Raw genomic sequence first — 72,089 nt, 5'->3', positions numbered from 1 at the left:
ACCTGCTTTATTTCTCTAATTTTTAAATGTGACGCATTGTTTGCATCTACGTCTCTGAGATGTGCACATTTGTGGATGTTTATCTGTCCATTCTGGTGGTGACAGTCTGATGTTGGATTTTATATTTGTGGCCAGACCCATCAAAGACCCAGCTGTCTAAAAGTGAACAAATAACAAGCATTGTTTGTGCTACTTCATTCAAAATGCCTCCAGTCACTGCCCAAAAATACGATGGCTAGTGCATATCTGAGTTTATGATTCGCTGTGTGTGCCAAAATCTTTCTGAATCTCTCTTTGTTCTATATATGACTGACAAAAGGCGTAAGTATAGCTCATATGTATGTTGCTGAAAGTAAAGGTGTTCTGAAATCTTTCTTAATCTTTTTTGTTCCATACATAAGTGGAACACAAACTTAGCTATAGGCCCAGATGGAATCTACAGACTTTTCACATTTTATGCTCTGACTTTGGGGGAAAATACTGGATTCGGTGGAACGAATTATAGGGTACTAAAACATGTTAAATGGAGCTGAGAGGACAACACACTTGTTCTTTACTGAAGCCACATAATATGGTGTCCTAACCAGACGGACAATCTGAAAGCAAATTAGCCAAAATACTTAATAAACGCACATGGATGAGGCAGAGTATATGTAGAATTTACCAGAATCATAGCGTTTCCATAATCAAAGTCTGATTCATATTCAGAATACTTTTAAATTTTTTTTGACTTCATACAAAGTGAAAACAAAGTAAGGCAGGTCTAAAATAATACAATATATTATAGCAGTCAAGTGAGAAATGCCATTTTTCACTTGCTGACTCCAGTGTTATGTCAAAAGGTAACTATACTGTGCATGCATATAGTTATTCAGTGTTGCCTGCACTGCTTGAATCTGCAATTGCATGGATGGTGAAAAGGAACTGCAATTCACCCAAGTTGTGACTTTGCTGTCTGAATTAAATGCAATAGAATAAAAGACAGTGTACCACAAAACCACAGTAAGAAAAAAGTCTTTGCATTGAGTTGTTTTCGCAGGCTGCACGCAAACACAAACAAATCCAGCACAACCAATGTTGTCCGATTCACAAACAAATGACTCTTTTGAGCTGAATCTCTTTGGATGCTTTCACACCTGCCTCATTTAGTTTGGTTGAATCACACTAGGATTCTTTGTCCCTCTTGGTGTGGTTTGTTTGGGCAGGTGTGAATGCAGCAATCAAACTTGGGTGTGCACCAAAAGCGACCCGATTGCAAACGGATTCTGGAGCGGGTGAGAAAGCAATCCGACCCAATGGACTAACGAACCAAGCGGTATCATAATTCATGACAGGAAATATGTTATAAAAAGCAGCGGTCAGTGTCTGATTCTGTGAGTGAGAATATGTTGCAGATACCTTGCGCACAATCACAGTGAGTCTGTGACCCATAGACATCACCAGACTCTTGGTCTCATCCTTTGAAATGCTTTTCCCAGCCTTTAATGCAGCCAATTCCAATTGTTGCTTGTTTTGGGGAGTTTCTGACTTTACTCTCCTCTTCAGCTGCTGAAATTCATGTTCAATCGGATTTAAATCTGGAGATTGACTTGGGCAATCTAAGGCTTTCCATTTCTTTGCCCTTACAAATTCCTTGACTGAACTGGCAGGGTGTTTTGGGTCATTGTCCTGATGCAATATGAAGCACTTCCCAATGAATCTGGTGGCATTTTCTTGAATATTGGTAAGCAAGATGGTTTTGTACCCTTCCAAATTCATTCTGCTACTGTCATCATACATTAAGTCATCAGTAAAGTTGAGAGGGCCTGTTCCAGAGGCAGCCATGCATGCCCATGCCATGACACCACCTCCACCATTCTTTACAGATGAAGCTGTATGCTTGGGATCATTGCAGTTCCCTTTTTTTTCTCCACATTTTTGCTTTCCCATCACTTAGATAAAGGTTCATCTTTGTCTCATCGGTCCATAAACACAGTTCCAAAACTCTTCTGGTTCACCTTTCTGCTTTTTTACAAACTCTAATCTTGCCTTTCTATTTTTGGTGCTGGTCAGAGGTTTGCATCTTGCTGTGTAGCATCTGTAATTCTGTGTCAAAGTCTCCTGAGGACAGTAAATTGTCAGAGCATCACCCCGGCTTTCTGGAAGTTGTTGGTGATTTTACAGACACATCTTTTAGGATTCGTTTTCACAGCTTTTATGATTTGTCTGTCATCAACTACTGTTGTTTTCTCAGCCGATCAGGTCGTTGTTGGTTGCTGGTGTCGCTGGTGGTTTCCAAACTCTTGATTTCTTCATGCCCTTTGTTTTTGCTGGAGCTCTAACTGACTTCCTCTTTTCTTTTAGCATCCAAATTGCTTGCTTTTCTCTCAAAGTCAGCTTCCTCGTCTTCATCTTGGTTTGTGTGTGTCATCATCGAATGCAAGATTCAGAATGCAGAAGTAATGGATATACTGTAACTGATACGACACATTCTCTGCTTTTAATATCTGAAGAATTAATGCAACTGGACACAGCTGATCACTTAGAAAGACCTGTGAGGCAACTGTTCCAATACTTATGCTCACATCAGATAGAGGGATGAAACTCTAAAAGTGCTGAACTTCTTAGCTGGTAAAACATCTATGTGTTGAATCACCCAATAATAAAATGTGACATTCTGTAGTTTTGTCTCATATTCATCTTTTAATAAATATTTGTAAATGTCTTGACTCCACAGCCAACAGAGCAATTTTGTCTTTACTGTTCCAATACTTTTGGAGGGCACTGTATATATATCTATCTCTCTCTCTCTCTCTTTATATATATATATATATATATATATATATAGATAGATAGATATATTAGAGCAGGAATGAAGGCTACATTTGTAAGTTTTTGCATTTGCCAGGAGAGCTATAAAGCCCCAATAAGCCCACGGAGCGAACTTGTCAATCCATCTTGATGAATGACGCAGAAGAACGTAAACAGGTGAACTCTGACAAGTTAGAGGACAGCTTTACTCACATGTGACTTGCATAAACAGTTTGGTATGCTTTGCAATGTTTGCAACATTGTAACAAATTAAATCCCTGTTTCGGAAAACAAAGCCAACAATCTTCAGGTCTGAAAACAGCCTTATTGAATCATTCAAAAAACTCCAGTTTCAGCATCATTCACTGTCGGAGTACAATACTTTACATTTATGAGTATTTGGTTTTCAGTCATGATTATTTAGATATAGGTATAACCCATGTTTATGTTCCTTATTGCAAATTATAATATACATTATGTTTTCACCATTTGGTCTTTATGCATATAAACTCACTAGGCAACACAGTGACATCTCAATATAGATGAAGTCTGCTAATGCATAAAACCCCAACCACATTTGTCTTTAATGCTGGCTTGCATGTATTTTCCATTTCAGCAATCCCTCCCAACCCCTTGGCAGTCTGCAGCTTATTGGTAAGAGTGAAAAATGTTTCCCACACTCCGACACTTTCTCATCTGCACTCATGTTTATATTTACTGTAAGCATGCATTGCTCTCTCACCGGCATGCGTGTAACACGTCTCGTGTGATAAGGTGCACGTGTGGAAGACGGGCTGCTTTTAGAATGGAAATATATGAATACATGCATCTTTGTATTAGCATGCGCAAGCTCGTTTGTCTCTAGAAGAGGCGGTGTGGGAATTTCACAGGAGAGAAGCCAAGTGGGGAGGGAACAAGCGCTGGCAATAGTCTCCCCCGCAGTCTCTGACAAGTTCATTTGTATATAATTACTTACACTACCAGCGCACGAGAACAGACATTTGTCACCGTCAGCATGATGCTTGGATTTCCGACGGAGACGAATGCGCCTGAAGTCTCTTTATATAGTTGTAGTTATTAATCCCTCACTTGGTCTCATTTTAGCACAGCTTAAACCTTAGTAATAAGTCCAGGGGTCTTAACACGGTCCTTATTGGCGCAATTTATCAGGGACCCACTTCAGTGGTCCCCACTTCAGGTTCTAGATCTTGGCATTTACATAGCTCTATGAATCTAAATCTGAAAGAGACTTGGCTGATCAGACCATGCAAATGCATTGTGTTTGTGCGCAAACCTTTACTTTGACGTTTGCTTGACTTTTGTGATGGGCATAAGTAGATATTAAGTTAGAATTTAATGACTTTTTGGTGGAACTAATATATTCGCCTTGAACAGAGACTGGTTGAGTGGCTGCTGTTTTACATTTTAAGAGTTGTCATTATTCCACCTAGCAATCCATTAAAGTTTCTCTGAGAAGTTTTCCTCTCAATTTGCAGAACGTCTCAACCTTACAGTGCAAAGAAAGGACATTAGCATACAAATATTTGAGGTATAATTATATTTATTCATGTGGAAACGGCAGGTTAAAAATAACTACTACCTTTGATCCGAACTTTGATATATAACACAGAATCGACCGTAATGGAGATTTTACAGCTTTGGGATACTCGATTCCAAATTGACAATTTAAAAGGGGCTTTTGAGTGCAGCCATCTTTGTCAGTACTACTACCTCCCTGCCAAATGCTTTTTCCTTTTTGAAAAGATAATGATGGATACTACTGACTCACTGTCTCAATCCCCATATGAATAACCACTAGCAGCAGCACTTAGATTCAATGGGTGCACGATTCCAGTTGATGACTGATGTGTTTGGATCATTTAGGAGAGTGCTTTTTGAGCGTTCACCAGATTTGATGCCATGTTTCTTTGAGACTTTGCTAAGCTCTCTAAAACTGTACATTTAGTTGGACTATTGACTCGTCATTAAGAAAATCAATTCATAATGGACATTATTCTTCGGCTCTGGAGCTGTGTGATTGCTACAGTGATTCATGCAGTGAAGTACTTTAGAGCTATTTTACTTTAAATTGTGCTTTTAACTTCTATGAACTATTTAGTGACACGGTTTAAACCTGCTGAGAAGATCAGCATGCATGTAGCTGGTCACTTTGTCTTTTGGATGTTGGTTTTCCCAAAGGTTTAACATAACTAGCAGTACTTTACTGAAAACTCAGCACCACCTCATTGGATGAACAGCAGGGTCAGTTGGCTCCCTTAAATTAGTGAGAGTAAATTTGAATTTTTAATGGGTCGTTCGTGCTGTAAAGGCCCATTCACACCAAGAAATATAACTATAAAGATATCAATAATGATAGCTATATTAGTGTTCACACCAACTCATGATAACGTTCTGAAGTGTGTACTGAAGTTTTACTTTAAGTGTACTCTGACATGTCAGTAATTCTGTAAATCAGTAATATGGCTGGCAGTGTTTTTAGAGTTCGTCCACTGGAAAAAAAAAATGTTCTGAAAGGGATTCCAATGATACTGTTACTCTGTTGCATTATTGTTACAGTTGTGGTGTGGATTTCCCTATTTTCATAGAATTGGAATGATTATTAAAACTTTGTAGTTGTTTTTATAGTTAACATTGTTGGTGTGAACAGGCCTCAAGGCCTAGAAATGTTTTGATAAACTAACATTCCAAATAGTTTCAAATTAGTAATTTTTTTTTATTATTTCATTTAATTTTTACCATTTATTACATTCAAATTATAATATCCATTCCCTGTCAATCCAAATTCAGGAATTCCCAGTTCTTTTCTGTGTGCTGCTCCAGACCATCACTACCTCACCAACCAACATATAAAAAATGCTGGTCTAAGATGGTCTTTTTAGCAGTCCATTTTGTTTGCTACCAGTCAGACAAGTTAATTCAGCCTGTCTGGACAAAATTACTTCATATCCTTTGATTTCATATTCTGATTACATAATATATATTTTCCTGTACTGTCACAGCTATCTTGTATTTGGGGATGTGGAGTAAATTCAGGAGGTTTATGCTAGTCAGCAAGACAAGATTATTTACAGGGATATAAGAGGGATCCGCGAGAGACATCCTCCCTAGCCAAAGATGCTTCTTTGAAGAAAGGAACAGTGCTGCCTGCAGCTCAGTAGGTTTTCTGCATGAGTAAACCAACTGAGATTGCCTCCCCAGTCCCAGGTAACTAATTTTACTCTTGGTGGGTGTTATTGAGTGCAAATTGTTTACACTAAGCACTTCTTGCTGTGACACCATCTGAATATCAGTGTTACCTGTTGCAGAAGCTAAAGATAGAACAACAGAACTGCTTGAAAAGAGCATGAAAAAGATTCCATGTGTCAGATGCTCGACTGAATCGGTGTGATTTGCAATTCAGTTTTGCAAGCATAGTTCAGCTTTGAGATAACTTATGTTAAGTAATTCAACAGCAGTGTAAGAGATTAACAAACAGGTAACAGCTGGCTTTTAGCTATCAGCGGCAGTCTTGTAAAGCAAAAATTAACCCCCTCCCCTTGAACACGAGCCAGAGATACAGAGGAAGACATCCAAGTCATAAAGGACTAAATGAGCTTTTCAAGTCTACAGAAAAGAGAGCAGATCTTCTCTATTTCATTAATTTGACGCACCCCTATCAGGCCCTGTTCAGAGGAGGCAGCACATGCTGGTGTGTTAATGTGACGGTAAGTGATGCTGAAGCGGCTGTAGCAATCAGTGTAGTGCAGTGATCTCTGACGAGAGAGCCATTGGCGAAGCTTCAAAGAGTACCCATTAGCCTCCCTTTAATGAAACATGCTCGTTAATGATAGCTATCTTTCTCATTCTCTGCTCAGAGAAAATGCAGGCAAGAGTTTGGAACTTGTGAAAATATTTAACACGCATGGCAGGGTGCAGGAAGGGACTTGCGAAGCCCTCTAGTAACTCACCTGCTTACGTGTTCTTTGAGCAGGTTGCAGTGATTGTCTTTTGAATGTGTACAATAGGGGTAGTGTTATGGGCAATTGTGTGCTGCAAATGCTCTTTGTGTTTTATAATCAAATCGAAAAAAAATAATTCTTTTGTTCAGTGAGGATGCATTAAATTGATCAAAAATTATTGTAAATATTTTACATTATTACAAAAATATCACCTTCACATGCTGTTCTTTTGAACTTTCAATTAAAAAAAAAAAATACCACAATTTCCACAAAAATATTAAGCAGCACAGCTGTTTTCAGCATTGATAACAGCAAGAAATGTTTCTTGAGCACCAAATCAGCATATTGGAATGATTTCTGAAGGATCATGTGACATTAAAGACTAGAGTAATGGCTGCTGAAAATTCAGCTTTGCCATCATGGGAATAAGTAAATGATTCACAATATTACTGTTTTAATCAAATAAATACAGCCTTTATGCGCATAAAAGACTTCTTTCAAATACACTTAAAAATTCTTAGAGCCTGAACATGAACGGTAGTATACCTAATCATACCTTATACCCTTACGAATTATGAAGAATCATATTTAATAGGTCACTGTGTAATAAATTACTAATTCGTGGTCAGCGCTGTTAACTATAAATTTCAATGACCTTGACTAAAAGTGGTACAAAAGTTCAAATCAAAAGTTGCATAATGTAATCAAATGAACCCTTATTGCGTGTCAGTGAGAATATTAGGCTAAGTGTGTTGTTGTCAAAACAACTTTAATTAATTTATTCAACAGCACGTGATCATTCAACAACATCATATCAACCAGGGACCAATTTACCAGAACAAGGCGAGATCAAGCCCCAAACTCATTCCTGTTACAGTTTAGTTTCACTGTTCAAACAACTCTCAACAGCATCTTCTGAAGCTTTGTAAACTGTAATATATTTATGTATGATTTACAGCCATATCTTTATAACAGACTTTGAAATCTGATATATTGAGAGCAGGTGCAAATTACATTTGTGCATTTATAATAGAGCAGTAAGTAATCTCAATGCAAGCTGAGAGACTGTCTTGCATTTGGTGCAAATATGACTGATATTAAGGGGAGCATTAGTAATAAAAACATTTCTTTTGACATTCATGGTGAGGTAAAGGGATATCAGACGCCAACCTAAGTGTGAAATGTGTATTTTTCCCCGGCTTTCAAGGCAGGTAAGGTTCTTAATCCGTTCACTCTCATGGGCTTTCTTTCTCTAAGATTCTTCCTGCAGTAAGAGACAGTGTCTTTTTTTTTTGTTGAGAATTGCTCAAGGCACAGACGTAGATTTGAAGGGGGGACGTTGGCTTTTAATGACACATGAAATCCGCTAACATATTCTAGCTGTGATGTAAAATAGAACAAAACTTTCTCTTCGCTGAACATAAACAACTGAACTTATCTAACACAAATCAAAATGAAAATTAACGTAACACTTTATCTGTTCATTAAGTCAGATCACATAGCAACACATACTGTGGACTGCTCAACACTTGTGCTTTTGCTCATACATGAGCCGACCAAAATTTTTATCCTGTTAGCCCATGCTGATAAAAGCCGTAACTACATACGCAACAATTTACATTTTTGTACAGTATAAGCAAAAATAAATTACATTTCATTATAGAACAGTTGAAGTTGTGCCAGTGACTTTTGTAGGAAACTTAAAATAGTGAAATAGTTTTTTCACTGTTTTTGACATTTACAGCTTAGTAGTTGCTAGTGAGATGTTTAAGTATGTGTGTGTTCTTGTGATGTCATCGGCCGTGTGTCATAATGTGGTAGCTTAATTATTTACTCTTGAGTCATATTTTACACATGGCATTTTTTTTCTCAGATGATTGGCTGAGAACCAGAACTGAATGATTAGAAAATATTGTTTTGCTTTCAGGCAGTTCTATGCCACATGAGCAGCTGCCATTGAGATGGCTTTGACCAGGTACAGTATTATATTTGACCATATATGTGACCCTGGACCACAAAACCAGTCTTAAGTCGCTGGGGTATATTTGTAGTAATAGCTAAATATACATTGTATGGGTCAAAATTATCCATTTTTCTTTTATGCCAAAAATCATTAGGATATTAAGTAAAGATCATGTTCCATGAAGATATTTAGTGAATTTCTTACCGTAAATATATCAAAACTTAATTTTTGATTAGTAATATGCATTGCTAAGAACTTAATTTGGACAACTTTAAAGGTGATTTTCTCAGTATTTTGATTTTTTTGTACCCTCAGATTCCAGATTTTCAAATAGTTGTATCTCTGCCAAATATAGTCCTATCCTAACAAACAATACATCAGTTGAAAGCTTATTTATTCAGCTTTCAGATGATGTAGAAATCTCAATTTCGAGAAATTGACACTTGTGTCTCGTTTTGTGGTCCAGGGTCCATAATTTCCTGATTTGATTGAGAGCACATTTTTAGGGCGCATGTTTGCCGTATGTGAATAATAATATTGACTGCTCTGTTTTTAAATGTATATTTGTGCAACGGTCATCCACTTAAAAACTTGGTGACAACCTGCTGTTCTTAAGGTCTTAGGCTGCAAGAAAATTGTGATGGCAATGATGGTTCTTTATTGCCATTTGTAGTTCTATGAAGAACCTTTATCATTAATGGAACCTTTCCGATGCACAAAAGGTTCTTTAGATTATAAACACGTTCATGACATCTTTTAAGATCTGTACACCGAAAAATTATTTGTGGAACTCAAAATGATTCTTCTATTCAAAAATCCCCCTTGAAACTTTTATTTTTCTGTGTGTGCATGTGGTTCTATAGCAGTCTTAAATATAGTCTTTAGAGAATGCGCTGTGCTTGGCAATAGTGTGTTGTTCAGTACTGTGTGTAATGTGTGTAGTCTTTTATGCTGAAATCTCCACTCCACCTGTACCTGTATCTAAAAAAACATTGAGCCATTTCTAAAAACATATTTTACTTACAGAGTGCATTGAAACAGACCTCGCCCCTGCTTCATTGTTTTAACTCACTATAAGCTTCATCTGTGTCACTTGACTGTGGCCTTTAAAAGGGCATTTGCTGCAAAACAGCACCAAAATGCTCCAGCGGAGTGGATAGGTCTTTCACTAAAGCCCCAGGGAACAGCAGGGCTGAAACCTCTGCATGCGCTGTAGTGGTCAGACAGAAAAGCAGGACCACTTTAACTTGATTTCTGGCTCTCTTGCTCCCCCTGCTGAAAGTTACATGTACTGTCGCTGGGTGAAAACAGCAGATTTTTTCAGATAAGGCTAAGAAACCTTTGGAATTCAGGAGGGAAATTGATGGCGGTCGTAAAATTAGCTATTATCATTAAAACAAGACAGAGTGGCCCATTGCATGAAGCTCTGTTGCAAGTGTGCAAGAAAATGTTTCCAGAGGTTTGTACAATTTTTTTAAAAAGTTTAGATTTCTTATTATGCAAGGTACCATGTTACCTTTTTTCCAAATTCATTCAGATTTTTTGCCAATGGAAGATTGTTAATGTCTGGTTATGTTCTGTAAACCTAAGGAAAAAAGAAGATACCACAGAGGCAGCAAGCTTGAGAAAGAAAGTGAGAGAGAGGTAAGACAGCTTCTGTTGGATCACAAGACATTGTCATACGCAGCAGCCATATCACCCTGCAGCCCAAGACTGGTTTCCCACTGAAGCTAAGCAGGGTTGAGCCTGGTCAGTACCTGGATGGGAGACCTCCTGGGAAAACTTGGTTGCTGTTGGAAGAGGTGTTAGTGAGGCCAGCAGGGGGTGCTCACCCTGCAGTCTGTGTGGGTCCTAATGCCCCAGTGTAGTGATGGGGACACTATACTGTAAAAAGCACCGTCCTTCGGATGAGACGTTAAACTGAGGTCCTGACTCTCTGTGGTCATTAAAAATCCCAGGATGTCCTTTGAAAAAGAGTAGGGGTGTAACCCCGGCATCCTGGCCAAACTTCCCCCTCTGATCATCATGGCCTCCTAATCATCCCCATACACTGATTGGCTTCATCACTCTGTCTCCTCTCCACCAATAAGCTGGTGTGTGGTGGGCGTTCTGGTGCAATATGGCTGCCGTCGCATCATCCAGGTGGATGCTGCACATTGGTGGTGGTTGAGGAGATTCCCCCCTTCTATGTAAAGTGCTTTGAGTACCCAGAAAAGCGCTATATAAATGTAACAAATTATTATTATTATTATTGTCATTTCCCATTTTCCTCTCAAATGATCCATGTTACGACCTACTGCCCTTGCTCCAGCCCTGCTCTGGCTTGGATCTTCTTACTGTAAAAAGGAAACAGCATTTACAAAGCAAGCTTTGCAAGTTTTGTATTGCGTATTGCATTATCAGAGGCCAAAAGCACTAAACCTTTTCCTTCACCTGTTGCCATGATTTGTTTCTTCCCCCACTACAATAAATGCCTGTTACCACTTGTCTCGTCCTACAGAGATGAAACAATATGATCGACATAAGTACCACCTACTTACCGATGGCACTGCTTTGTGTCTGCCCACTACACAATCGATGTTCATGAAATTCTTAGCATTACAGGGCTCGTGCTGGGGGAAGTGAGCCATTGTTCAGTGTGTGGGTGCATGGCTTGGCAGCGCTGACTACTTTGTCTCTTTGTTTGGCGCGCCGTGACTTTCACTTCAATGAGCTTATGCCGAAGCTGAGCTGTTCTGCTCAGAAAGTGATAGTGAAAGAAGAGAAGGAAAAGATGAAAAGAGAGAGAGATGAAATGAATATAGAAGAGAGAGAGAGAGAGGGAATCTTAAAGGAAACGGTCACTGCTGCAAAAAGCTTGCGAGGAGCTCAATTCAAGGTCAGGGAACATTGCTCTGATGCTACTTATAGTAAAGAGACAAGCACACACAAAAATATTAGCATTCGTTTCTTCATTTTGTGAATTAAATGCTGGTATGATGGTTTGTTCCCAACAGGCTGCTTAATTAGTGTAACCAGCGAAACTATCTTTGAAATATCATGGAAATTTATGCAGGTGTAACATGGTGTTTTGAAGCAACGCCAAGGTCATGGGTTTGATTCCCAAGGATTACATAAACTGATGCATACTTTGAATGCATTCCAAATCACTTTAAATAAAAGCGCCCACGAAATGCTTAAATGTACAGTAAATATAAATCTTAGCATGCATATGCATAGTAGTTACTAGGCTATTTTTCAGACAAGATTTTGTATTTTGTTGCATTTTCTTGTTACAGATGATACAGAATCTTAAAAATAGAGGTTTCAAAAGTGTTTTTCACAGCGATGCCATAAAATAAAAATTATTGTGTTCCCCAAATAACTTTTTTTCTTTGTGTGAAGAACATCTACTGAATGTTTTTCGGTAACACTTTATTTCGATAGTCCACTTTAGACATTCTACTAACAGTAAGTAACTTTGCAACTACATGTCAACTAGCAGTCATTAGAGTATTAGTAGACTGTCTGCTTAATATCTTCTAACACTTTATTTTGATGGGTCCACAACATACAACACACTGACTATAAGAAACTTTGCAAGTATATGTCAACTTATTCTACTAACCCTAAACCTAACCTAACAGTCTACTCTGAGAGTTAGTAGACATGTAGTTGCAATTTAATGAGAATTAGTTGACATGTAGTTAAAAAGTTACTTATAGTTAGTAGCATGTCTAAAGTGGACTATCGAAATAAAGTGTAACCTGTTTTTCCACTATAAAACACTAAAAAATCTTTTGTGCAATGGAAAGGGTTTGTAGATGTTAAAGTTTCTTAATGGAACCATTGATGCCAATAAAGAACATCACATTGAGTAAGGCCCTTAAACTCCAGTGTAATTGCTCCCATAACAAATGTACTGTTGATTTGGATAATTTGGGATAGCTAAATGGAAAAAATTGTATCTTTTTCAATAATCTAGATTACATAATCATCTTTATATGATAATAAAGAAAATTTGAATGGCTTCAACCTGTTAAGTATATTTATGTTATTAATTTGTGTTTTATTTTCAGTTAAATGCATAAACAGCAAGATTAGGGAAAATTGTGAAAGATAAGCTTTTTTGTCAAATAATATATCTTAAATTATATTTGCTTTCCTTACCCCATTGGCATTTTTCTTTCATTTTTTTGTCTTAATAAACCTCATTAAATTTTGTAGATTTATGTTTAAGACAAATAAAAACTATTTGCCAATGGGGTATGAAAAATATCTCATGTGATTTTGCTTCACAAGTAAATGTTTCTTGTTTTAAGGATGCTTTGATAATTATACACCAAAACAAGACAAAAATAATTAAGAAAATGTTTTTGCAGTAAATACTATGGAGCAGAAAATAATTTGGTCCATTACACCAGTGATAGCATCTCACTCTGTCTACAGCTTCCCCCAGAATTCAAGACTTCTGTTTGACAGCATATTTTAATGCTTTAATGTGCTGTATGATGACTTCCAAAGTGACAGAGCAAAGTGGTCCACTGGGAGCGTTATACATTTAGTTGTGTAATATATGGCATAACATTGCAGCATACATACTATGTTGCTAAAAAAATCTCAGTTTATTGCAAAATGAAGTGATTTGATTATGCATGCTATACCCATATTGTCCCCAGCACCAGACTGTTATTTTCCAAAGGCTCGTCTCAGTCTTGGCTCTAATAATGGACAGAAACTGCAGCTGGGGTTGGTCAGCACAATTTGGCTTTCATTATTATAAGTTTAGCTTTACCTTCACACAGGAAATGAGAAACTCTCATTGCATGTGATGATCTCAGCTCATAAAATATAGAGGACAGGGATAAAGGGTTTCCTGAGGTATGGCTCTTTCAGGGAGATAAGAACAACAGCTCATTATCCTGTGTCAGTTCTACCTGCAGGTATACAGCAAACTTTCTCTCAGCCTCACACTGAACACCCACTGGCATGATTTCAGGCACTGTGTATATGATAATTAGAAGTGTATACCAACATTCGTGCTCTGGATCGTTTGCATATCCCGTGTGGAGTTGGATGCTTAATTATTCACATGAGCATTACTATGTTAGTGGGGGCCGTTGGAACGGATGTGCTGGTTGTGACGTCAATATACAGGTGCATCTCAGGTGCAAAAATTTGAATATCGTGAAAAAGTTAATGTTTTCTTGTATCTTATTTCAAAAAGTGAAACTTTCATATATTTTAGATTCATTACATGTAAAGTAAAACATTTCAAAAGTTTTTTTGTTTTAATTTTGATGATGATGAAAGTAAAAAATCCAGTATCTCAAAATATTAGAATATTTCCTAAGATCAATCAAAAAAAGGATTTGCAAAACCGTAAAGTTCAAGTTCTTTAAAGTATGTTCATTTATGCACTCAATACTTGGTTAGGGCTCCTTTAGCTCCTAAATTCCAGCATCAGTGAGGTGTGGCATGGAAGCGATCAGCCTGTGGCACTGCTGAGGCACTATTGAGCCTTCAGCTCCTCTGGATTGTTGGATTGACTGTTTCTCATCTTTCTCTTGAAAATATCCCATATTTTCCAAAATATCCCAGATATAGATTCCATATGGGGTTCAGGTCAGGCATGTTGACTGGCCAATCAACCACAGTAATGTCATGGTCAGCAAATCACTTGGAAGTGGTTTTGGCACTGTGGGCAGGTGCTAAAGTCCTGCTGGAAAAGGAAATCAGCATCTCCATAAAACTTGTCAGCAGATGGAAGCATAAAGTACTGCAAAATCTCCTGGTAGATGGCTGCATTGACTTTGGACTTGATAAAACACAATGGACCAACCCCAGCAAACGTCACAGCACCCCAAATCATCACTGACTGTGGAAACTTCACACTGGACTTCAAGCAGCTTGGATTCTGTGTCTCTCCACTCTTCCTCCAGACTCCAGACCTTGATTTCCAAATGAAATGCAAAATTTACTTTCATCTGAAAAGAGGACTTTGGACCACTGAGCAACAGTCCAGTTCTTTTCCTCTTTAGCCCAGGTAAGATGCTTCTGACGGTGTCTCTGGTTCAGAAGTGGCTTGGTAGCCCTTTTCCTGAAGACGTCTGAGCGTGGTGACTCTTGATGCACTGACTCCAGCTTCAGTCCACTCCTTGTGAAGCTCTCCCAAGTGTTTAAATCAGCTTTGCTTGACAGTATTCTCAAGCTTGCGTTCATCCCTGTTGTTTGTGCAACTTTTCCTACCTGAATTCTTCCTTCCTTCCTTTTTCAAAATATCTGAGTGATGACATAACTGAAATAACTGTCCCTTTAAGAATGATTCATTGTTTTCACTTTGATTCTTATCCATTATAAGATCATTTATTTGATTATTACTTTTATGCACCACACAAAAACGCACGTCACACCTCTGTTCATCAATCTGCACTGGCTACCAATAGCTGCTCGCATAAAATTCAAGGCATTAATGTTTGCCTACAAAACCACCACTGGCTCTGCACCCCTTTACCTAAATTCAGTACTTCAGACTTATGTGCCCTCTAAAAGCTTGCGTTCTGCAAGTGAATGACGCATTATTGTGCCATCCCAAAGAGGCACAAAATCACTTTCACAGACTTTTTCATTAACTGTTCCCATCTGGTGGAATGACCTGCCCAACTCAATCCGAGCAGCTGAATCCTTAGCCATCTTCAAGAAACGGCTAAAAACACATCTCTTCCATCTTTATTTGACTCTAGCACTCTTTATTCTAATTCTATTTTATCTATCTGTCTTTTTTTATAAACTAATAAATACAGTTTAATACAGTTACTTATAACTGTATTAAAGTTTTTCAGTCAAGAATAGTGAGTAATTTTTCTTTTTTGCGTTTTGTTGTTTTATTAACGTTAAAGGAATAATTCCCCCCAAAATAAAAATTCTGTCATCTGTCTGTCAATTCTGTCATGATGATTTATTTTTATACCATCATTTACTCAAAAGTTGTTTTAATCCTGAGTGAGTTTCTTTCTTCTGCTGAACATAAATGCTATTTTGAAGAAGGTGGAAAACCAAACAGTTGCTGGTCCACAGTGACTTCCACAGGATTTTTCTTTCCTACTATCAAAGTCAATGTAGACCAGCAACTGTTTGGTTACCCACATTCTTCAAAATATCTTTTTTTGTGTTCAGCACAAGAAAGAAATTAATACAGGTTTGGGACAACATGTTAGTGAGTAAATAATGACAGAAATGACATTTTAGGGTGAACTACCCCTTTAATTACAGTCGACAGCATGTTTAGTTCTTTCCCTTTAAGACCTGCACGCATCTACAGACACAATTTTTCTCTCAACAGTTTACTTTCATTTTAGACATAACTGTGTCTGTATGTAAACCTTGTGTGTTTTGACAGTATTAGTGCAAAAGATAACTTAGTTGAGTAATCAGGCGCTGTTTGAAAGGGTTTTAGTGTGCGTGCTTCTGTTGTATGCTCTCAGAAAAAGCGCACGTCAGACCAGTGCGCGAATGAAACATTTAACCAGCAAGGCTTGTATGCAAATAATGTACTTTTGTGATCGCGAATAAGTGCAGTGTCCTGTCAGAGTAACTCTACTGCTGTATGTTGTACAAAATATAGAGACGGAGGCGTCAGAACTGTAATTGATAGAATATATTCTGTAGCACGATACTACGATATTTCTTCAAAAGCAGATCGTGGAGAGATTTTATCGTCCACGATCAAAAATCGTCATATTGCACACCCCTAATTAATTCATATAATTTCCCTCTATAAAATCTTTCACTGCTTTCTGCCATATTTTCAAACAAAACGAAACCTACGCGGCATGCTGCGACTGTGTGAGATTGTTACTACCTTTGCTTAATGTTGGAAAGTATTTAGGTGAGTTTTTATAATCCTGGTAAACAAATGGTTTTAATCATAATACAGATCAAACGGTAGGCACTAACTGTCAGGAATTTCATCTTGTGGTCAAACTAGAGTGAGCTTGGCGACCCCTTGTAAATCTTTAGCGACCCCGAGGTTGGGAACCACTGCATTAGTGGATGTATGTCACGTTTGTTAGCATTTTGCTTTGTGATTTCACTAGTACAGCAATGAACCACGGTAAATAGCCTAAATAAAATATGCTTTTAATATTAACAAGCTGACATCACAACAGCCACAAGACAATTGTTTCATCTTAGCTTTTGTTCCTGTCCCCTGTTTTCTCTGCATATGGAAGACAAAAGCGTTTTGTTGCCATGTTGACTACACGTATCTCCTTCTCCACAGCAAAACAACAGATATGGCTGCTTGCCCAGCCAGCAACAAATCCAGGAGAATTGAGAGGGTTCTCTTGAGGGCTGTAATGTAATTGCCATTTCGAAGTTTACTTTCGCATCCGTTTATAACCACCTGAGTTAGCAGCTGTCAGCGTTAATTCCACATTCATCTCGGCCCTTTTGTTTTCATGTTGAAACCAAGGTTGAAGGAGTTGGAAAATGGATCTCTCCTGACTAATTGTGCTTGCTTAAGTCGAGGCGCTTATGAATAAACTATTAAAAAGAAATGTGGTCACATTATGTAGCATTTTGTTCTCTGTAATGAGTTTCCATTAATGAGTATGCGTAAAAAAGTTAGGTGAGCTTGTTAGTTGGAAGTTTGAATACAAGACTTGATTAAACAAGGTCTTTACTGCTAGCCTTCTACGATTTGCTATTTGGTTACTAAAGTAATTTCAAAGCCTTTTTATTACGCACATGAAAGCAAAAACAGGGAACGCAGCCACAAATTCATTCCCATATCAAACAAGGCTCATTTTATCCGTGTTTATGATTAGCTTTTATCCTCTAACAAGTGCCAAAATGGCTAACAACATGTAATCTCGAGTGATATGTGTTTACTCTCCTCCTCTGCCCCTTTCTAACATTTGCAATTCCCGTAACACCCCCAGAACACACGAAAGCCCCAGCCAACTGCACAATAAAAGAGATATCATCTCCGTCTCGCGCGCCATCTCTACATTGTACACTGCAGCACTGTGGAGGGAGGCCAAAGCTGGAGGATGCATTACCTGTTTGGCTCATGTTACGTTGGCCCATGGAGAGCCACGGATCAAGATTAAGTCACATTTGCATTTTAATACGCTATCCGGCATGACGACTTTCCTGTTCTTTTCTATTTTGCACTTGTTTAATGGTCTTCCATGAACCGAATGCACAAGTTTATAATAAACAGAGGACTTCATTATGTAAATGCAGGGTCTGCATTACACCCCAGAGTGGTTAAAGTGTCTCTGGGGATGGATTGTGAAATATGTCCCGTGAAATTCCACATCAAACAGAGGTGCGGAAAAGCCAGGTTGTCGTTATTATTGTATTAGATGGAATAGCGGGCTTGCTGACATAAATTAGACACTGTGTGGGATTTCAGGAAGGGGGAATGCTATGAAATCAGAGATATTTGTGTTTGAATTATTGGTCATGATTGGGTGACAGAGGATGAAATATTACCATGCTCCTTCATGTGTACTTTAAAAACATTTTGTATTCCTAGTGTGTCATTGGCTGCCTTTTTAAAGTAACTACATATCAGTCATCCGGTGGCTCGCAGGATTTATTTAAATTTTTTTACTTCTAGGATTTATTGGACTGAATGGAATGAATTAGACCTGTAATTGGCATTTCCATCCAGGCACATTACCCAGTCTGCTTTGGGAAATAACTTACAAGTTCAAAACAGAGAAAAATTCAGTTTTCCCTTTGCTGTGACCTTGTATGTGTCATCAATTATGTTACATTTCTAGCAATAAAATATACAATATTGCCAGGGTCTTGAAGCAACAAAACAATTTCATATGAATGTGTGGCTTGGTTGATTAAAATCATTCACATTTATTTGACCGCAGCATGGAGGAATCTGACGTTTTTCAATGCTGTATGTTCTACTGTCTGCTTTGCTGCATAAATATCTCATATTTTGTAACATCTGCTCTGTTTATGCATTCCATGACTCTTCAGATTCGGGTTTGTGACCTCAAAACCATCTAAGTTTTTACTTGAAACCATCTAAGTGGAGTCATGGTTTTGATGTTTGCTCTGGCTGTGCGTTTACACTGTTTCAGATGATAACTTTTTTTATTTTTGCTTTTAACTTTTTATTATGTGAAAGTTTCTCAAAGTTTTTCAGTTTTCTTTCTTGGTCACAATTTCAGCTAAAGACACAGCATGTTTATCATAGAGTTCCATAATAAAGATCCTTTATTTCCCTGTGTTTTTTCTTTGTATTTTTTTTGTAAATGTACATATTCATACATAGACATCTAATTTCTGTATTGCCAGAGAATTCGATCCGCATTCCACCTTCACATAAGCTATAGATTCGAGGAAAGAAAAGTGTGAATGTTGAATCCAAGTCTGGTACTCATGTGCCTCAGTATCTCTCCAGGCCTCTTCTGTTGCTTAGAGAAGAGCAGAAACAGAATAAGTAGCTACACTATCATAAAATGTGGGTTATGTTCTCGAGTACCAGTTCAGCATGGTGGAATTGCACCAAAACCTGGCCCATGTGTCTCAGCTCTTCTTTTGAAAAAAGTTTACTATCAAATAATTACCTGATTTCTTCAGCGAACAAGAATACTGGGTAAAAACTGAAAGAGAACGATAGTCGAAGTGCGTTGTCCAACACTAAGGGGGATTGTGTTCAAACAACACAGAACTACTGCAGCAAAAGTAATAGCAAGCTTCAATATCCACCTCGAAGACTCTGTTTCCACAAAAAAAACTGACCACAGAGAACTTCACAACACTAACATCCATAAAAGAGATGCAGTGCTGCTAAAACTTTAATCACAAAAACCAGTGCTACAATTCAAAAAGTTGGTGTCATGATCATAAAACTAATCATAAAACTTTTGTGCACCAAAATGAACTTTAACATCTGCACTGGCCTTCTCAAATCAGCTGACGTTAATATTTCTTTTAGTTGGATCAGTTCTTTGTAGAACTTAATCAACATCTGACACACCTGAACAGCAAGTATAGCATGTAGTGCATTCACTGATGTCTGTTTTGAACGGAACCACATTTTGTGTCAGTGTCATTCTAAGTTGTCCTGATAATGTGTGATATGAGATACACATTTACAAGAGTTTTTTGTAATATATGAATTCTGTCATAATTTACTCACCCTCAAGTAGTTCCAAACCTGTATGAATGTCTTTGTTCTGCTGAACACAAAGGAAGATATTCTGAAGAATGTGGGAAACAGAGCAGTTCTGGGGCACCATTGACTTCCATAGTATTTTTTATTTTTTTCCTACTATGGAAGTCAGTGGTGCCCCAAAACTGAAAATTTTGCATGTATTCACATACATACAGTATACTACATGTGGTTATTTTAAAATGACATGTATCGCAGTCAGATAAAACAATAATCTACTGTTTTTATGAAGATATTACAGTTGCAAATTAGGTATTAAAGTTTGAATGAAATCATTGTTTTATTGGAGCTGATTCATTCCATGATCAAAGGGATGCCTAGAGCAATGTTATTGTTTATCATAGTGTTTACTTATATTTTGAATGAGTTTTAATTTTTTTTTTTTTCATTTTAATACTAGTTTTGGTTTTGGTAATTCCACTTGCTTTTTGATAATTATTAGTTTTGCTTTGTCTTTGAATATTTCTTAGCTTTATTTTTATTTTAGTTTTAGTCATCTTAGTACTTAAATAAAAAATAGAAATGTTGACTTAGAGTCTAACCAAAGTATTTTTTTTAGGTTTTTAATCTAATAATTATATATTATTTTATTTCAGCATTATTTTAATAAAAAAAAAAGAAGAAGCTGTACTGAACAACAGCTGAGCTAGAACACTCAACGATCGTCATGATACTGAAGTGGCTTGTGGGATGTGCTGGTGACATCTGGAAAGCTCTTTTGCATGCTGTTTTGCAATTCCATGCTGATTTCAGCATCACACCACCGGGTCCGCTATACTCCACCCAAAATGTCATACCTCACAATTCATATTTCCCAGGTGTTTCTATCGATTTAACGCCCACAATATAACCTACAACTCATATGAAGTGAAAAATATAAAAATGAATGATGAAACTTTCAGCTTTGAGCAATAGCTTGAAGCAGAGGCAGATCATGTGGTGATTTGGGATTTCAGCTTTAGAAAAACATTTACACCATGCAATGGCATATTGTGTCTTTATAGTTAAATTTAACATGCATCATTTCTTTGTATCTTTAATCTCTCTTTTATTTTACATATTTAAGATAGAAATTATGAAATATTTCTATTGCTTAATTTTTTTGTTCATCATATAAACATTTAACTATCCTTCAGACAACTCATTTTAGCAGCAGCAATAAATTAAGTTTTCAGCTTTTCAGTGACATTTACCTCTAAAACAAACCTGTGTCTCAAGCATCGTGGGTTTCTCTGGCTTCTTGTGGTATTGGGTTTGTCTTCTAGCATGCAATTTGGCTATTCCTCTTCACCTGTGATCGATTCCTGTAGTGCCTCAGAGACCTGTAAGGAGGGCTGTTACATTTTTTTAAACTACTGCTGAAGCAGCACAAGGACTGATTTAAGTGTTTAAAAGAAAGATGGTAATCTCTCCAGCTCTCCTTCTCTCACTCCTTCTCATTCTCTGTCCAGACTCAGGCCAATCCCTTCTCTCAACTGCTTAAGATAAGTTGCATGCTAGTGATTTGTCTCTGTCCATGGCACCTGCCTCATTATTCCTGCTGGATGGTAAGGGACAGCTTAACCTGTGCTGCTTGTCGACGAGAGCATTTGTCAACATTTAATAGCATCGTCCGCTGACACACCAGCAATCTGTACAGACAAAAGCAGGGAGCGGCAATAGAAGTCACATACATCTTAATGTCTGCAGGATAGCTTCATCAGTCATAGTCACTGGATTATATAAGAACAAACAACTTAGATAACCTCAATGAAAAACTGGTAACTGGCAGAAGGCTAAAATATTAAGGAAAAACCTTCTTAAGAATGAAAGTTTGTTTTCATCTCAGAGAAAAAAATAAAAGGACTATTTTTTTGTTTTACTTTATTTCTCTCCTTGTAACTTTTTATCTCACAGTTGCGACTATACTAAGGTGACTTCATATCACAACAATGCAACTTTCATAAAAATTCAGACTATCTTCAGTGTGTCATTCATGTGCAAGTTTATATCTCATAATTGCTTCTGTGTATATCCTATATTGCATTTGGAAATATTTCTTATAATTTTGTCTTTAGATCTCACAGTTGTGGGTATCTCAATGCAACTTTCACGATGGCGACTCTATATGTCATAATTTTCACCTCATATCTAATAAATGCAACTGTTTTTCATATATCAGATAGAATAGTTATATCTCAAAATGTGACTATATATCACATTGTAACCTTATCTGACTATTTCAACTTTATATTTTAGAAACGCAACTTTATTTCTCGTAACTGTAACCTTTATATTCTATCAGTTGCAACTTTTTCTCTCTCAATTTCGACTTCACAAATGCGGCTTCATATCTCACCAATGTTACTTTATCATAATTGCGATGTTATGTCTCACAGTTGTGACTTTCCACAATTACCATTTTATTTTTTGCAACTGCATTTTTATATCTCATAATTGCGAGTTTATATCTCCTAATTGCTTCTGCATTTATCATATATTGCATTTGATCTCCCAATTCCGGCTATATATCCCACAATGCAAGTTTATATTTTATATTTTGCAACTGTGACTCTATAAGTCATAAATGCAACCTCATATCTAAAAATGCCACTGTTTCGCACAATTGTGATTGCAGTTATATCTCAAAATGTGACTTCATATCTCACATTGCAACCATATCTGACTATTGCAACTTTATATTTTACAATCGCAATTTAATTTCTCATAACTGTAAAATTAAATTCTATCTTTAATCTCTCATTTGTAACTTAACAAATGTAATTTAATATTTCAACAATGTGGCTTTTTCATAACTGCGATTGCGAGACTGACTTTTACAAAAGATCACAGTTGCCTTTTCCACAATTGCAACTTTATTTTTCGCAGTTTCAATTTTATATCTCATAATTGCAACTGCTCATTATAGGCTGCATATATTTCTCATCATTTTGTCTATATCTCAGTGTGACTTTATCATTTTTAACAACTGCAACTTTATATTCATATCTGCAATTTCAAATATCACAAATGCAACTGCTTCTCACAATTATGACTACGTTTCACAGCTGTAACTTTATACTTTAAACCTTATCTCACAATTACAATTTTTATGTTTCAACTCTGAGGGGAAATCAGTCTTCCATTCTTAGCCACTGTCTGGTATGGTGCACTTTGAATAAATGAGCTTGCTTGTAGTTCTGACCCTGCTGGATTCAAGCAACTTAGCAAATGTTTGCCCCAGTTGTTGCTTAGCCCGCATTGTTTACTGTCCTATATCTTGTGGGCAATTAGGCAGATACAAATCTCATAGCCTTACTTGGACAGTAACTTGATAAGTGAATGAATATCCTTGCAGGCTAGGATTGAAAAGGGGTCGGCCAGGAGAACCATGCCTACAGCATTCTCAACACAGTGAACTAGGTTAATCTTACTTTTCAAGCTTGAGGCAAGTACATGATTGATAATATTTATCACATATTTACTAACAAATTGTGAGGAGAGAAGTTACAGAGAAGTCTGAAGATTGTTCACATCCCCGAAACCCCCTTTAAAGCAGATTCGGTTAAAGGCTATTATCTGACACTGTCATTAAAACTAATTACCTGCCTCAAGGGCAAGTAAACAGAGGATAAGTGAGATTAGACCTTGTTTGCACAACTGATGAGTCCTGAGCTTTATTTCAAGCAGCTATAGACAACCAGCGACAGCCAGACAACTGGACACAAAGTCAAAGATGATGTGATGGAAACGTGCGTACGGTCATAAATGCATGATAGCTTCATCACACCTTTGATCACAAAGGTTTGTCCCGTGCATATGTCCTCAGTGGAGAGGAAAATCTGTAAAATAACAATCAATAAAAGCCATTACGTGGAGACCCATGTGACAAATCCATGCTGTGAAGCGGTATTAAATTGATTTTTCCAGAACCAAGATGAATGACGGAGTTACAGGATTGAAATGTTTTACAATCCATGTCAACAAGTCTTTTTTTAAACAACTGTATGCATGATATCACACACGTGCTACATAAGAAGGCTAAACAAAGACTATATCCATTAGGCACTTTATTCAAAATAAAAAACGAGCCATTGAGTGTTTTTTTGCTTGCTTTACCGTAAATTTATGTGTTATGTTTTCTTGCCTAGATTGCTTTATCCATGCTTGCTTGTTAAATTCGTCATGCTTGTTTTAAAATTGGTTGGTCCAGTTTGGAGAGTTTTCAGAGGAAATGCAAAAATTGAATAAATTGAGAAAATAAGTATGTTTTTGAACACCACTGCATTTTCATTTGCTGGTGTTTTTCTCTCATTCAGAGTAAGCAAGAACGCATTACTATGATGCATACTAGAAGGAATTCATGTTAATGGAAGAGAAGGTTGATGAGGCAGAACCAGGTCTATCAATCTGCACTAGTACCATTTTTGTAATCCATCATAGGAAAAGAGAAATTAAAGGTGCAAACCAGGTCGTCTTGGGTTTATACTAACACCTAGTGGTGTGGATGATGCATTACATGAAATTTCAGAAATGCTTTATTTTTAAATTATTCGTAATTTATTAGTAATTTATTCAGAAGCGAAAGTGGTCGTGAAATCTCAATATGAGTGCCCCCATGAGACAACCAGCTTTATGTAAAATAAAACAGCTGTTATTAAGCTACTATTACGTCTTCATTTTGTGTGAGTGTAAATGTTTTTAAACATTTTTCTAAAAGCACTGTTTTATTTATTAATGTGTAAAACTTACAGAGGGCAAGCGTTTAATATTTGATCTTAAGCAGAAATGTTTGTTTAATCTCTGATTTTGACGCTTTAGATCAAGAGTTTGTAAGGAGGTTCGTCTCTAACACCTGGCTTTGGTTGGATCTGTCTTTTCAAGCTTTTACTCTATCTCTCTCGTGCCTGTTCCACTTCCTCCAGCCATCTGCCAGAGAGGCAGAGAAGGCCCCATTTCTCTGGCATTGTCTGTCAGGAGCCTCAAGGCCCACCAGTCTCTGCTAGTGCATCTTTCTTGGCAAGCCTTCCCCCATTCCATATGTCTGATTTGCAGGGCTGTGAAACAGCCACGGGAGGACAAGGTAAGAAGGTGCACGTCAGAGGGTGAAGAGAGACAAGCTGTTCCTCCGGTTTTCCTCAGAACACAGACAGACAGTGAGAAGTTAGGTCACAGAGCAGAAGTCTTTACTGGTGGGAATACTCTTCTCATGTTCTCAGCAGCATCACAACAAGGACGCTGTTAGAAAGCATCTCTTAATTACTGAGATAAAATAAGGGTGATTAGACAATCATTTATGTTTACATTAGATTGATGTAGTTTTCCTTGTAGTATATTTAACATCCTACTGAAACCAAGAGGTCAAAGATTAGCTGGTTAGCATGATGCAATACATTTTGGAACTATACCATCTGGCTGAAAAGATCATTTTTCTCCATTAATGGCCGTTCACAAGTAGCTGAGTTGGCCTATTCTAACTTGAAGTTCAAATATACAGAGTTCTGGCATGAAACTCTAGATGGCGCAGTCCGATAGGTCTAACTTAATCTGACCTAATGACATCATCACATGGCACAACTAATTGGTGCTCTCCTGTATCAGTAGCCAATGAGCTCTCTGCTCAACATTCAAATATATGATTAGTGCTTGCTGCAGCAGATCACAGCGTGCTTCAGAAACCCTCCACCTTCCCCAGCTCCACCTGTATAGATCTGCTACGAGGTGTTTCATGTATGCTATAGGGGGTTATTTCATGTATGGTATATTTGCAGCAGCAGTATTTCTTACATGCTCACAGCAGCATGTTGTAGTTGTATTGGCAGTAGCAAATCTCGGTACTTGCTCTGCCGCAGCAGCAGCAGTGTAGCAGATCTATTCCGCCAAGACCAAATACATTAACATTGTCATGTACATTACCATGCCAATCCCTCCGAGACTTGTCATAACAGAAATAGTTTTGTAAGCAGCAATATTGTACAGTGTTGTCCAAAATTAGTATTTTCACCAGCTAAAAAATGGTTTTAAGTCAGTTATTTATATATTTTGCTGTAGTGTTTCAGTAGGAAATATCAGTTTACATTTCCAAACATTCATTTTGCCATTAATTGGCAAAAAGAAAAAAATGGCAGAGACAGACTAAATCCAGAAGAACTGTAGCAATGTCTCCAAGATGCTTTAAGAAACCTACCTGCAAAGCTACAGTACTGTTAAAAGTTTTAGGCACTTGTGTAAAAATGCTGTAAAATGAGGATGCTGATAAATAATGTCATAAATATATTTTCTTTTTCAATTAACTTCTATTAAATTAATTAAATCAACATTTAAGAACATCCTTTGCGTTTAAAGCAGCTTTTTCCAGAGGTGCACTTGCGCATAGTTTTTCCAGGTAGCTTTGCAGGTAGGTTTCTTGAAGCATCTTGGAGACGTTGCCAAGTTCTTCTGGATTTAGTCTGTTTCAGTTTGTTCTGTTTCTTCATGTCATTCCAGACAGACTGAATGATGATGAGATCAGATCTCTGTGTGGAGCACTGGCTGTTTTCAGATTCCTTGTGCAAAAAAAAATCTCACTGGATTATTACAATTAATGGCAAAATGAAGGTAAAGGTAACTGATATTTCCTACTGACACACTACAGCAAAATATAGAAATAACTGACTTAAACCCATTTTTTTAGCTGGTGAAAATACTAGTGTTCTAATAATTTTAGCCACCACTGTATTTTATTATATTAGCTTATGTATATGTAATGCAGTGCTGTTATTGCTACCTAAAATTATTAAATCTGTGTTTCTGTCATTGAAATAGGGCTGAAATATAATGAAATATAAATATTAAATGAGAAACTTAAAAAAAGTCAAACTAAAATAATAAAATTAAAAAGCTATTAATTAAAGAAATTCAAAGATAAAAGCTAATTCAAATACTATAATAGTATATAAGTTATACTAAAATAACACTGATGTAATGAGACTCCATCAGGATAACTTAATATGTGTGTATTAGTGATTTTTCTGACAAGTACTGGTACAAATTTGATGGCATGTCACGAACAGATTGTAAAAGACATACCAAATGGTCCCTTTACATTCTGTAACTTTCATGGCTGCAGATACACATGGCATTTCATTAAATACTCTCTCAAATTCCTCAGTGTTATCATCAATAGGCCCAAACTCCTTATCGCCCTCTGCCAGTCTTCTCAGTAAATATTTACAGCCGGGCTCGCTGGACCCGAGGAATACTAACACAAAGCAGAGGCCCTTTAAAGAGCATAGGAGGAGTATGAAGCAAGCCATCAAGTCTACTTCAACACGACACTGATTAATACTACAAATATTCCCTCTAGCATATTCGGCAATCCCTTTTAATGAGTTTATTTAGGCTTGAGTGAACTGAAAGCAAATCACGCCAGCAGGCGGAGCTTTCGAATAGGTTGTCTGCGTTCAACACTTTCATCTAAAAAGAAAGAATAGAAATTGGCTTTTAGTGTGGAAAAGCATAGGCGAAAAGCAGTCTAATTGCAATTTAGAGGGCCCTTGAGAGATAGAAATCGTAGAATGTCAAAGATAGAGTGTCTTTTTCTGGCTTTAAGCCCACATAAAGAGTGGAGATGTCTTATTGGCATTAAGGCACTTTTATGGGATTGCCTGGGAAATTGTCATTGCGTAAAATGCCAGAGGCGTTTTAAGAAAAGATGCATACAATCAACAACATCAAATTTGACTTTTTTTTTTTTTTTAATACATGCTCCTCGTTTTTATAGAATTCATTGAGTGTACATTTATACAAAGAAAAAATGTGGTTAACCAAACCAATCTGAATGCACTAAGGATGTTTTCACACTGGAAGTAGTTCAGTTCTCATGGTTCTAGTCTAAACCAAAAAAGAAACTGATGTGTTCAGTCCTGGTTTGCTTATGTATATGTATACATGGTATTTTTGCCAGTTTACAGCTCACAAATAGTTGTGTTAAAAGGTGTAAAAACAGCAGCAGGAATTCCTCTGATTCACAAACAGAGATCTGTTGCAAGGAGACGATGGTTCAGATGCCTATACCAAACTGTAATGAGCAAAATAGCTCCTATGACAAGAAGAACCAGGTCGCTTAAGCATTTTGTCCTTTTTAGGGTGCATCTTGTGACATCATGTCCTGTTTTTGGTTCGTTTTGATGTCTTTGGTCCGTGTTGCAATCATATATCATAAACCACGACAGAGTTCATTTGGACTCCTGAAAAGGTGGGTCCCGGTAAGTTTGTATGGTGCGCACCAAGGTTCAGGTGGATCCAAACCTGCCAAGTATGAACACATCCCTAGATGTTCTTTCTCTACTACTTCCTGTTTTCACTGACATCACTTGCCATGCATGTGTTTGGATAATATTAACCAATAGCTATCAGCTAGAGATTAAACCTACAGTATTCAATTTCAATCCAGCTCTATACTGGTACTATGGCCCATCCACTTTGAAACTGAATAATCTTGCAGAGATTTTTAAATCAAAAATATGTCACATTGCGGCAATTAATGTAGACTTTCCAAATTAATAGCTGTAAAGCATAGAAATAAAATGTCATGTTGGAAATAGAAACATTGTTCTGCTGTTCTAATGTGCAATTTCTGTAGCTTCATATTTTTATTATATGTCAGATTCAGGGCATGCCATCTTTAAAAGAGCAGGGCTCACTCGCTGGTGACCCCATTACAATAAAAGAAATTTGGTTGCCATTTTAGAAATATTTTGGCATTTGGCATATTGACATTTATAGGTAAGCGAACAGAAACAGGGGAATATGACTTTCAAAATCTGCATTTAATCATGTTATCTGCATTTAACTCAATTGTTATCAATATCTGTGAGTCCTGCTTCTCTTGATTTGTACTCTGTTGTGAAGGTGTCAGCTCTGGCTCGATCTATCTATCCCTCTGTCAATCCACCAAACTGATTTCAAACTTCAGCAGCTAGACCCCTCAATTTCCTTGTTTTCTCACAGACACTTTCATTTAGATTTTGTCAAGATACATTCAGCACATCATGTGCTTTGTTTCCCAGAGATTACAAACAATTCCTTCTTTTTTTCCCTCCCCTTTCCTTTTGTGATAACATCAGGTAATGGGAGAATGTAGTACTCTGAAGAGGGTCGTTGATGAGAGCGCATTGTACTCTGTATGAAACCACTATTGTTACTGTTTTTCAGAGTCATTAACCTGATTTACAAGTACTTTCTGACTATCATAACAGTCCACTTCACAAGCTACAAAATGTAATCTCTTGAAAGGCTGGAAGGCTTTGAATTCACAGGAAACAAGCTCACATCCAGTAAATTAACATAGCTTCATTTAGTTTCAGACCCCACTGAGTGAGGGCTGCAGGAAAACACATTTGTGATTTCCTCATTAATGTTTGTTATCATTTAAAATGTCTCCATATGAAAATGGTCTCATTGCTGCAGAGTAGGTCATTGTGAAGATTAGAGAGTTTAAAGAAACTCTCTCCTGCTGTTGAGGGTGTAATTTTCCTGGGGACTGAGTGCAGATAAGGTGTGTAAAATATAATGTAAATTCCTGTTGTTAATTTATGTCTCCACTGTTGTTTAGGTACTTAAGGAAAGTTTGATGTAGAGTATTGTGTAACCAGAAAACCTCTCACTAGTGTGTGTTTTTATGAAGATTCTGTGAAGATCTTAGACTTAATGGGCGAGCCATTCAATTAGCCAAATGACTTTTTAGTTGGAAAATTACAGAATTCCTTCATAAAGATTGTTGAGAGGTGAATTGAGTACATAAAATGTTATGTTGATTGTAATTCCAAGATATCACCCAAACCGAAAAATTACTCCAGGGACAGTGAGTGAGTTGTGAACTCAGTAATTGATCTGAATGATTCACTCACTAAATGGGTCTGATTGAAATCGTCATCATGAGCAAGTTTTTTTTTAATGATTTGACTGACTCATTTATATAAAATGTTGATAAGTCATTTTTTGTGAATTAAAAATCTGTTTGTTTGTTTGTTGTGTGCATGAAATAGTTGTATGAGGACACTGCATATAGATGTTATTGTCATAAATTTGTACTTTTTGTTGCCATGTCACAAGCTGGAGCCCTGACTATTAAGTTTGAGTAAGCGAAGGAGACGAGTGAGATATAAATGTGATAGAGTTGCTCTCTGGTAACCATCTAACACAGTGGCATCTTCAGACAAAGTCAATATGTAGCTGCTATTGTAATTAACACTACAGTTTATTAGCTATGATACAATTAGTTAGGTTACACTTTGGTTTTTGCTTTATAATTTGTTGACTGTTTTATACATATATATGTACTTCTAGGATGGAGCTGGAGTCGAATAGTTCGTGTTATGTAATGCAATGAGGTTATTCATAATTCCCTCACTTTTAATTTCCCACAGTGTGTTTTTTATTTTTTTTTGTATTGAATTATTTGTTTTGTCAGCTCAGTCAAGATATGAATTGCTGTTTTCTAAATGTTTCAATAAATGTTGTAGGGTCTGATACTCTATAATGCCATAGTCTGCATCTGAACATGGTGTTTATTTTTTCTAAGGTGTGTTTGCTTACAAGCAAGGTCTTTGCATTGATTCTGTCACTGTCAATATCATAGACTATTGTTTGTACCTGCATATGTGTATATGTTTTGGCAGACAGTGAGATACATTATAGGCCATGTCATTTTTCATGTCAGCGCTTTGCAGTATTGCAGAATCTGTGCAGCCAACAGTATTTTCCACAGCCAAGACAGTTAAACCTATAGTCTAACATGTGGCATACATTCAGCGCATTATGTTATACACTTAAAATTATTTGTGGATGCTGTTTATTTCCATATGCTGTCTGCATTGTCTAGATGCCAGTCAGAAGTTAGTATTTAGTGAGTAAGATTCTGGTTTTTGTACTGATATACTGTGTACAAAAGTTATTGAATTCGCAGTTGGTGAAGCATTTCGGATGAGTGAAAAGTCTTTGAATCACAAGAAATCCAAACAACTGAACACAATTACCTGACGTTTCATGTGTTTTTGATGACTAGCTAAACAAAACTCCATTAAAAATATCTCAACTAAATTAGAATAATAAAGACAAGCCTTAGAGGTCAATTATGAAATATTACAGGAGCAAGAGTGCTGTTGTACTAGAATGTAAGCTGTGATTTTGAATCTTAAATATCAGCACGCACTCTATGAATGACACTCAGCCAATCAAACTAGAAAAGCTAGCAACCAAAATAAATGTTTCTTGTAAAAAATATTCTCAAAGATTAGTCTGAAGTGGATTGGGAGAACAGAAACTATTTTCACTCGTTGCTGTTGTTTTAAATTTGCATTTGATTATTTTCACAAGAAAATATTTTGTGGCGCAGCAAGACATAATTCCTTTTCTTCTTTCTGTTTAGATTTTTGGCAGGTCGGTGACCTTCACATGGATTTGTGCGTGTCTCACCACCTACCCAACCTTTTCCAAGCTGGCTCTCATCTTTCCCATGATGAATTGGCCTGATCAGGAGGCAGAATGGCTGATTAGCTGTGCTGGTGGAATAGCCAAACAAGCAGAGGTGCTGAAGAGCTCAAACCAAAAAATACGCAGTCTGTGCTGTGAACAGGTCCTTTCATGGGTCTGTTTACTCTGATTTTTCCCAGTGCTTGTTTGCTGTTTTATGTAGGCATAATTTTGAGCAGTTTCAAGTGCCTTTTTGCAATCTGTGCCATCTCGTCAAAATGAATGGGATCTAGTGGATACGTGTGCCATGTAAACACAGATGAAACAGCCTGCAATGCGCCGCGGGCCATAAAAACAGATATCAGTTCCTGTCAGCTTACTTCAGAGCACTTCTTCCATGAACTTACCTCAGAAATGGGTGATTACATGAGGCCATGCATAAATAAAAGTGACCCGAGAGCAAATTCTGCCCGAGGTTCTGTTTAGTATGGTAATTCTCTAAATCCTCCTGCAATCCTTCTAGCCAATCTATTGGTTTAATTTAGATTTAGCCTAAAAATGTATTACAATGTATTTTAATGTTGTTCACAGAATTGGCAAATATATCTTCAGTGGGTCGGTGTCCTACTTTCTAAGTGCTTTAATTAATCTTGAGTTAAAGTCGAGACAGACCTATCGTGTTGCTTTGGGGTGGGCAGAGATGGGAGTTGGAATTCGTAGTTTCTTTGAATCTGATGATAATGCACCCCTCCACAGGGCTCTCTTGAGGTTTGGAATATTTGATTAGTAAACGGTGAGGGAAATGCTGGCTCTAACCTGTTCCTGTTTACAGACAGGAATGTTCATTTTAAAATCTTCTGTTACTGAAAGCGATAATTGGAAAGAATAACATCTCAGCACATGCCCTCTGCCATGAAGCCATTATTCCATCTTAATGAGGCCATCCATGTCATTTAAGTCAAGCAAGACGGAACACCTCTCAGCGCCGAGCTAAAATACACCCCCTCGCACAATCATTAGACGGCTAAATGCCCGTAATGTTTACACTGATCTTCAGGCTGTGTGGAAAACGAAAGCACTTTATCCTCTCGCCATTGATTCTGCCATGGATCCTAAATCTCCACCAACTGTTATATGGGTGAAAACTGCATTACATTATTCCCCCAAGTCTTTAGCGTTCACACATTTTCTTCACCTTTTTTAGTGATTCATTTTATACAAGTGGATAATGCTGGCACTTCCTTGTGGTCTACAGTCATTAGTTCTCAATCACAAATAATTGCTTTCAAATTACATACAAATGGCCACAAAATAGGTTCTCACAGATGAGTTCAAATTATTCTAAATGAGTGCCTATTGTTAGTTATTACACACTCAAACATCTTCATATAAAGGTTATTCACAACATTCAAATTTAATCATCACTTTTTACTGTAAATATGCCAAGACTAAGTGACTGGGAGCATTTTGTGTCAAACTTATCCCGGAGTAATTATGCACGTATATCTTATACATCTAAAAAGATATATTACACATTTATTTTATTCTATAAAATATATCAAATGTATTATATTGGAATCTAAAATATTAAAGTATAAAAGGCAATTCATAACTATCTTATGTTTTGGCAAACTGGTGGCTAATTTATATGACTTTGAATTTGTATCTGATTTGAATGTTTCTGCATGTGTTTCAGAATGGAACCTCATGCTGCTTTTTTTTTTTCTAAAAATAGTAAGTTGCTTCTTTTTTTTTCTTTTTTTTTTTTTCTAAAAATAGTAAGTTTCCATACAAATCACATACCATAAATTCATACAAAATCATCATCTTATGAGACTGAGTTAGATTTTTTTAATATTTTTGAAAGTCTTTTCTCACCAAGGCTGCATGTATTTGATCAACAATACAGTAAAACAGTAGTATTGTAATTTGTGAAATATTATTACAATTTACAACAACAAATTGTTTTTTTTATTTCTGTGATGCTAAAGCTGTATTTTCAGCAGCCATGACCACAGTCTTTAGTGTCACATGATTCTTAAGAAATCATTCTAATATGCTGATTTGCAGAAACGTCTCGGTTACGTATGTAACCCTCGTTCCCTGAAGGAGGGAACGGAGACATCACGTCGGATGACCGATGAAATTGGGATCTTGCCAGAGAGACCAATCCACTTTGAGTGTAACTAAACGAGCCAATGGACATTGGCATGCAGTAATTCGCATCCAGCTGCCGCTGATCACAGCGTGAGTATAAGAGGCAGCAGGTGCACCGCATTAATTAATGCTTTCGCTGAGGAGCCGAGCCGGTGACCCAGCAGCTCGGCGGTGGTACAGCGACTGTGGCGACGGGACGTCTCCGTTCCCTCCTTCAGGGAACGAGGGTTACATATGTAACCGAGACGTTCCCTTTCAGTCGGTCACTCCGAGTCACGTCGGATGACCGCCGAAATTGGAATCCCTACCAAAGCGCCACAGGAGCTGCCCCTTCCAGTACCCTGTGTAGGCCTCCTGATCCTTCCTATAAGGCAGATGATAGGACTGGGCTCTACACAGAGAAGGTCAACTACTGTTGTTCCTTGAACAACCCAAACAGTATGACTTGGATAATACTGGGAAGTGTGCCCTTCCGCCTTGGAAGAGGCACACTGCGGAGTCACCTCCTCCCAGAGGGAGTTAAGTGACATTTAGACATGTGAAGTAACCCCGTACGGCCCTATTGCACATGGAAGTCTGTGAAATGGCTTAGGCTGCATCATTAGAGATGGCAGAACGTGGTCTGCCAGGGGAAACACGGCTTTAATAAGCATACCGTGGAATACACAAATGGGATCCCGGCAGGGTCTCTCATATGGGCACTAGCCTCACACCAGATTTCAAGAAGTCATTGACTGAAGACCTGGCGCAGGACGCTCCGCCACGTCCAGACGCCGGAGTGCTGGAGGACTCGACAGGGTTTGCCTGGTTAAAGAACTCTCTGGAGAAATGGAGCCGCAAGCCGCCTCTCAGTGCCACTACCCATTTCAGGTGAGAACACAGGAGAAAACCGGTTCAGCACATAGGCTATAAAACCTAGCGAACGTGTTGGGAGTCGCCCAACCCGCAGCTCTACAGATGTCTGCTAGCAAGGCACCACGAGCCAGCACCCAGGATGATACGACACCCCTAGTGGAGTGAGCACGCAACCTGAGCGGGCAGGGCATACCTTGTGCTTCATAGGCCAAGGTGATGGCATCCACTATCCAGTGGGCCGTCCTCTGCTTGGAGACAGCCATCCCCTTCTGCTGTCCTCCGTAACAGACAAAGGGCTGTTCTGAGGTCCTGAAGCTCTGAGTTCTATCCACGTACTGTCGCAGTTCGCGTACAGGACAGTGCAAAGCTAGGGCTGGGTCTGCCTCCTCGATTGCAGGTTCACTACCTGGTCCCTGTAGGGAGTGGTAGGAACCTTGGGCCTTGGGCACATAGCCAGGCCGGGGCCTCAGTGTTGCACTGGAGTCATCTTGGTAGCCATCAAAAACAGTGCAAACTCACAGCTGTCTCTTTAATGTTTAGATTGATCACAACTGATTGATCGATTGCTGATCGATTGCTTCTGTCTGTCCCTGTCTGTTGTGCTGCTGAGAGGTTTGCGATGGTAGCTCCGTGTAGCTTCGCTTTTCTGTTGAATCTCTATCTTACTTTCACTCTCTGTTGTTTAAAGTGATAATATATAACTTCATTCCCACCATATTTCTGGTATTATCTATCAAACTAATTTGATCGTTTGCGTTTTAAAACCGCACGTGTAGCGCGTTAGCATTCGTTAGCCGGTTAGCGAGGGATTCACATTTAATAAATGCAGGGAAAAAGTTAGGCTGACAGAGAAGATTTCAGAATTAGAGACATGCATCCAAACTTTAGTTGAGGACAGTAAGAATGTGAGGGCTGTAGATACTGCTTCGGATGCGACTAGCTCAGGGAGTCCTGTACATTGTTCGGTTCGAGTAGAGCCCGTGCTGCAGGGCAACTACTTGACTGTGTGGCGGCCTAGTCGTGGGTCAAAACACCACTCTTCCGTTCCGATCAAAACATCAAACAGGTTCTCCCCACTCAGTGGCGCACCCACTGAGAAACCTGATGAAAGTGCTCTAGTTATTGGCGATTCTACTTTACGGAACGTGAAAATAGAGACACCAGCCACCATAGTCCAATGTTTACCGGGAGCCAGAGCGCCTGACATCTTGGCAAATTTAAAAGTGCTGGCTAATGCTAAACGTAATTTCAGTAAGATTGTTATTCACGTCGGCGCTAATGATGCTCGACTTCGCCAGTCGGAGATCACTAAATATAATGTTAAAGAGGTGTGTGATCTTGCAAGTACAATGTCAGACACTGTAATATGCTCTGGTCTGCTCCCTGCTAACCGGGGTGATGAGATACATAGCAGACTGTCGTCACTCAATGGCTGGATGTCTAAGTGGTGCCCGCAGAATAACATAGGTTTCATAGACAATTGGAAGAATCTTTGGGGCAACCTGATCTGTTGAAAATAGATGGTCTTCATCCCTCTTGGGGTGGTGCCGCTCTTCTCTTTAGAAATATGGCACATATTCTTAGAGTTCGTACTGGACTAACTGGGGCCCAGGTCAGGAAGCAGACAGACTGGCTAAACCGACCGTCTGCTAGCCGCCTCACGTCACAGAAGTCAGTTAATTCTCAGCACATAGAGACTCTTTCACCTAGATATCACACTATAGAGACTGTGTCTGTTCCCCGAACTAGAAAATACAGAAAACATCCAAACCAAAGTAAGAGTAACAATTTAATTGATGTTCAACAAATAAAATACAGATATAATACAGATAAACTAATTATAAAGCTTGGCTTATTGAATATTAGATCCCTTTCTACAAGAGCACTTTTTGTAAATGATATGATCACTGACCATAAACTAGATGTGCTTTGTTTGACAGAAACCTAGCTAAAACCAGATGACTACATTACTTTAAATAAGTCTACCCCCCAAGATTACAGTTACAAACATGAACCGCGTCCAAAAGGTAAAGGGGGAGGTGTTGCCACAATTTATAGCAATATTTTCAGTATTTCTCAGAGGTCAGGTTTCAAGTATAACTCGTTCGAAGTAATGGTGCTTCATATAACGTTATCCAAAGAAACAAGTGGTAATGATAAATCCCCTGCAATGTTTGTACTGGCTACTGTATACAGGCCACCAGGGCACCATACAGACTTTATTAAAGAATTTGCTGATTTTCTATCTGAGGTAGTGCTGGCTGCAGATAAAGTCCTAATTGCTGGTGATTTTAATATTCATGTTGATAATGAAAGAGATTCGTTGGGATCAGCATTTATAGACATTCTAAACTCCATTGGTGTTAAACAACACATTTCAGGACCTACTCATTGTCAAAATCATACTCTAGATTCAATATGGTCATATGGATTTGATGTCAGTGGCGTTGAAATATTGCAGCAGAGCGATGATATCTCAGATCATTATCTAGTTTCGTGTATATTCCATGTAGCTAAAGCTGTAAAGCCAACTCCTTGTTACAAATATGGTAGAACCATCACTTCTACCACAAAAGACTACTTTATAAATAATCTTCCTGATTTATGTCAATTCCTCAGCATATCCAACAGCTCAGAACAACTTGATGATGTAACAGAAGCTATTGACTCTCACTTTTCTAGCACTTTAGATGCATTTGTTCCTTTATGCTTAAGGAAAATCAAGGAAAAGAGTCCAACACTGTGGTATAATGAACACACTCGGGCCCTAAAGAGCAGCCCGGAAAATGGAGCGCAGCTGGAGAAAAACCAAATTAGAGGTATTTCATATTGCTTGGTGGGAAAGTACCTTATCCTACAGAAAAGCATTAAAAATGACTAGGTCTAAAATCTAAGCTAAATCTGCTTACTTTACGTCTCTTTTAGAAGAACATTACCCATCAGCACAGTAGTAATGATTTTATGAACTACTTTACTTCCAAGATCGAAACTATTAGAGATAAAATTGTAACCATGCAGCTGTCAGCCACAGTATCGCATCAGATATCGCATCAATATCGCATGCACTATAGATCTGAGGAACAATTCCACTCATTCTATTCTATTGGAAATGAAGAATTGTATAAACTTGTTAAATCATCTAAACCAACAATCTGTATTTTAGACCCTGTTCCATCTAAGCTCCTAAAAGAGGTACTTCCAGAAGTAATAGATCCTCTTCTAAATATTATTATTTTTATTTTTTGTTTTATTTTTTAAGTTTATTTATATAGCACATTTCATACACAGTGGTAATTCAAAGTGCTTTACATAAAAGAAAGTGAAATAGTAATTAAAAATAATAATCACAGCAATAACAACAGGGAATTAAAAAAATAACAATAAAAACAAGGAATTTTAAAATGATATAGAAATTGATTTAAAATTAATTTTAAAAAGTTAAGAATAGAAAATTATTAAATAAAATACAGTGCCGTTGGTTCGGATGTAGCACAGTGCTCATTCAACAAATGCACAGCTAAATAGATGAGTTTTGAGTCTGGATTTAAATGTGGCTAATGTTTTAGCACATCTGATCTCTTCTGGCCGCTGGTTCCAACTGTGGGCAGCATAATAGCTAAAAGCGGACTCCCCTTGTTTTGTGTGAAACCTTGGTGTTTCTAACTGACTTGATCCTAATGATCTGAGTGTTCTGTTAGGTTAATATTCAGTGAGCATATCTGCAATGTATTTAGGTCCTAGGCCATTGAGTGACTTACAAACGAGTAAAAGCACTTAAAAATCGATCCTAAATGTAACTGGAAGCCAGTGTAAGGACCTGAGGACTGTGTGATATTCTCAGATGTTCTGGTTCTAGTCAGAATCCTGGCAGCAGTGTTCTGGATGAGCTGCAGCTGTCTAATGGTCTTCTTGGGAAGGCCGATGAGGAGACCATTACAATAATCCACCCTGCTGGTGATAAAGGCATGAACAAGTTTCTCCAAGTCTTGACTGGAAACAAAACATCTAATTCTTGCAATGTTTTTGAGTTGATAGTATGCTGATTTAGTTACTGCTTTGACATGACTACTAAAACTAAGGTCTGTCTCCAGAATCACCCCAAGATTTTTTACTTGATTTTTAGTTGTTTGACACCTAGAGTCAAGGTATGCATTCACCTTGAGAACTTCATCTTTGTTTCTAAATGCAATGATTTTAGTTTTCTCCTTGTTTAACAGAAGAAAGTTTTGGCACATCCAACTGTTAATTTCATCAATGCATTGGCAGAGGGAGTCAATAGGGCTATAAATAAAACAAAACTGTGCAGATATATGTGTAGTGCAAGAAGAGCTTAGCAGTCTGTTAAAGTGACAAGAGAACAGTCTTTTTATCAGACTATCCGAAGAGGTAGTTTGCAGTCAATGCTGGATGAGGTAGTGATCAGTTCAATGCTGCACAAGTGACAGGTGCTGGTCACAGTTTTTTAAGTGGGTGGGTGGAAGGTCCTGGGGATGTTGGGAGCTGGGGGGGGGGGGGGGGGGGTCGTAGTATCAGAGTTCAGTGTTGCATAGGGTAAAAGAGGGGAGGGGGGGCAAGGACGGGAGGGAGTTCAGCTTCCTGACAGCCTGATGTATGAAGCTGTCCTTCAGTCTGCTGGTCCTCGCCTGGAGACTCCGCAGTCTCCTCACTGATGGCAGCAGATTGAAGAAGCTGTGTGTCGGGTGGGTTGGATCACCTGCAATGCAGAGGGCTTTGCGGGTGAGACGGGTGCTGTAAATGTCCTGGAGGGAGGGGAGAGAGACACCAACGATCTTCTCAGCTGCTCTCACTATGCGTTGAAGTGACTTGCGGCAGGATGCGTTGCAAGCGCCATACCACACAGTGATGCAGCTAGTTAGGATGCTCTCGATGGTGCCTCTGTAGAAGGTGCACATGATGGGGGCCGGGGCTCTGGCTCTTCTAAGTTTGCGGAGGAAGTAGAGACACTGCTGTGCTTTCTTGGCCAGTGCTACAGTGTTGTTAGTCCAGGAGAGGTCCTCTGTGATGTGCACACCCAGGAACTTGGTGCTGCTCAGTCTCTCCACAGTCACACAGCTGATGGTCAGAGGGGCATGCTGAGTGTGTACTCTCCTGAAGTCAACAACAATCTCCTTCGTCTTCTCCACATTCAGAGAGAGATTGTTGTCACTGCACCACCCGGCCAGGCGGCTCACCTCGCTCCTGTAGTTTGTCTCATCTCTGTTGCTAATGAGACCCACCACAGTCGTGTCATCCGCAAACTTAATGAAAAGGTTGGAGTTGTGTGATGGTATGCAGTCGTGGGTCAGCAGAGTGAAGAGGAGGGGGCTCAGCACACATCCTTGGGGGGCCCCAGTGTTCAGTGTGATGGTGCTGGATGTGTTAATGCCGACCTGTACTGCCTGAGATCTCCCTGTCAGGAAGTCCAACAGCCAGTTGCACACAGAGGTGTTGAGCGCTCTCTGTGTCTGGTGGGTTGGATAAACTTTTCCAGTTTATATAGAAGTATGTTATGATCGAAAGTGTCAAACACAGCACTAAGATCTAATAGTACCAGCACTGAGATTTTTCCTGAATCAGAATTTAAGCGAATATCATTTATTATCTTAATGAGTGCTGTCTCTGTGCTGCGATGTGCTCGGAAACCAGATTGAAAATTGTCCTGGTATCCATTTGAGTTTAAGTAGTTGTTCAGCTGATTAAAAACTGCCTTTTCAATAATCTTACCTATAAAAGGAAGATTTGATATTGGTCTATAGTTGCTCAACATGGTGTTATCAAGATTGTGTTTTTTCAGAAGGGGCTTAACAACTGCAGTTTTAAAGTAGTTTGAAAAAGTCCCAGAAAGAAGTGAATCATTCACCACTTCTAAGAGATCAGCTTCTAAACTGTTAAGCACACTTTTGAAAAAAAGATGTGGGAAGTGAGTCAAGATAGCAGGTTGACGATTTAAGGTGCTGTACTATTTCTTTCAAAATTTTGCTATCAATTGATTTAAAGACAGACATAGTCACTTCTTTTTGAAATTTCGGTTGAATCTGTGTGACCTCTGCATAACCTGAGGATGTGCCCATCTCCTTTCTGAAATTATTGATCTTCTCAGAAAAGAAGGAAGCAAACTCATTGCATTTGCTGTCGGAGAGCATTTCACTGGGAATCTGACTTGTGGGGGTTTGTCAGTCTCTCAACAGTTGCAAAAAGACTGTTATACTGTTATAAGGTTTGAGAAGAAGGTCTGTCTAGCTGTGGCTAGTTCCACATTGAAAGCATGAAGGCTGTCTTTATAGATGTGAATTTCGAGTTTCGTCTTCCACCACATCCGCTCAGCTTTTCTGCATTGTCTTTTCATACTCTGAACTGCTGTTGATTTTCCCCAAAATGATTTTTGTCTGCCAGTCTTCTTGCTGACCTTTATCGGAGCAATATCATCAATAACATTCCTAACTTTTGAGTTAAATGAATCCAGGAGAAGATCAACAGAGTCTGCAGAAATGCTTGGTGTTAGAGATATTGCCTTCATAAATAGTGCACTAGTGTTCTCATTAATGCATCTCTTTCTGACAGAGACAGATCTAGATTCAGTGGTGACAGAGATCAATATATCAAAGAAAATACAGAAGTGATCAGATGAAATGTTTGGATGAAATGGATGAAACAATGGATGAAATGTTTAGACCTCTACTGATGAGTAAATCTAGAGTGTGTCCACGACTCAGGTCAAAAGTGTTTAAAACAGTTATAATTTCTTTTGTCGTTTTGATTTCTGCATTATCTATGTGAATATTAAAATCCCCTGCAATAGCAAAACAGTCAAACTCTGAGGAAATCATTGATAACAGTTCAGTGAGCTCTTCAACAAAGGCTGGAGAATATTTTGGAGGCCTGTAAATAATGATAAACAGAGTGCGTCAAGCTCCTTTCAGCACAATACTTAGGTATTCAAAAGACAAATACCGATCAAATGACACTTGCTTGCATTGATAAACATCTTTAAACAGAACAGCTACACCTCCACCTCTCCTAACAGTCCTGCAGACACATATAAAATTAAAGTTAGGAGGGGCTGTTTCATTGAGGACTGTTGCACTGCAGCTGTCTTCTAGCCATGTTTCATTTAGAAATATAAAATCCAGGTTGTTTGTGGTTATTAAATCATTGATTAGAACAGGGGTTTTCAACCTTTTAGGACATGCGCCCCCCCCAAGTTTGTCTAATTTCACTCGCGCCCCCCCCCCCCCCCCCCCCCCCCCCGCGCGAGCCCAAAGTGCGCGAACATAATTCACATATTGTTTGCTGCGTTTCCAGTGCGTAGCATTAAGAAACATACACATATAACCAGCTTACCTGATTCAGTGTGATGGCTGAGCCCGTTTCTGAGATAACAACATGCCAATGGTTGGATTTCTGACATGACTAACCGTAAATAATTTTACACCATTCTCACTGTCGCTTAACAGCGGGAGTCTGATTGCCCCCTAGCGGATGGCTGAAGATTTGAAAGCTCGTATTCGTAAATCTTCAAGGCAATGTCTCTGAATTAATTGATGCTCGCGCCCCCCCTTGACAGGTGCTGGCGCCCCGCATCTTGGCGCCCCACAGGTTGAAAACCCCTGGATTAGAAATGATTAATTTTTTAGTGAGCGAATGTTTAAAAATGCTAACTTGATGGAATTACATTTAGTCTCTACAGCAATCTTAGATTGATGCATTATAGGCTGCAGATTAGATGGGTCAGCCATACAGCTTGAGAAGGCCTTTCTGAAGACTTTCTATCATGTGATAAAACAGAAATAGAGGAGGCTACAGGCACACTAGGTTCCCACTTGTTCTGTAAACATTTGTGAATTTTGCTGCTAATATAGCGGGGATCCGACACATATCACTGAGAGCTGTTATTAGTTGATTTTGGCTCACCTACACCAGATGGAGGAGGGTTTGGGCCCTGGTGTTGTGGCAGCGGTCGGAGAGCTCTCACAGGAGGAGAAGGGAGAGCTGGGCCTGCGGTCTTTGGTGGTTGGGGGGCCCGCCGTTTTTTAGTTGATATCTGGGGGCTTGCAACGAAAGAGTGGGAGAGTTTGGTCCCAGAATACACCAGTTCCTCCATTTTCTGTGAGGAGCTTAGAAGTGGAGATGCTGGAGAGAGGGATAATGTGTCTGGTAAGATGGGCTCTGGCTCTTGTGTTTCTGGTGACTGTGATATGTTGTCCTGGCTTCCCTGGCTGTTTTCCAGAAAGTCGTCCTTGGGTGCTGAGTCTTGGAGCGGTTGTAATACGTCACAGTCTGCATGTGATGAGCTCTGTGGGCAGGGCTCAGCCGGGATGTCCATGAGCAATGGTTGTTTTGGCTGCATGGTGTTATCAGTGTCCTTGTGGGATGAGTTAACCACATGATGACTCGAAAGCTGATATGAAGTCCTGTGATCACTCATATTCTGTCTAGGTGTGTGTGTGCCATTCAGGCCGAGTGGATTGGCACATACCACTGAAGGATGACGGAGGGAGAAATAGATATTGTCCTTTAACACTCTTTTACCAAGTTTGTTTGGGTGGGGGCCATCCAGTCTAAACAGTTGTCTGTGGCCCCAGAAAAGATTGAAGTTGTCGATGAAGCTGACTCCTTTTATACTGCAGGTTCTTTGTAGCCATGTATTAAGCCCAAGCAACCGTGAAAACGTATTAGTTCCCCTTGCTGGGAGTGGTCCACTGATGAACGACTGAACTTCAAGTCTTTGAAGAGTTTCAAATAGTTCACTGAAATCCTTCTTAAGGAGTTCTGACTGCTCTTCCAAATATCATTCTTCCCCACATGGATGATGACTCGATTTGCAGTATTGAGCTTCATCAGAATGTTCCGAAGTTCCTTGTTCACATCAGAGACAGTTGCTTGAGGAAAGCAGCATGTAGTTGTAGTCCTGCTACTGATGTTTCTGATAATAGAGTCATCCACTATCAGAGTCCTGGACTCGGCTGCGCTCTGAGCTGAATGCCACTGTCTGCTCGACTTCGAGCGCCTATTAGTAGCAATGTTAGCTGCTGGCTGATTCGATCCATGTTTTGTCACATTTGGGGATTCCTCACCCACAGCTGTGTTTTTCCGTCTCCAGAATGTAAACTGCTGGCAGTGGGAGGCAAAGAGTCTTCTTTTTTTGCAAGCAAGTTTGAGCACTGTGCTGATCTGCTGAAGTTAAAATCTTAGAGAGATCTGAGAAAAGTACAAAAATAGGGAGCAAAGCGCAGAGCAATAAGCAAGAGCGTCCGAACAGTAGCAAAGCCAGAAGTCAAAGTCTCATCGTTGTCATTAGGATATGTCCCAAAAACATTCAAATTGGCTGTTATTAAGCCTCTCATTAAAAAAACACAACTTGACCCCAAAGAATTAATTAATTACAGACCGATCTCGAATCTCCCTTTTCTGTCAAAGATATTAGAAAAGGTATTATCATCACAACTATGTTCCTTCTTAGAGAAAAATTATATATGTGAGGATTTCCAGTCAGGTTTTAGACCATATCATAGTACTGAGACTGCTCTCATTAGAGTTACAGACGTCCTTTTATCATTTGATTGTCGTTGTATCTCTCTATTAGTGCTACTGGATCTTAGCGATGTGTTTGACACTATCGACCACAACATTCTTTTAAATAGACTAGAAAATTATGTTGGCATAAAAGGAAGTGCACTGGCATGGTTCAAATAGTACCTATCTGACCGCCATCAATTTGTGGCAGTAAATGAAGAGGTATCATACCAATCACAAGTGCAGTATGGAGTACCTCAAGGCTCAGAACTTGGCCCTTTACTTTTCAGTTCAACACCGACTGAGCACGTTCCTGGGTGAGGCGTGCTGTCCGGTTGACCGAATCCAGCTCCATGCCGAGAAAAGAGATCCTCTGCGTTGGCACGAGTTTGCTCTTTTCCCAGTTGACCTGAAGACCCAACTGGCTGAGGTGCCTGAGCACCAGGTCCCTGTGTGCGCACACCCCGTTCTCTCAGGGGAAAAAGGGCTGCTGCCGCAACTTTGGTGAAGATGCGAGGTGAAAGGGACAGCCCAAAGGGCAGGACCTTGTACTGATATGCCCGACCCTCGAACGCGAATCGCAGGAATGGCCTGTGTCGCGGAGGATTTAAACATGAAATTACGCGTCCTTCAGGTCGATCGCTATTTAAATTAAATAAATCTTACTAACCCTAAACATTAGCTAGTTCTTTATCCTAATTTAGGTGCAGTTTTATTAATGAATCACATCTGCTTGATTTCTGCTTTACTAAATTATATTATATTTAGCCTTTCAATGCTTTAATGTAAGTCAGCTCATTCATATCTCAAGTCTGGTGATCTCTAAAACTTTTAAGACCTCCTAAACCTCTGACAGTTCATCATTACAGCCATTTGCCCTGTATAGCCTTGTATCATGCTGAGTCAGAGGGCCTCTCACGACGTGTGTGAGCTGCATTCCTCAACATACGTCGAGTCTCTTCAGGTTTCTTATTTCTTTTATGCTTGAGCGGATTAGCTCTGAAGAATATATTGATTTCTGCTTTTGTGCTTTTCTCAGGGAGAAAATGAAAAGGTGGGACACGATGGAAACGCAGCAACGACAAAGGGAGGAAGAGGCCTAATCTAAGGCGAGAGGCAGGCGCGTGGCAGAAAAGCCAGAGGAGAGGTGGCTGTCACGGTGAAGGGTCCTGCGATTTAATAACTCTGAACAAAGAGCTAGCGTGATCTTTAATTACACCACACGATAGGAGATGCAAGCCTCTTGATATTACCTCGCCAACCTTGATCCAAATCATTGTCTGACGGACCAAATAGAACATTTAGAAAGGGAGCTGTGAATGTGAAGATAGCCAAGGCTCCTTGGACGGAGGTAGGAACGGGGAGGTATAGTGAACTAAGAGGACATTTCGAGGAGAAAATTGATGGAGACAAGAGAGGGAATTGATAGTTAGAAGACAGGAAGCAGCAGGCAAGGTGATTATGCCCATCTCGCCTGTATGATTTAGAGCCCTCTAACCATATAATACAACAGAGAAAATTCATCAGTGCACATATATACGGCAGGAGCCAATTTACACTTTACGTTTCAGTGATTTCCTCAGATTGATTTGCTGGAAAATATAGCTCTTCTGTGAATACACTCTCACTCCTATATGGCTCTCATATGGCATTATGTACGGCTTCTATGTGAGGAAAAAGGAAGTGATGACACATGAACAAACACACAATGGCGGTGCCATGGATACCAGTCTAATATTTGTCAGCAGCGCTGGTCCAATTGGATAATCTGTGTAGGAGAACATGACAAAGGTGTAATTGCTCTTTCCTTTTTACCTTTTCATTACCTCTACAGGGAGTCTGTTTATGTAGCCATTTAGACCCTTTTTCTGTGATTGAAAAGTCTGACTACTGTGTGTGTGTGTGTGTGTGTGTGTGTGTGCGTGCGTGCACGCGCGTGTTTTTTGTGACAAATGAGGACATAAATTTGTATAATGACACAGGTATGACAGGTATTACAAGATGAAGGTGACTTATGAGGACATTGCCCCTTGTCCCCACTTTTCAAAAATTTTTTTAGAGAAAGTTTAGGTGTAGGGTAGGAGTAGGGCAATAGCACACACAGTTTGTACAGTATAAAAACCATCACGCCTATGGGATGTCCCCACAAAAACAAAACAAACAAAAACAAATGTGTGTGTGTATGTGTTTATGAATTCAGTGTTGTCTACACATCAATGTCTGAATTTATTATTCATCAATTTTTTATATATTTTATATTAAGTATTTAAACTTTTCTAATTAATATACTTTTTAATCTAGTGATTATTTCCCATGCGGGGTAATTTAGAAAGTTAGTTTCTGCATTGACACATACCTTAATACTTGGCTACAAAAAGGTTATTAAACATATTCACTGTTTTATTTATTAAAGTTTTGTGCCCAGTGACCCATTTTTGTGTTGTTTTTAAGGTTTGTTTTTGGATTATTGTCTGGTTGGAAGATCCAAACACGGCCCATTAAGATGTCCAGGTCCTCCAGCATAAAAATAGGCCCACAACATTAAAAATACAGCAGTGTATTTCATTGTACACATGGGGGACTTTTTATCCCTGTGTTCACCAAACCCATCTTGAGTGTTTGCTGCTAAAAAGCTATTTTTTTAGTTTCATCTGACCATAGAAATTTTATATTTCTGTGAAAAAGGAAGCAATGGCTGGATAATTTCATGTTCATAATCACGCTGGTGTGCTCAAAATTTTGAATATGATTGGGAATATATTTCAGATATATTTTACTCATAAGAATTTCTATGGGTACCAGTAATTATGTCCAACATGAATTTGTGAAAAAACATTTATTTTGAAATGATATTTCCTCCCATTTTAAATTCTTATTCTCCAATGAAAGCTTAGATTTTTGTGATTTTTTTTAAATAAAAGATCAAAAGGATTAACAATGTACATTTAATTTCACAGCCTTCTTTGATCATATTTACCAAGGGTACCAACAATTCTTGCTTCAATGCTTGCAATACAAAGTTTCAGACATTGTTCAGAGTAAATACTAGCTAGACAGGGAGAGGTTAAGGAAAGAAAGCAAAGGGGTTTTTTTTTTTGTTTGTTTGTTTGTTTTTTTAAGATGAAGTCAAGTAATGACGAAAGAGATGAGTTTTCAGGTGTCGCTTGAAAATGGTCAGGGATTCAGCATTCCGGATAGGGGTGGTATGTATGTATATATGTATGTAAAACATGGCATTATGAATTGTTTCTATTCATTTAATTAAAATTATTTGTAATTTCTATGCAATTTTACAAGTTGTAAGAGTTTTAGCTTTATTGTCTTCATCAGTAGTTAAACTGAAAGTGGTTTAAGAAGTTTACTAACCACATCAGTGTAGATTGTTACTTGGACACCACTTAAAAATGTAGGTTTTCCATTTTAGCGGGTTGCACAGTATTTTTACAGTGCAGAAAAGCCAACTCCTCGTCAACATGAGTCAGCCCACTCCGACTGACTCCCTCAGTCATCAGAGCTTTCCCACCTCACATTACACCAAACCCTGTGTAACCCATCGGGAAGTTAATCTACAGAGACTGGATGTATAAGATGATAAAGGAGCCCAGAATCAGTTTATACTATATTGAACTGGTCACGGTTGTGAAAGATACTTTTCTGAGCCTTGAAGATGAAAGCTTTTCCTGTCCACCACAATTCTGATGCAAGAATGACGTTTAAATGAAATGACACAATTCTGTTTCAAACAGATTTCCAGATTATAGCTTAACAGGGAGATTTTTGATCAATTTATTTTATTATTTTATTATGTTTTGCAGTGCTGAAGGCAAAGTGACAGCCAAGAATCAGCATTTCAGAATATTAAGCACTGGATAGACAACAAGCCCTTTGTCTTCAAGATTGGGCGAAAGAAAGAGGGGGCGAGAGAACAACAGAAACCGAGTGGAAAGGAACAAACCGGTCTAGCATATATTAAATCTAAGAACGATATAAAGTATAGAGCCCTCAATTCATGTGCCATTAGACTATCAACAGCCCTCAGACTTGCAGTGGACCTTGGAGCCCAAATGAATGTGATCAGAGCCTTGAATGCTGCGTGTCAAAGGCATGCACTTTTCTTGAGAGGTCTGATGTTAGGATGTGACTCATAGCCAACATTTCCACAAGAAAGAGAATAACAAACCACTCTAGAATATGTGCATGTTAAAATTGCAGAAGCAGGTGAAAACCTTGGTTTATAGGTGACACAATGAATGTTTTGAAGTATAGAAATGCTGTTTTACATAAGTGTGTTGTGATTATAAATGGCTTTAAAGGATTGTGCTACATCATTCAGCTTTAAAAGCACTGTCTTTGACAACACTGCCATCTTGTGGCAGATGCATGTGCTTTTACACAGTTCTGTTGTTAATTAACAAAGTGCAGAGCGTCATTAAGATGATGATAATGATTATGAACAAGATGATGATGAGAAGGTTTGATGATGAATGAGATTATGATGTTGAACCATTTAACAGATGAGTATCATATGACTCAAGATGTCACAAAATCCTCACACTATATTTTTTTATTCATTTAAATTATTTTTTTTTTTTTAAATAACATTTACCTATACCTGTTTGCTATAGCTGTTATATAGGTGTTGCCATAGCAGATTTTTACGTGACCTTCATATAGTTTTACTGGCCTTTTGTATTTAGTAACTAAGCCAGACTCTATCTATCTATCTATCTATCTATCTATCTATCTATCTATCTATCTATCTATCTATCTATCTATCTATCTATCTATCTATCTATCTATCTATCTATCTATCTATCTATCTATCTATCTATCTTTACAGGGATTTTATAGCTAGCCTAGAAATTAAAGAGCTATTATTTCCAGCTTTACCCATTTTCACAGATGATGATGTTACCCAGTATTGGATCTTTTGCTGACTTTATAACTGACTATAATATAAATGTTCAACAATTCAAATTACAGCCATAATAGTTTGAAATTATAAATCAAATATATAATAACTACCTGAGAATTAATCTCATTATGGTCTTGAGTAAATTAAATCTTATCTTGTTAACATGTCACCTTTAAATTCCTAAACATTTTTGACTTGTAATCTGTTATTTTCAAAAATGAAACCATATGGAAGCCACTGACTGGTGAACTACTTAATTGCGAAGTTTCAAACTGTCATAGCACTGTACACATCTTTAATCAAATAGACCAAAATAAATAAATAAATACTTCAGTGAACTATATAACTATATGGCCTGGTTTCACAGACAGGGTTTAGACTAAAACAGGATTAGGCCATAGTTCAATTAGGACATTTAAGTAATTTTTTTATAAATGTGCCTTAGAAAAAAACATCACTGGTGTGCATCTTGAGACAAAACAAAGGCACTGATATATTCAGTGCAAGTTTTTTATTTTTTTAAACAGCTCAGACTTACATTTTAGTATGGGACTAGGCTTAAGCCTTGTCTCTGAAACCAGGGTAACTTTTTCTGGAATATGGTTATTTGTAGGAAAAAGACCCTTAAGCAAAGTCAACTGTGTTGTGTAAACTTGTTAAATAATGCTGTCAAACTTCTTTGGTTAGAATTAGAATAAACCAAAAATATTAGGCTCAGCATTGTAGAGTGATGTCTATCAATTATAAAATTAGATAAAATATCATAATTGGAACATATGCCATCCTAAAATGTATGGATTTATTGCATTCATACTTTATGATAGTGATGGCTTAAAGGAATAAGCTTCTATTAGACACGGACTGTTAAATAGATTGTGTAAATTCACAGCAAATTCATATGAAGAAACAAAACATGATAAAATTCTATCAGCGTTTGTTTACTCACTGTCATGTCGTTCCAAGAGAATGATGAGAGAATTTTCATTTTTGGGTGAACTAGCCTTGATCTGACATGTTGTTTTATCACTTCATTTGACGCTGTGACAGTTGCTGCAGCGGTGCATTGGATGGATTACAATAGCTTTATTGTTCACAATAACAGTTTGTTACTCGCTTTTGTGTGCATGCATCAAACTGATGTTTTGTTACTCTATACATTGTTTTAGCTTTTCTCTCTAGACAGGAAACACAACGACGTGAAGTGGAAGGTGGGACTTACAGTTGTTTATTCACTTAAATACCATAGTACATCAACACAGTCATGTCCACACACAGTGGTATAGTTTAGGTTATCACCAGTCTTTGTTGTTCCTGTTCTGAACATGAGTGTTAGTTCAGCTCCGTGCAAGGGTTCGTGGTTGAGTACAGTCAAAAAAAAAAAAAAAAAGTTCAAGTGCTGAACAAAAATCAAGAGGTTCTCAAGTAACTCTCTGAGCAGTCCTTCCTCTTTAAATGCAATACAAAAAGAAACACAATTGTTAAAACAAACTCTAAACATGATCATGTTTAAAATAGAAAAGATTCTGTAAGGGTCTCCGAGGTGAGTACAGTAGTACATTTGAGAAAAAGACACTTCACAGTTTAGCAGAAATCATTTACAGAGTTCCTTAAAATTCCACTTGAGCGTTACGGGAATTGAGGCTTTAGGTCAAATCCCGGTGGTGCCAGGAGATGACTTCATCTGTTGTCTTTCTCAGTGACATCAGCTCTTGGCGGCCCCCCCTGTTCACTATCTACTATGTGATTTCAAATGGTCTGTTCATTTCTTAAACTGTGGTACAGCTGTTAAAACAACATATTCTGTTAATAGTTTACGTTTAATATCTACAGTGTAATTAATATTATAAAATAATTGTAATCAATATGGTTTATTAAATATAGCACCCACTATACGATCATTTTCTTTGTATATTTGCCTTGTAAATCATCATAATGAGCCAACTGAAAACATTTCAATCACTTCATCAGTTCTAGTCTTCGATGACATCATCAATCTGTGACATCATTATTGTCTGCTGGTGCTGATAAAACTGGAGGGCCATTCACATAGAACGCGTTTTTACATTCCACGCTAAATACACGCTACATTTGGCGTCTTTCGCAGCATCTTGCGCATAATAAAACATTCTAAATACACAGCGCTCAAGTTAAGTTTAACTTTTAACGAACGCCACTCTAAACCTTACTCTTTTTTTTTATTCCACTGCCCTGCATCATTTCCAAACATAAAAACATGCTTGTACAGAATGCGTTTTCGCATTCCACTGCGCTACTTTTCCGTTATTAGTCTATGTAAACATGCGTTAGACTTGAGCGCCACATGCACGTTAAGTGCAACTTAAAAGTCTCTAGGCCTTGCTCTTTTTTCCATTTCACTGCCCAGTGTCTTATGATTTTGAACGGAATAAAATGCATTTCCACTGTATTGCTTTTCATTGGTTTTCTTTATAAACGTGATAAATGGGCATCTTTGACTGTTTTACTTGAGTCTTTGGTTGCATTTCACACAACACAGCATTTTAAAAATGCAGTGCTAAAATAAGTTAACTTAAAAAAAAGTATTTCTAGTCCTTGCTTTTTTTTCTATTCCATTATTAAGCGTCTTGCGTTTTGAAACGCAAAAATGCGTTCTGTGTGAACAGCCCCTTTTTCTTCTCCATGTGTTCCTGGTTGCAAAAATAAATGCTGGTCACCGTTTATCAGGACTTCGCTTATTTGCTACTTCTCAAACGGCTCATACCAACAATTTGTTTTTCTGGAACTGGATCATAAACCAGCTTTTATGCTACGTTGCACAGATACTTTCCCGGTTAATGCAGCAATAGCCTATAGTGACACAATATTCATCTCAAGGGAGTATGAATCACTTCAATGGGAAAATAAGTCACCCTTCTACCTTCAATCTGATGAATATATGTTGGTTTATGAACAAGTGCTAAGACAAGCGGAGCTACACAATTCATGATATAGATGCATTTCACGGTCATTAAAAGGCCAGACAGGTTCAGGAACCTTCCTATCCTTTCTCATCTGTAGCCATCTCACACAGGTTTACACAAACATTCAAAAATGCACGCACACACACACACACACACACAACAGGCACCTGTATGCATACTCACACAAGGACGCATGCATGTAGTCAGGCACATTAGAATAAACATTTAACAAATTAGTTTTGATGCTCAGACTGTTCTTGTAAATAAAGTGCTGAACTTCTATTAGAAAAATCCACATATGCACAGAACACACAATGGCATTCTTATCAGGGTATGAGTAAAGGTAAAGGCCATAGTTACAGCCCTTGCATACAAAAGGAGCATCTTTATGACAAACGGAGACATCAGCTGTAATGGACATAATTCAATGTTTCTCAAAAGCCTCTTTGGCTGGGATAGTTCACCCAAAAATTAACATTCTGCTGTTATTTGTAAAAAAAAAAATTTTGCATTAAAATCAAATGAAGGAATCAAAAGTTTTTTTGAACCCCGGTGACTTTCATAGTATGGGCAACAGTAAGAGCAATCTTCATTTAAATGTCATTCAGATTTGGAAAACATGAAAATGAGTAAATAATGGGTTTTCATTTTTGATTGAACTTTCCCTTTAAAATTTTCCAAACAAAGAGTGTTGATGGCATGGAGCAACTTTCTAATAATTTTGAAGCATAAAGAACACGCAGAGTTCTCATTTTTGTCAAATTATTAATCTTCAATCTGACTATACTGCAATCCAGTGTCATCACATCCTGCCTACTGTCCTTTTCATAACATCCGGTATTTCAGCCCTCTTCACAGGCTACACATCAAAAAGGGAAGTGTGCACTGTCAGTGCAAAACCAATCGATTGCATTCGCAGTAATCATAAACTAACCTCAACGTGGCACTGGACGGTTCAGACACACTGTAAGGCAAGTCAGTAGTCAATTTGACACTAATTTGCATTGTTTTACTGAGGTAATAGTAGCCAAAACATAAAATTGTTGTCTAAAAAGCACTGCAGAGTGGGGAATTTGATCTGATTCGTTTAAAAAATATATATATTAATCAGTCATCTCTCAGTAAGGTATTACTTGTGAAGTTTGCAATATTTTAGTCATGATTTAAAACACCTGTGAATTTAAGTCCATCTGAGCTCCACATTTTGCTAATTGCACTGGTCTGATGGCATGGGAACTTTATTTACTGACATTTTCTTGCTGTGTGCTGTAATTCAAACAACAGCACATGGTGCAAGCAACACCAAGGTCATGGGTTCAATTCCCAGGGAACGCAGGAAAAAAAGCGTATTTAATGTACTACATATATTGAATGCAATATATGTCTGCTAAATGTGCAAATGCCATATGAGTAACATACTTAGGAGCAGCACACTGCACCAAAATGAGGTTGGATTTAGAGGCACAATGCAAATATGAACATTTCCAATGATCCAGTCTACCTAAACTATCTGTATGCAAACTAAACTGTCAGCAGAAATGCTGACATCCCTTCACAGATCTCATGTTAACCAGGTTTAATAGGTTGTAATGGCACTCGTCAAACAGATCAGCACCTTTCAGCAGGCAATCCATTGTTTTAGAGCCATTCTTCATATGTGATGCGGATTTAAAGCACGTCACCAGTTTGGTAAACAGAAAGCAGTTGGTTCAAAATGCATTGGCAGGCCACAAAAAAACAATAATGACAAATATAAGATACACTGAAAAATAAAAAAAAGGTCCTTCATTGTTAGTTGCTTCAATTGTTGTAGACCAGTGCAATCCTTCCTACATGTGCAAGCAAGGTCCCTGCCTACTCCTGCTTCTCCTCTAGATACGCCTTCACCCGTTTGCGCACATAGAACGCAGTGAGTGCGCTGCAACACGCTGTGAAGATAAAAAGAGCCACTGCATCGTGAGCCAAGTCTCCATGGAGACTTTCATAGAGAGGACTCCTCTCGCTATAATCCAGTCGCACGGCTTCGATCTGCACTAGAGTGCAGAGCACAAGGAACACGTGGAAGATCTGATGGCCCTGGCCGATGAAGTCGCAACGTCCCGGGAACCAGCGCTCAGGATGGGGGTACGAGAAGAAGTACGCGCTGATTAAAAAGAAGACGACCTGGTAGCAGTGGTACACCACCGCCTGGTCAGCACAGCTTTGTTCGGAGCTGTAGCATTTATATATGCGATAGAGCACCGGGCTGATGTCTAAACAGTAGGCCAGGCCCGAGGGAACCACTTGGAATAGCTTGTGAACGAATTTGGGCAAGCTTGGGCTGGCGTACTTGCCGTAGCAGCAGCCCGTACAGGACAGCCAGGCCAGGAAGGCCGCGGCTGGCAAGAAAAAACTTCGCACTTGAGCGTGCCATTCTTGTTCGATGACGTAATAGAAGTGGGCCAGGGCGCTGCCATATTGGTAAACGGCTACGCCAACGTAGTCCAAAAAATAAAAGGTGTAGTGGGAGAGCTCAGACTTGGCCGAGAGCAGGTGGGCAAGCGCGCTGCAGCCCAAGTAGGTGAAGGCTGCTAGGAGCAGGATGAACAGCGGCTGGGCGTGAGGGTCTCGCAGGAAGTCCACGGTTTCTGACAGCTCCTGAAATTTGACTAAGATAATGAGGGAAGCCAGCAGGTGTGTCCACACGTTTACAGACTCATTATGCCTCTGGAACAGAGTGAGGAAGTAGTAGCGCCAGTTCTGGTCAGGCGGCCTGTAGCCCGTGAATATGTGCGACTCACGGAAAACCCACGGCACATCGCTCACCATCACAGTACAAGGCAGTTTAGGGAAGGCTGACTCCAGGAAACGGGGGATTTGACGAAGCTGCTGTGCGTTGATGAACAGTCGCCCAATCTGCTCCATCACAACTGTCGCCATGGTGATGAATAATTAAGCAGCAGTCTACTGTGAAATCTGTTTAGGAAAAAGTATTCAACAGTTAAATATTAAATATAAATTCTCAATACTTTAATTTGTGTACCAATAGTGTGAATACATGCATTACACGTAAATCAGATTATGTTTTATAAAACATTTGTTGGAAAAAAAACAGCTGGCCACTTTGACTTGCTAAGGCTAATTTAGCATAGCATTTATGTATGTGTGTGTGTGTATGTACCAAAGTTAAAGATTGATTGACAATATAGAACTTTTCACTCACAGTAATTTTGTTTGGGGCAAAACTGCTTTTTTTGTTAACTCAAAAAAAGAAAGAATAACGTAATTAAATATATCCAATATATCCAACATATCCAAAACATTTTAAAGTGAAGTTGAAACCTATTAGTTTAAAAAATCAACACCTGGGACATGACAGTGCCAGAAGCTGCAGAATATTTTTTTTTTTAAGGTTTGCGTCTTAAAAACGCTTTAAATGGTGCATTTTAAAATCGTGGCCAATATTTTATTGGCTTATTTTCATGCCTTGTGAATGCAAACGCCACAATCTAAGAAATGTAAGTTATGCAAATTGATACGCGTTAATAAATATCGGAAATAAAATATCAGGATCCTGAACACCTAATTTTATGAAAAACATGTTATGGATGTAAAGGTATTGCTAAACCTAAAAAAAAAAAAGGTTTATCCTGAAATGAAGGTAACGTGATGTAAAACGGGGCGTATCTTCTTGGAAATGAATAGACATGACCGCTTACGTAACATCATCTCTCTGCACGTGAATTAATAAGGACGAATCTTATGAAACGAATTAATCGATAAAGTCCGGAAAACTTTAGGTCTGTGGGAAAATACGCTAATTGCTTTTTTATTTTCAAATCTATTAAAACGACAATATAGTCGGAAAAAGCTATGGACAATTTTGGTGATGGCATCCCAAAAGACAGACCCACACCCTCAAGCTGTTTCTCTCGTAAAATCTCCAAAAAGAAACGTGAGATGCCGGAAGCGCAACAATGAAATGTCTTACGAAATTCAACGTCTAACTTACAGGTGCAAGTAACAACCCAAAACTGTTCTTTCTTTCCTCGTGTACTGTACATGTTTTACCAAATGTCGAAAATCTATCTTGCGTTTTACCAATTATTCATTCTCCCCGTTAACGCACCGCACAAGGCTATGTCTGTTCTTGAAAACTTTATATAAAAGCGTATATAGTGCATATGATGATTTAATTTTTTACCTTTCATCTTGCCTTAAACGTATGATTGGTAAATGAACTGGTTTACCTTTTAAGAGGATAATTCCCTCAGTCAGTGAACTGCATTTAACCGCGCCTTCATATGCGTCTTCAGGAAACGTAATTAAACAAAGAAAATTTCATTATGGAAGAAATATTACGAGAAAATTTCTTGAGCGGGAGAGGCTCCTGTCAGCTCTCTGCAGTACCGTGGCGCTGTCAAATGGCCGTAAGCTAAAGTTTCCTGATAGACAGGTAAACTGTCCAATCAGAAAAGCCTAAGAGCATTGTCCCCGCCCCCGTCTAGAGTAACTGTCCAATAGGAAACGTCCTTTAAGGTGGCGACACCCTGTGAAATGAATGGGCTGTGAAACTACCCTCTTCTTTTTAATACCATCTACATACCCTCTTTAATAAAAGACGAGGTGAGAGCCAATGTGATATAACAGACAAAGATATATATTATTGCCACATATATGCACCCATATGTGTGCAGTGGTTGATTTACCCTACATTCAGTTAACAGAGCACAGATTTGGACAAAAGCCACATGTAGACATTTTTAGACACTTTTTTTAATTGTCAGTGTCAGTCGTTTGAATCAGAAGCACAGAAAAACAATTGCAATTAATTGAATGTTTAATAACGTTTAACACATTGTTTAATACGTGGTGGTCACATGGTGAGTGTACTGTTGTTCATTTCTTGTACTGAACTATGTGACAGCTTATCTCATCACCCACACACGCACTCTGCTGACAATGTGTCCTTGTCAAGCTCGGTGTTAACCGTGCAAACAAAGGTCTACATTGTGAATTTAGACACAGGAAGGCAAAATATTATTTTGTCAGACAATTAATAATAGTATATTCCCATGCACTTTGCAGACTTGTACCAAAATAAAATTGTCACAGAGAAAATATTTAAAGAATTCCTTTTGTACCTGTCCTTCCGGTGGTAAATGTAATTGTTTTTTTTTCATATTGATTCATCAGCTATAATACAGATGTGTGATTGAATGATTCAGACTGGGTCATAACAATGTATGGGTGCTTTGAAGGTCATTTTGACATTTGAACATTTTGCCGTACCTACAACACAGACAAGCACATTATTTCATTTTTATTTTATTCAGTTAAAAAAACATTTATTCACACAACATATTACTGGACATGATCAATTTTTTGGATGCATGTAATTGCTTCTACTAAGGGAGTTCAGAATTTGGAAATAAGGTATAAATCATTTTAGAAAAGATTGATGCACTATTTCTGAACACATATTAATGCGACAGCATGTGGACAACAAGCCATTCATCACTGCAAAGCTGTTTACAACTGCCATATATTTTCATGCACTAACTCTGTTTTGGCAACAAAGGATAAATCAATAATAGTTGTCTTTATGTCAACATTAAGATTTTTGTGTGTGTGTGTGTGTGTGTGTCTGAAATCATTTTAAGACAAATGTTCAAAAATGCCTTTTCTAATACCTGTTAGACAAACTCAAAACCACTAGATGCCAGTATAGTTCAAGTACAGTCTCAAGCTACAGATTTTTATTTTTTGTTCTCAAAGCTTTGCAAGTACTTATCGGAATGCATTGATTTTTTTTTATTAGTGCATACTGAGTATGAATTACTATAAAAGTATGATCTAGTAAAGGAGATGTGTGTGGGTAATGGAATGTTTAGTTTTCACACTAGGAATCTCATGCAGATTATAAAGAGTACATCAAAAAAAGTGTCCAAAAAGATCTAATTATTATTCTGGCAAAATGTATTTTCCATATAGAATTACAGAAACTGCCATTTATCTCAATAATGTACAAATTTTAAGAAGGTATTTTACTCCACATTACACTCTGGCTGACTGACAGATCAACAAAGAGGCAGTGGCAAAACTGGTACCATAACAAACAACTGTGCGATTTTATTAAGCTCATAGGATGGCAGTACTGACATACAAGGGAACAGGTGGACTTGCACAATGCAGTATACCAAGTATATATTAGACCTATGCATAACACAGTCATGCTTCCCTATCAGTAAAACACTGCTCATTTTAAACGCTATAGAGCTGCAACTGGACAAATCTACAGGTTAGAGGGGATGATAAACGACAGAACTGAATACACATAAACTGATGAAATGTTGTGCACCAGCTTTTCCCCAAAGCCCCTTAATAAAAAAAGTGGCAAGTACATGGATCCAAACACGGAAAACTGGCCATTTAATGGAACAAAAAATAAATCTTTGGATACATTAAAAAACCCAATACTATACCCTAAATGAAAAGGAAAATGAGAGAGGAAACTTAGTTTTCATCCTCTGCCCCGTCTTTTGTTTCTTTGTTCTTTCGTACCTCTTCAAGTTTCTTGTCCTAAAATAAAGAAAAATGCATCCATTAACATTTAAACTTTACAAAGAAACCTATAATGCATCTACACACAAACCTTCTCTTTGAATTTCTCATTCATAGCTGCCATGCGTGCTGTGCGGTTTTCTTTGTTGGCTTCCATTTTCTGGTTAAGTTTCTCCTCTGCCATCTTGCTGAAGTTGTTGTTCTCCTCCATGGCTTTCTGAAGGACTTCCTTCTCATGCTCTCGTTTCTCAGCTAAGTGCTTCAGGACCTCTGCCTCATGGTTCTAAGATGAGAAGGTAAACAAATGAAGAACAGAATGCACAATCACCATGCAATTGATTCCTAAACGACCACTTACCTTGCGTCTCTCCTCTGCCGCATCCAGTTTTTTCTGGATCTCGTCCAGAGATACCTCCTTCTTCTTGGGGGTGGAAAGTGGGAATTCTCCCTTGGCATCTGGAGCCGAAGGACTCAAGATGACTTCAAAAGCCTGTCCTGAGGCACGCTTGTCCAGTTCCTTAACCTGAATGTCTGTGATCGATACGCCATTGCATTTAATAACCCATGCTTGCTTTCCTTTGCAGAATGATTTCATTCAAATTACGTTATAGTGAAGCATACTGATTTCGAGATTGGAGCTTAGCTGAGTTTATTTTCGCGTCTTACCTCCAGAGGACGCCATTGCACTTCCAACCTCGACGGTTTTGCACACCTGCCAAATGAATGCATACAATAATATCAGAAAAATGCACGTTTTGCTACAAACGTTAAGGAAAAGCATGCTTACTCTATCTTTTCTTTTAACTATCTGCCCCTCCCCACAAATTAAAACAAACCTCAGCTATACAACAGCTTTTCTATCAATGAAAAAAAAAAAAAAACATTACGGTAGCTAGCTATTCATGAAAAACCCTCAAGTGGAGTCTGTCCCTATTGTGGTATATACAAGAAATAATATATATACGTTACCTAATAAATGTATCTAAAATACACTACTTAAGGGAGTGGCGTCGCCACAATAGTCATGCATAATTTACTAATTGAACGATATTATGGGAAAGAAACAAGCGGTTAAAAATGCAAAAATTGCTTCCTATTAAATAGCAATATATCCTTCTTTATGCTGGAAGCCAAGAAAAGGACGAGTCGCTGCCAGCACAACAACCACCGGATTCATCTACTCAGACGTGCTGTCATCATCTAATTAAATGATAATAGTGAAATTAAATATATACTACAGGGTGCACACTCGGGTGAAATGTAGAGAAAACAAATGTGCATCTCTTTTTTGTAATGTAATGAGATCCAACTGGGCACAGAGATTAAAACAAAGGGGATATTGTGTAAGAAACGAACAAAGAAAGGCTAATCCGTTGAAGTGATGCGTATTAGACAAGCTTGTCATCTTAAATATGACCTGACAACAAATCATCACTCGATGGCTGAAAATAAACATCCAGCCCTTGTGTCTACGATGAGATGCAGGATCTCAACTGGAGACAATAGATGGCCGAGATACACCCTGAACCCCTATTATAACAGCCCTCAAAAATCCATAATACCACAAACTATACAATATTACGTATCAGCAAGACCCTAATAATGTTCAATAAACATGCAAATAAGGAATGCAACGTTTAAAAATAGTGGTATTGATGTATCACCCGTTTCCAACAAACCAGATCACACCCTAATCTCTCATTTCACACCAGACACAACTGCCCTGCACTGCCCATTGTACAGAATAATCTTAGCCTCCTAACCGATGTTATTGATAGATGCGAAGGTAAATAATATTATTTGACAGCACAGTTGGTGAAGGCACACATAACGAAGACAAAAGGCGCCGAGACCCATTTGATCACCTGTCACTGTTTTGTGTGTTTTTAGGTAAAACAGAAAAATATTCAAGTCTGTGGCTAACAATAGAATTGATTTTGCACTAGCAAAACGGCCAAATCAACAAGCAAAGCTCAACTAAGTTAAACGAGAGCCAGTTGGCTAATGTTGAGCTCGACCGTTTGCAGATTCAACGACGATAAACACAAAACCTGAATGGTCGCGCAACGATGAGCAGTTAACGTTGGATAGCTGTGCGTGCTGCTATTTTTAAATTATTTACGTATTAATTATGGTAATTCTCTAACCATACAGAATATCCCTGATGCCCTTGTCTATTATCTAACTTACACCCCCTCTCCAAAAAGGGAGGTAAATAAGGGTGTGACTGAAATTAAAATCGCAATCATTTGAATTTTTATACGTTAGATGTCTTCTCTTCTTGTCACGTCAGCCACGGTTGAGATGTATTGCAAAAATATAAATTTTTGACAATAAAAAAAACAAACCCACCCACCTTTAGTTGCAGTGGAAATCAGAGCTGGAGTTGACCGCGCGCAGATTCCTCTCTCTCTGCTGCCTCAGCATCAACCGTTCGCGCAAAAGAGGACCAAATTGTATTACGTCATATTTGGATGTGACCAATGATCGTCGAGTAGAGAATTCTGGGATATGTAGTACGCTATCTGATTTACTTTTAAATTATTTGCATAAAATATATGAATGCATTCACATTAAGAGTGCACAATGTTTTTACATAAATTATAAATGGACAGTTATTAAACAATTAATTTATTTTTACTTATTTCAGACGCTTTTTTATTTATTTTTTATTGAACATAACCATTTTTATTATTTCCACTAACCACTGAACCATACATAAAGAATTGTGTGATATCATAGCAAAATATACATTAAAACTGACCAGATACACAGTATAGCCTACTACAGGCCTACTAGTTTAGAATTCAATGAAAGCTTAATTTAGAGGAGTAAAATTTGACGGCTTGTGACTAGGAAATTCGTTTTTCTTTAAGATGAGGCTGTATTGGAACAAGCAAGTCCTGACCTCACCCCTATTGTTAGTCATCTCACAACAAGTAGACCAGTAACAGCCCAATAAATTCGTAGAACAAAGCAGCGACATGTCTGTGACCTGCTTTTACAAACTGTTTTTGGAGCAAAGCAATATGGCAGTTAACAGTTCACTTGGCATTAGTGATTGTTTTGCTTCTGTTCTTCCAGTGCCTCAATGAATCCTCTGTCAGTGCATGAACTTTAGCTAAATGGCAGAGCTGATAGTCTCAGCACTGCATTTCAAGCTGACTAGTTTTTACTGCTGGTGTTTGTTTCCGTGCCACTGAATAGTCTTATGGTCTCTGCTTGAGAAAAGCAAATGTGGGATTCAGTTGTTTTGACTATTTTAAAACATTCATATTACACTGCATTCATTAATTGCTCGCAGATGCTCTTATCCAAAGTGACTTTCAAATGAGGAAAACACAACACTTACGGCATGCATTTGCATTACATGAGATTATTTGATATTTTTTACTCTTCGGTTAAATATCTCTCTAATATTTTCCTTGTAGGCCGCATCTCTGTCCAAAAGTGCCTGTATCATCCTCTGCCAGTCTCCTCCTGCCCCACCCAGGATCTCATTCATCCTGTTTGAGGAGGGAGACATTTTGTAAGCTGCCCAGGGGAAGGGGGAGCAGATGGTGCTTAGATGCCTCGCCCTGTCTAGGGTCTCTGGTGTCTTACACAAAGACACAAAGGGAGCTGAGAAACCCCCTACCAAGGACATATTTTGGCTGTTATCACTGGGGGCAGAGGGTCTAATAAAAGCAATTTTAAACAACATTTAAGTGAGTATAAATAAGTTCATCAGCAGGCCTTCCATAACTATAAGACATGCTTGCTACACATGTTGCTTACCACACATGTTGCTGACTGTTTGGAATTAAGCAAAGAATCAAAGAACTGTATATACTTTATATCTATATATACTGGGTGTCAGAAAGTTTAGACACACACACACCCAAAAACATATTCTGTATATATATATATATATATATATATATATATATATATATGTATGTATGTATGTATATATGCGTGTGTCTAAACTTTCTGACACAATGGTAGAGTATAAAACTATGCCAATACATCCAAGCATCGATTTTCTTGTTATGTGTTGCCCTTTGTGGGCTAGACCCACTTATAACAGGCTGACACTCAATCTGTTAATATGTTTTTAAAGCCACTTTATCCACAGCCAGATGTGCACTTTGACTGACCCACGTGCACCAGATGTGCATAGATGAATGTAAGCTGGCAAAATATTTTAAGAATAATGCACTGGAACATCTATTGGCTAGATTGTGGATCATACTGCCTGCAGGCAGACAGACAGATACTGTGCATTTCATTTCCCACCGCTGACAGTGACCCACTTTACAGAACCACTGTGTGACAGAGAGACTCTCTCTCTCTCTCTGTCTCTAACAGACCAGTGATTCCACACTAGCCTGAATAGGTTCAGCATAAAACACCTCTGCTTGAATGCTGGAATGCTTCTAATATGCAATGCTTGCTTTTTTGAGATGCAGAATGTTTTTCCCGGCCCTATAGACTGAAGTCATCTCATTTTTAGTTAGATGCATGGATGATGTCATAAAACGTAATGTCATAGTGTTATGTAATGTTCCTTCTCTTTGGACAGATTGGGGGCTGTTATAAGAGCGAAGCTCCTCCCCTGTTCTAGCCACAATAGCATACTGGATCCACATGCTTTTACACACAAACACATCCCCTCCCAATGTCTCTCTTCTCTGTCTCCCAAAGTCTTTAAGGTAAGACAAAGGAAACCATTATCTAATTAAAAAATTTAACCAAAATAAAACAACAAATAGAAAAGCCACCTGTCTTTGCAAACATTGTATGCTAATTGAGTGCAGACCTTTTCATTTTTAAAAGACTTTTATTTCGTATAAATATGTATTAAAAAATATTATGTGTATATAATATATCTAAAATATATGCATCTATACATATAGAATCAAATTGTCTGATTTGTTTATCTATTCTATATATAAATTTTATATTTTGCTGTATACATTTTTTTTTTATCAAGACAAAATGTCTTATTTGATCATTTCTATATACAGTATATATTAAATCAAAATGTCTTGTTTTATAATAAACTTTATTTTTCATCAAGGCAAAATAAATGTCTAATTTGATCATCGTTTCTATATTTAAGAATTAGTATGTGAGGGCCTGTCATTGACTGGCTTTATCACAGTCACCCGTCACTAATGTATTAAGCAGTTAATGCAGTGTAAAGCATTAGTTTGCCATTACATCACTGGGATCTAAGTTTAACATGTGCTCTCTGCCGCCTCCATTAGAGGCTGAATAAGCTGGTGATGAATTATAAATAAATGAAGTCCTCATCTCTGAGCTGGGTCGTCCAGTCCCTCTCCAGGTTCTTTTTTTGCCCCTGTGACCTGAGTTCAAATGGCAAACCTCCAATGGATAGACTATGGTGTTGAATGTTTAATTAAGGCACATACAGTCAAGGTTATTGTATATTTAGCTTATGCTTATGTGATAGGTAATCATATATGCAAGACAGCCCAACAATATTTTTCCCTTTCCCTCTCCTCTGTCTGTGCTGTCAAGAACCAAGCATGTTAACATCACATTGGTGTTTTGACACTGCATGGTGCAGATTAAAAATGTCACACATCTGATGTTATAGAGTATTCTTGATGCTTTCTATTCTCTTCCACACACATCTACTGTTTCAATATAAAGTAATATTTTAAAGTGAGATATTTTGTTAGAAAGTATGTGATGCAAATGTATGCAGCTTTTTTTTTCTCCTTGCCAGACCACTGCATATAGAATACCATTTCCGCCACAGAATGAAAAAAAAGAATTAAAAAATCTCAATTCAGACTTTATTTTTTGCAATTCTGAGTTTACATCAGCCAATTCTGACTTAATTTTTTGCAATTCTGTTTAGAGTTTATCGCTCCTCGTTTGAGTTAGAATTTAGCAATTCTGACTTTTTTTCAGAAATGCAAGTTTGCATCTCACAATACTGAAATTTGTCTTTGAATTCTAAGAGGGAAAAAAAGTCAAAAGCTTGAGATATTACACTTGATGTTTCGAGAAAAAAGTTTAGATGTTTCAGGAAAGTTTGAGAATTTAATTTTGACAAAATTAAAAATTGAGAAAGTTTCATCATTTTGAGCTGTTAAGAGAAAATTGTGAAATATAAACTCAGAATTGCAAAAAATATTATCACAATTGTGAGATTTGTGAGAAGTCCCAATTCCCTTTTTTATTCTGTGGTGGAAAATTCTTCCATTCCTGTAACTGCATGCAATTCATAGACTATAAATAGGCAACTAATGTATCACCTCACCTAATATTTGATTAACAATTGTGGATATTCATCCCTAGGCACAATCATTACAGAGGATTTTTACCATAAAGCAGGCTGCACCACGATCGGATTAAAAATGACATTACACCCAACAATGAGACTAGTCTCTTCACAATCTAAACTCTTCTGCTCTCCATGGCACTTTTCTTTTTGAGTCTCTCCCAACGGTGCCCAAATGGAAAAATACCAGCGTCTCCTAGGAGGGAGTGCTGAAAGGCTGACGGTTGCTCCAGTATAAAGTTGTAATGCTGGTAGGCGCCTCATTCAAACTGCACAATGGAGAGGCAGATATCAGCTGCCTAGTTTTCCTCAGCCTAGAACGGCTCGCCAACATTTCAACAAAAGATACGATTATAACGGTCAGAAAGCGGGTGAGCTGAATACCCGCCTAGTCGGTCACAAGTGAGGGGTAAATTCTGTTAAATCTGTCTCCTGGTCTTTTATCCCTATGCAATGAATGACACCAAACACACTTTTAACCAATCAGGGGATTAGTACTGCTCTTAATATACAGGTACATCTACAAAAAAAATAATATCATGAAAAAGTTCATTTTTTCTTTTAACATTTCAAAAAGTGAAACTTTCATATATTTTAGATTCATTACATGTAAAGTAAAACATTTAAAAATAATAATAATAATTTTGATAATTAGAGCTTACAGCTCATGAAAGTCAAAAATCAGTATCTCAAAATATTAGAATATTTACATTTGAGTTTCAATTAATGACCATCCCTACAGTATAAATTCCGGGTATCTCTTGTTCTTTGAAACCACAATAATGGGGAAAACGGCTGACTTGGCAATGATCCAGAAGACGAACATTGACGCCCTCCACAAAGAGGGTAAGTCACAGAGGGTCATTACTGAAAGGTGTGGCTGTTCACAGAGTGCTGTATCAAAGCATATTAAATGCAAAGTTGACTGGAAGGAAGAATTTGGGTAGGAAAAGGTTCACAAGCAACAGGGATGACCGCAAGCTTGAGAATACTGTCAAGCAAAGCTGATTCAAACACTTGGGAGAGCTTCACAAGGAGTGGACTGAAGCTGGAGTCAGTGCATCAAGAGTCACCACGCTCAGACGTCTTCAGGAAAAGGGCTACCAAGCCACTTCTGAAACAGAAACAATGTCAGAAGCATCTTACCTGGGCTGTGGAGAAAAAGAACTGGACTGTTGCACAGTGGTCCAAAGCCCTCTTTTCAGATGAAAGTAAATTTTGCATTTCATTTGGAAATCAAGGTCCCAGAGTCTGGAGGAAGAGTGGAGAGGCACAGAATCCATGTTGTTTGAAGTCCAGTGTGAAGTTTCCACAGTCTGATGATTTGGGCTGCCATGTCATCTGCTGGTGTTGATCCACTGTGTTTTCTGTCGTCCACAGTCAACGCAGCCATCTACCAGGAAATTTTAGAGCACTTCATGCTTCCTTCTGTTGACAAGCTTTATGGAGATGCTGATTTCATTTTCCAGCAGGACTTGGCACCTGCCCACACTGCCAAAGGTACCAAAAGCTGGTTCTATGACCATGGTGGTACTGTGCTTGATTGGCCAGCAAACTTGCCTGACCTGAACCCCATAGAGAATCTATGGGGTATTGTCAAGAGGAAGATGAGAGACACCAGACCCAACAATGCAGATGGCCTGAAGGCCGCTATCAAAGCAACCTGGGCTTCCATTACACCTGAGCAGTGCCACAGGCTGATTGCCTCCATGCCACGCCGCATTGATGCAGTAATTCATGCAAAAGGAGGCCCAACCAAGTATTGAGTGCATAGAAATGAAGTTTATGTTAAAAACACATGAGTTACAAAAACAGTCAGTCAGTTATGTCTCTGAAGGTAAACACCTTGGAAACAAATGGCATGTTTATATTAGATCTGTGTGGCAGCAGCATAATTGTAACCCAAAGGTCGTGGGTTTGCGTCTTTGTATCAGCAGGGATTGTCAGTGGGGGCAATTAATGACCAGCTCTCTCTTTCCCTTGAACAAGGCACCAAACCCGCACCACAATAATGGGTGCCCACTGCTCCGGTTGTGCGTTCATAGTGTATGTGTGTTCACTACTTACTGCTGTGTATGTGCACTTCTAAATGCAGAGCAAAAATTTTGAGTATGGGACACCATACTTGGCCTCATGTCTTTTCCTTTCATTGTGCTTGACATTCACATTTATTTACAAGACACTTTTATACAAACTAACATACATTTATTGCAGTATGTGAGTTGCTTGGGAATAAAAAACCTTGACCTTGCCACTGATAATGCCATGTTAGTGACAGAAACTCAATTTCCATTTAAATAAGCTGTTGACATACAATTGCCAATTTCCTATGCTGGGCCATTCAGGCTGTTACCAACTTGAAGCTGCCCTTTTGAGTCAGAACATCAAGTGTCCAGAGGACATGTCATCCACTTGTGTTCAATGATTATTTTCAAATTATCCACTCATTCGTTCTCTTTGATGTCTGCAGTTCAAATCGCTGGTTCTCAAATGCAGGTGTACAGAGAAGAAACGGTAAATGCAACTAAACAGATTATCATGCAAAAAAAAAAAGACTTTATTAATAATAATACATTTGATTATAAAAGGGATTATTATTATTAATATTGAAGCATTTACACCTCCTTAATTGACTATTTTTAAACAATTGTGGTAGTATGTTTGGTTGCCAGATATGTCCAGAGTAAATCCTATTGTAAAACCATCTCCAAACCAGTGATTTAAGCCATTACAAATTATAAACCAATGAAAACCATTTTTCCCATCTTGGACCAATGTAGCTCAGCAGTAAATCACATATAGGAATTCATTGTAGTTTTCGCCAAGAGGTCTGACTTAATGTTTGTCTGCATGTCTTTTTCCATTATTGCACCTCTGCCTCAATGTTGCTCTCCCCTCCTCCTCTTGCTCCATCTTTTACTCTCACTCTCTCCACCTCAGGCAATCTGACTGGCACGTTAAACGACATGTGCCATGCGTCTGAGTGCGTACTGCCACCCCATGCCCCTGAGCTGCAAAAGCTGCAGATTTTTTTTCATTGGCTCAAATCAACACATCATCATTTGCTATGACATAAATTCCTCTTCCCCACTAGAGACAAACAGCCACAAAATACTATTAGGCTCAGCACCAAAGAAAAGGTCACCGCTCGGTTAAGGTCTCCACCTATATTACAGAATATCTGAGGGTGCCGTTGACTGCCTGGGGTTGTCACTAATAGCTGTGCTTTCACACAACATGTAGTTATTAACTGATGAATCGTGCTTCTTGTCTGCACTGCATGTGGGCAGATGTGATAGTATCTTGCTGCTGTGAGGATATAGCCTTTGTTTTTCAGCTTTGCTTTCACCCTTTCCACATCCACACTGTGTCCCTCCATGTTGTGCTTCTGTAAATATGAACAGAATCACGTGATGTATGCAGGCTGCTGTTAGTGTTTGGCCCTCGGCCTTGCAAGAGTTTCGAGTACATCAGATGAAAGAGTTTTGAGATTGTTCCTTAAGAAAAACATACAAGACGGACACATCTGTAAGTGAGCTTTTTTAGCAATGTGGTGCATTTTTTTAGCAGAGGCGGTATCCTTGGCAACGTGTTGCCATAGCAACGGCACAGGCACCATTTTTTGTTGGCTTGTTATACAAGTGTGAGGCGGGGGGTGGGACTACACTCCCTCACAGCATATTTGGGTGGCTGCATGCAAGCTAACACCATTTGCAACTATTACAGAAGGTTCAAACACTCACTGATGCTCCAGAAGGAAAAACCATGCATTAAGATGCATGAAAACTTTTGAACAGAATGAAGATGAGTACATTTTTCTTGTTTTGCCTAAATATCATATTTTTTCATTTAGTACTGCCCTTCAGAAGCTACAGAAGATACTTACATGTTTTCCAGATGACAAATTAAGTTAAATTTACCTTGATCTTCAAATTCAAAACGTTTTCACGCCCCGTCTCTTAATGCATGGCTTTTCCTTCTGGAGCATCAGTGAATGTTTGAACACTACAGTGTCGAAAGATGGATCTCAAAATCATATAGTCATTTTTGGAAAGGGTTCAAATACACAAAAATGGTGGAAAACCAAAGAATTTGTGGGACCTGAGGGATTTTTCTGAAGAACAGCAGGCAGTTTAACTGTTCAGGACAAACAAAGGACTCATGAACAACTATCACTAAACAAAAAAAAAACACAGCTTTGGATCGTTCAGGTAACAACACAGTATTAAGAATCAAGTGTATGTACATTTTTGGACGGGGTCATTTTTATAAATTCAACTATTATTTTCTCTTGTGGACTATATGTAAACATCTTTTATGTGAAATATCTTATTCAGGTCAGTACTAAAACAATAACATGCATTATGTATGATCCCTCTTATTTTGGTAAAATAATTAACATTTTGCAGATTCTGAAAGGTGTATGTAAAGTTTTGACTTCAACTTTGTGTGTATATATATATATACGGTATACACACACACACACACACACACACACACACACACAATCACACACACACACACACATATACAGTACATATGCATATATATATATATATATATTCTGTAGATATAAGTGCATTATATTGTAAATACATAATATAATATCCATAACATTGATTTCTCCAGTGAAAAAGTAATCTTGTCTGAATTTAGGAGATAAATATTCACATATTAAACACCATTTACAAGTGAAAGCATATATATTCACACATCAAACACCATTTACAAGTGAAAGCAGTCCAATACATGGATTTTGATGTGAGAGAACAAAGGGGAATTAACTTTTTGGCTTATTAGCCTATGGATTATGGTCAGAAGCAACAATCTTAAAACAACTTGGATTTGTTTCTTACAAACACACAGCTTTTCACATCACTGGAACTTTACTGGAGTTGTGTGGAGTACTTTGGATGGATTATTGGAATGTTTTTATCAGCTGTTTGTACTCTCGTTCTGATGGCACCCATTCACTGAAGAGGACCTTTAAATCTGTTCTGAACTAATCCTTTAATCATATTTTAATAAGCAAATTCATTAAGTAGTATTTAAGTCATGTTGTGGATTTTAGCATGGCTGGAACAAATGTTTTGACCACTAAGAGGCTTCAGAAATTGGATATAGACATCAGCATGCAGAATCAAAAAAAATTATCCAGTACTAACTCTATTTCCTATCCCAGAGGGAAGCTGTAATTCAGTTTACTATTATGTTATACAGTGGAAACAGATGCTTATTAGGACATACACAAAATGTTGGCAAAATTGTGCATCATTTACGTTATGCATTTTGTTTGGTACTGTACTAATGTGACTAATTCCAATTCACAAATTATTTAATACACGAATATATGCTGAGATTAAATGATCAAGGCCGGACAGAAATCCTCAAGTGTCCTTTTCATTGCAGATTTGTCACAGATGTTGCTGTCTCAAACTGTCAGATGGGCATGTCAGATCATGATTAGAAGCCTCCTTTAATCTTTATTGGATGGAGTCTGGATGTTGTCCTCACCAAGCCTGCACTACAGAGCCAAGAGTAGGAGGGACTCTATAATGTCAGCAGTATGCCACTGTCATGTGAGCTTAGTAATCAGTGATACCGAGACCGTACGATGAGCATTATATGAAGACGATTAGAACGATTAACTGAGAGTGTGAAAGAAAAAAATACTAGATGATCCTCTGGTGTTTTGCTGTAATTATAACAATGCTGCTTGTTTTTAAATGTTTTTATTAACAGAAACGTTTAATTAAACATGATTTGTTTTGTGATTCTATAAGATTCAGGTTTTCGTACCATATATATTGTCAGTATATATTTAATATATAATATATTTAATTATTATTATTAGTAGTAGTAGTATGTGTGTAAGCTTCTCCTCTTGTTGGGCACATTTTAAATTCTTTTTTTTTATCTTACACACCATTTTGCATCATTATTTCCTTTTACAAACTTAGGCCGTGTTCACACTTGGCGTCTTTTTTGACTAGAAAAAGTTGACAAGAGCGTTTTTTTTAATGAAAAACAAAGCTGGCAGCGTCTGTTACAAATAGCAGCTGAGAGCGTCTTTTGTTGTCATAGCAACAGCTGTAACAGTAGCCTAGCGCTGTGTACTGCAGAAATGTCAAGAAAGAGTAAAAAGTTGGCTCTTTGAAGTTAACGGGAAAGAAAATGTCGATTCACAACGACGTTTGTGGGTGCACGACATTATACGGGGAAGGAACCAATATTATGATAGAGTTTTCTGCTCATATCATACAGCTCCTTGTGCTCCGAAACTAGTACGAGCAGTCTATCTACCAGCACCTTCTCCATTTTTCTTCTTGTTGTTATGGAAACGACAGATCTCGCTACTCGCTTGTCATTGGTCAGCTGTCAAAAAGGCGCTTGACGTAGGGCGTTTTTTTCAGAAAAGTTGAAATTTTTTCAACTCGAAAAAACGCTCTGAACCGTTTTCTATGGTGTAGCATCAGTATTCTGGGCAAATTGTTCCTACAAAGTTAATACATTTTTCACAACAAGACTTTTCTCAAACACTGTACTGTTGTGACTTGTTTCCAACAAATCTAGATTAACTTTGACTGCCAGGCCTCACAAAGCGCTCAGCGATTTGCAAATAGAGCATCTCAGCATATTTTTCTTTCACCCTGACTTACATGTTTATATCCACTGCTTGGATGCCTTAACCAGAAATAAATTGCTTTTGACCGTAGAGCCTGCTAAGATCAGTCCATTTGTATTGATTGTGTACCTAAGAACAGCTTTGCATGCCTCTTTACTTCCTGTAAAAAGCCAAGCTAAATATATTATTGCATATGATAACAAGCTGTCAACAAAGCTAATTTCATTACTTCTATTACTAGTCATTCAAAGTTAAACCTCATGGCCCTGACAGAGACCTGGATCAAACCAGAGGACAATGTTACATCTGCAGCACTCTCCGATAATTTCTCCTTTTCCCACACCCCATTTGGCTGGAAGAGGTGGAGGTACTGGTCTGCTCATCTCTAATAATTGGAAATTTACTCCTTTACCATCTCTGAGTATCAACAGCTCTTTTGAATCACATTCGGTTACTATTACCTACCCTCTAAAAATCCATTTTGTAGTTGTTTATCATCCTCCAGAACCACTATGGTAACTTTGTGGAAGAATTAAATTTATTGCTCTCAAACTTTCCTGAGGATGGTACTCCCTTAGTTTTACTTGGAGACTTCAACATCCACCTAGATAAACCTCAGGCTGCTGACTTCCACACTCTACTTGCCTCTTTTGATCTCAAAAGAGTGTTAACTACGGCTACTCACAAATCAGGCAACCAACTGGACCTTATTTACACAAGACAATGTTCCACTGATCATCTACTGGTTACTCCACTGCACACCTCGGATCACTTCCTCCTCACTCTTAACCTCAACATGATTCCTGACACATCACAAACCCCTCCGCGTGTCACTTTTGCGACGTAACTTGCATTTACTCTCACCCTCCCAGCTATCTGCTAGGGTTTCATCTTTGCTTCCTTCCCCTAAA

At 38.3% G+C, this 72,089-nt stretch overlaps 2 protein-coding genes across 2 annotated transcripts; both read right to left on the bottom strand.

Moving 5' to 3' along the window:
• Nucleotides 1-49,977: 49,977 nt before the first annotated feature.
• Nucleotides 49,978-56,113, bottom strand: LOC306877867 (membrane progestin receptor alpha-B). The gene is made up of 2 exons (XM_079429876.1): nucleotides 55,942-56,113; nucleotides 49,978-54,667 (listed from the first exon to the last, which is right to left on the bottom strand). The coding sequence occupies exon 2, from the start codon at nucleotides 54,629-54,631 to the stop codon at nucleotides 53,567-53,569; it is 1,065 nt and encodes a 354-aa protein (XP_079286002.1). The 5' UTR covers nucleotides 54,632-54,667; nucleotides 55,942-56,113; the 3' UTR covers nucleotides 49,978-53,566.
• A 334-nt stretch (nucleotides 56,114-56,447) lies between these two features.
• Nucleotides 56,448-60,715, bottom strand: LOC306877794 (stathmin-like). The gene is made up of 5 exons (XM_079429770.1): nucleotides 60,612-60,715; nucleotides 58,922-58,967; nucleotides 58,614-58,786; nucleotides 58,347-58,538; nucleotides 56,448-58,273 (listed from the first exon to the last, which is right to left on the bottom strand). Exons 2-5 carry the CDS (start codon nucleotides 58,935-58,937, stop codon nucleotides 58,208-58,210), a joined length of 447 nt encoding a protein of 148 aa, XP_079285896.1. The 5' UTR covers nucleotides 58,938-58,967; nucleotides 60,612-60,715; the 3' UTR covers nucleotides 56,448-58,207.
• Nucleotides 60,716-72,089: the final 11,374 nt, after the last annotated feature.

This window comes from Barbus barbus, assembly GCF_936440315.1.
Source record: "Barbus barbus genome assembly, chromosome: 12".
NCBI lineage: Eukaryota > Metazoa > Chordata > Actinopteri > Cypriniformes > Cyprinidae > Barbus > Barbus barbus.
Note: the sequence above shows the minus strand (reverse complement) of the source record. Positions and strands in the feature narration are given on the sequence as shown.

What these genes read in the sequence shown, in the direction of transcription:
- LOC306877867 (XM_079429876.1), bottom strand. Translation starts at nt 54,631, where the DNA reads ATGGCGACAGTTGTGATGGAGCAGATTGGGCGACTGTTCATCAACGCA.
- LOC306877794 (XM_079429770.1), bottom strand. An exon ending in CGGCAGAGGAGAGACGCAAG is followed by an intron (nt 58,539 to 58,613) that starts GTAAGTGGTCGT and finishes TTCTCATCTTAG; the next exon opens with AACCATGAGGCAGAGGTCCT. An exon ending in ATGAGAAATTCAAAGAGAAG is followed by an intron (nt 58,274 to 58,346) that starts GTTTGTGTGTAG and finishes TCTTTATTTTAG; the next exon opens with GACAAGAAACTTGAAGAGGT.